Source organism: Oncorhynchus tshawytscha, linkage group LG23 (assembly GCF_018296145.1).
Source record: "Oncorhynchus tshawytscha isolate Ot180627B linkage group LG23, Otsh_v2.0, whole genome shotgun sequence".
NCBI classification, from domain to species: Eukaryota; Metazoa; Chordata; class Actinopteri; order Salmoniformes; family Salmonidae; genus Oncorhynchus; species Oncorhynchus tshawytscha.
In genome coordinates, this window is record NC_056451.1 from 25,044,211 (window position 1) to 25,105,158 (window position 60,948).

At 43.1% G+C, this 60,948-nt stretch overlaps 5 protein-coding genes and 1 long non-coding RNA gene across 11 annotated transcripts in view; 3 read left to right on the top strand and 3 right to left on the bottom strand.

Moving 5' to 3' along the window:
• The window catches only part of LOC112253769 (rap1 GTPase-activating protein 2), a 7,810-nt gene extending 3,032 nt beyond the window's left edge, over positions 1-4,778 (top strand). For 3 of the 4 annotated variants that reach the window (XM_024425748.2, XM_024425747.2, XM_024425749.2), the window contains exons 7-19: positions 844-941; positions 1,039-1,117; positions 1,233-1,286; positions 1,479-1,562; positions 1,660-1,760; positions 1,936-2,065; positions 2,167-2,346; positions 2,452-2,523; positions 2,609-2,695; positions 3,998-4,153; positions 4,243-4,329; positions 4,439-4,464; positions 4,569-4,778. In XM_024425748.2, the coding sequence (XP_024281516.2) occupies positions 844-941; positions 1,039-1,117; positions 1,233-1,286; positions 1,479-1,562; positions 1,660-1,760; positions 1,936-2,065; positions 2,167-2,346; positions 2,452-2,523; positions 2,609-2,695; positions 3,998-4,153; positions 4,243-4,329; positions 4,439-4,464; positions 4,569-4,668 (1,254 nt within the window). In that variant the 3' untranslated portion in view covers positions 4,669-4,778. The remainder of the gene's footprint in view (positions 1-843; positions 942-1,038; positions 1,118-1,232; positions 1,287-1,478; positions 1,563-1,659; positions 1,761-1,935; positions 2,066-2,166; positions 2,347-2,451; positions 2,524-2,608; positions 2,696-3,997; positions 4,154-4,242; positions 4,330-4,438; positions 4,465-4,568) is intronic. The other variant, XM_024425750.2, reaches the window with a different exon arrangement.
• A 10,653-nt stretch (positions 4,779-15,431) lies between these two features.
• Positions 15,432-20,837, top strand: LOC112253768 (glutathione S-transferase kappa 1). 3 transcript variants are annotated; one of them, XM_024425745.2, is made up of 10 exons: positions 15,432-15,805; positions 15,924-15,974; positions 16,299-16,370; positions 16,640-16,721; positions 16,881-17,009; positions 19,097-19,242; positions 19,493-19,609; positions 19,766-19,859; positions 20,117-20,267; positions 20,727-20,837. In XM_024425745.2, exons 3-9 carry the CDS (start codon positions 16,299-16,301, stop codon positions 20,218-20,220), a joined length of 744 nt encoding a protein of 247 aa, XP_024281513.2. In that variant the 5' UTR covers positions 15,432-15,805; positions 15,924-15,974; the 3' UTR covers positions 20,221-20,267; positions 20,727-20,837. The 3 variants fall into 3 exon arrangements, with proteins under 3 accessions (XP_024281513.2, XP_042160941.1, XP_024281514.2); XM_042305007.1 differs by having other exon boundaries at positions 15,433-15,805; positions 15,924-15,948; XM_024425746.2 differs by lacking the exon at positions 20,117-20,267 and having other exon boundaries at positions 15,434-15,805; positions 15,924-15,948.
• A 196-nt stretch (positions 20,838-21,033) lies between these two features.
• Positions 21,034-31,629, top strand: LOC112255413 (tyrosine-protein kinase STYK1). Its single transcript, XM_042305008.1, is given in 11 exon segments — positions 21,034-21,498; positions 26,237-26,292; positions 26,533-26,718; positions 26,994-27,135; positions 27,138-27,364; positions 27,925-28,106; positions 28,230-28,310; positions 29,279-29,487; positions 29,579-29,619; positions 29,793-29,889; positions 31,013-31,629. Coding segments are annotated over 10 exon segments (1,413 nt in total). The 5' UTR covers positions 21,034-21,498; position 26,237; the 3' UTR covers positions 31,206-31,629.
• A 3,478-nt stretch (positions 31,630-35,107) lies between these two features.
• On the bottom strand, positions 35,108-35,658 carry LOC121840628. The gene is made up of 3 exons (XR_006079743.1): positions 35,544-35,658; positions 35,183-35,234; positions 35,108-35,152 (listed from the first exon to the last, which is right to left on the bottom strand). It is a non-coding gene; the product is annotated as an uncharacterized LOC121840628 (long non-coding RNA).
• A 1,068-nt stretch (positions 35,659-36,726) lies between these two features.
• LOC112253767 (polyhomeotic-like protein 1) lies at positions 36,727-45,389 on the bottom strand. The gene is made up of 15 exons (XM_024425742.2): positions 45,210-45,389; positions 44,468-44,589; positions 44,003-44,116; positions 42,551-42,616; positions 42,283-42,426; positions 42,033-42,197; positions 41,819-41,900; positions 40,980-41,683; positions 40,756-40,897; positions 40,384-40,562; positions 40,176-40,242; positions 39,749-39,836; positions 39,423-39,594; positions 38,094-38,334; positions 36,727-37,675 (listed from the first exon to the last, which is right to left on the bottom strand). The coding sequence occupies exons 2-15, from the start codon at positions 44,582-44,584 to the stop codon at positions 37,524-37,526; spliced, it is 2,433 nt and encodes an 810-aa protein (XP_024281510.1). The 5' UTR covers positions 44,585-44,589; positions 45,210-45,389; the 3' UTR covers positions 36,727-37,523.
• A 7,717-nt stretch (positions 45,390-53,106) lies between these two features.
• LOC112253766 (cation-dependent mannose-6-phosphate receptor) lies at positions 53,107-60,241 on the bottom strand. Its single transcript, XM_024425740.2, has 7 exons — positions 59,892-60,241; positions 58,349-58,527; positions 57,813-57,979; positions 57,514-57,623; positions 57,197-57,327; positions 56,679-56,805; positions 53,107-55,503 (listed from the first exon to the last, which is right to left on the bottom strand). Exons 1-7 carry the CDS (start codon positions 59,895-59,897, stop codon positions 55,393-55,395), a joined length of 831 nt encoding a protein of 276 aa, XP_024281508.2. The 5' UTR covers positions 59,898-60,241; the 3' UTR covers positions 53,107-55,392.
• Positions 60,242-60,948: the final 707 nt, after the last annotated feature.

A 60,948-nucleotide genomic window follows, 5' to 3' on the forward strand; every position in this document is an offset into this window, starting at 1 on the left:
CCCAGGTGGCTTGTGGCAAACTTTAAATGACACTTTTTATGGATATCTTTAAGAAATGGCTTTCTTCTTGCCACTCTTCCATAAAGGCCAGATTTGTGCAATATACGACTGATTGTTGTCCTATGGACAGAGTCTCCCACCTCAGCTGTAGATCTCTGCAGTTCATCCAGAGTGATCATGGGCCTCTTGGCTGCATCTCTGATCAGTCTTCTCCTTGTATGAGCTGAAAGTGTAGAGGGACGGCCAGGTCTTGGTAGATTTGCAGTGGTCTGATACTCCTTCCATTTCAATATTATCGCTTGCACAGTGCTCCTTGGGATGTTTAAAGCTTGGGAAATCTTTTTGTATCCAAATCCGGCTTTAAACTTCTTCACAACAGTATCTCGGACCTGCCTGGTGTGTTCCTTGTTCTTCATGATGCTCTCTGTGCTTTTAACGGACCTCTGAGACTATCACAGTGCAGGTGCATTTATACGGAGACTTGATTACACACAGGTGGATTGTATTTATCATCATTAGTCATTTAGGTCAACATTGGATCATTCAGAGATCCTCACTGAACTTCTGGAGAGAGTTTGCTGCACTGAAAGTAAAGGGGCTGAATAATTTTGCACGCCCAATTTTTCAGTTTTTGATTTGTTAAAAAAGTTTGAAATATCCAATAAATGTCGTTCCACCTCATGATTGTGTCCCACTTGTTGTTGATTCTTCACAAAAAAATACAGTTTTATATCTTTATGTTTGAAGCCTGAAATGTGGCAAAAGGTCGCAAAGTTCAAGGGGGCCGAATACTTTCGCAAGGCACTGTACATAGTAGCTGTGTGACTTTCTCTCCTATGTCAGTATCATCACTCGTTCACAGCAGTGGACCCCTCCCTGGGACCCCTCCTTCTCTCTGTCTGTTTGGAGGAAGAAGAGAAGAGGCTGAGAGTAATACTGAGGTTATATCTGAAAGAATGGAAATTATTCAATTCATGTAATGAAACACCCTGGTGAATTCCATGAGCAACAGTTATTACGTCTGTCTTTCCTTTCCAGAATGAGGGAATGCTCTATGCATGGGGTTTTCTCTGTGTCTCTGTTCCCAAACATCCCGTCTGCTGTGGAGCTGGCCAAGGTACCATTACTAGTCTCTCCAACAGACGTGTGTATTTTAGAGGAACCTTTACTGTGCTTTTACTAAAAACATTTACCATCATTGAAAAAACCCAAACTGACCATGTCCTTTTCAGATGCTATGCGACAGTGTGACTGTGTCCAGATTTGATGTGGTCAGTTACCTCAAGGTACTTTTTTTCACTGTACACATTCCCAAATGCTTTAGGCCTTCATGTTACACAGAATGTACTCTTCAAATGACCTCTAAACCCTGAGACCATTTTGACAAAAATGTGTGCTCTTTCCTTCCCCTTTATCTCTCTATCTCTCGCTCCCTCTCTTTGCTTCTTTCTTTCTCTCTTCCCCTCTCTGTCTTTCAGGCACCAGATCTTATAACAGCATTTGATGAACACAGAGTGTCTCTGAATTTCAAGTTTGGTGTCTTGTATCAGAGAGAGGGACAGGTAAATAACTGGAATGCAGGAAGAAGCTTGGAAGCATTAAAAAGTAGCACTAGTCTACTGTACATTACCTCTCATATTTTCTCTCTATCTTTTACAGTTGACAGAGGAGGACATTCTCTGTAACAATGAGGAAAGTGAAGAGTTTCAAGAATTCCTCTCTATTTTGGGAGATACAGTCACACTTCAAGGGTTCACTGGGTAATGTACAGTAACCGACATTTTGACATGGCCTTATGGAGAAATTACAGAAATATGACATTGTAACAGGAAGAGATGAATAAGAAGATACCAGCAGCTTACTGTCACTCCCTCTCCCCGACTGCCTCTTCCCTCTTTCTCTCCCACATTCTCTCTCTCCCTCCCTCTCTTCCAGGTTCCGAGGAGGTTTGGACGTGTGTCACGGTCAGACAGGAAGTGATGCGGTCTTCACTTCCTTCCACAGCAGAGAGATCATGTTCCATGTGTCCACCAAACTGCCCTTCACAGAGGGCGATACACAACAGGTTAGCTCGAATAACGACACCTAATCATCCTCACCCACAGTCAATCACTTCAACCCAGCTCCAGTGGCTCCCGCTTACCCTCTGCTCATTACTCCTTACAGCTACAGAGGAAGAGACACATAGGCAACGACATCGTTGCTGTTGTTTACCAGGAGGGCCACACCCCTTTTCTGTCTGATGTCATCGGCTCACACTTCCTGCACTGTTTCTTAGTGGTCAGGAGGGTGAGGAAGAGAGTGGGGGGTGAGGGGGAGGAGGCAGGAGGAGGAGGGGTGTTCCAGGTAAGAAGATAAAACAATAGGAGAGACACATTGATCTCTTATCACTGTAGGTATTTTTATTGGAATGGAAAGCCATTTTCAAACCTGGAAGTGGCCTGTTTACAGGTGTCAGTCACAGCGAGAGAGGATGTACCTCCCTTTGGTCCCTCCCTCCCTGATCCTCCTATATTCACAGAGGTGAGCAGAATTCACATCTGAACTTGGTGACAAGGTAAAAGACCATGATGCATTCTTAGTGTGTCTCTGTTGGCCTATCTTCCAGAGCTCCCTGTTGAGAGAGTTCCTTCTGACCAAGCTTATCAATGCAGAGATCTCCTGTTATAAGGCTGAGAGGTTCAGTAGACTGGAGGTAACCACAGAAGAACAACTCTAGCACCATTATAAATGTATACAATAATTCTTGAGGCATTACACGCACATATCCAAAGACTTTCTAGATGCAAATCTGGTATCTTTTTATGTGGAACAGAAACCAAAGAAACAAGTCTTTCCTCTTCTCTAATAGCCTCTAGTGACTCCCCATCCCGGGTGCGGGAGCGTAATCATCGACTGACACTAATTAGCATAACGCAACGGACATAAATATTCCTAGAAAGTATTCCTATTCATGAAAATCACAAGTGAAATATATTGAGACACAGCTTAGCCTTTTGTTAATCACCCTGTCATCTCAGATTTTCAAAGTATGCTTTACAGCCAAAGCTAGACAAGCATTTGTGTAAGTTTATCGATAGCCTAGCATAGCATTTTGTCCAGCTAGCAGCAGGTAACTTGGTCACGGAAATCAGAAAAGCAATCAAATTAAATCGTTTACCTTTGATGAGCTTCGGATGTTTTCACTCACGAGACTCCCAGTTAGATGTAGCCAATGTTCCTTTTTTCTAAAAATATAATTTTTGTAGGCGAAATAGCTCCGTTTGTTCTTCACGTTTGGCTGAGAAATCGTCCGGAAATTGCAGTCACGAAACCCCAAACAATATTCCAAATTAGCTCCATAATATCGACAGAAACATGGCAAACGTTGTTTATAATCAATCCTCAAGGTGTTTTTCAAATATTTATTCGATAATATATCCACCGGGACAATTGGTTTTTCAGTAGGACCGATTGGAATAATGGCTACCTCTGTATTTTACACGAGAATCACTCTGGGAGCCATCAGGTGACCAGTTGCGCAATGTAGCGTGTATTCTTCAACATAAATGCGTAAAACTACTTCACAATGCTGTAGACACCTTGGGGAATACGGAGAAAAGTAATCTGGTTGATAGCCCATTCACTGCTCAATAGGGACGCATTGGAACACAGAGCTTTCAAAAGATGAGTCACTTCCGGGTTGGATTTTTCTCAGGCTTTCGCCTGCAATATCAGTTCTGTTATACTCACAGACAATATTTTTACAGTTTTGGAAACTTTAGAGTATTTTCTATCCTAAGCTGTCAATTATATGCATATTCTAGCATCTTGTCCTGACAAAATATCCCGTTAACTACGGGAACGTTGTTTTTCCAAAAATGAAAATACTGCCCCCTAGTCACAAAAGGTTCTAATTCCTCTCTTCTGCTCCCCATCTCTTACTTAAGTCCTATATGATGCCTCCTTCTCTCCTCTGTCTCTGCCTCCCTCTCTCCTCTCATCCTATCTTTTCAAGCTGCGCACTCGTTCATCCCTCCTGGAGGGTCTGCAGGCGGAACTGTCCACCCGCTCCCAGTGCATGATGGGAGATTCGCCTGTGTCCACCCTCTCAACTTCTGAGGGGATGAGGGGTGTAACTGAGGGGAGTGGAGGGTTTATCGAAAACTTTAAGGTGAGGTCAGAAATCCTTGACTTTTCACTACAGTGTGGGGAAAGGGTGGGTTTTGGACTTGGCATCCATATTTCCTGTCTTTGTTGCAGAGAGCCATTAGGGTGCGCAGTAATTCTTTTGACACTCTTGGGGGACCTAGAAAGATGGGCGGGGTGCCGCTCCCACAGAAGCCCAAGGTAACCCATACTGAAGATGGAAGCACTTTCTCTTTTTTCACTGAATATCTTATTGATATATTTGTGGGAAATACTGACCACCCCTGTTGGTTTTTGTCTCCCTCTCCAGGCTGCTACAGAGAGAGATGGAGAGAGGTAAGACACTACAGAGAACGGACAAATCAGACAGATGGACGGACAGATGGATGGATGGATGGACTGACAGACAGACAGACAGATGTTGTTTTTTTGTCTTTCAGTGAGTTGGCCTACAAGCCCCCTGAACCCAGCTTTCCGCCCACAGACAACCTGGGCTCCACAGAGGTCAAAGACCACTCCAGTCCCCAGGATAATATGTAGACAGACAAAATTATGTGTATATTTGAGTAATAACCGAGTGGATACTTTGTATGTACAGTGCATTCAGAAAGTATTCAGACCCCTTGACTTTTTCCACGTTTTGTTACTTTACAGCCTTATTCTAAAATTGATTATTCTAAAATGGATGAATTTTTTTCCCTCATCAATCTACACACAATACCCCATAGTGACAAAGCAAAAACAGGTTTTTAGACATTTTTGCAATTTTATAACAAATAAAACACTGAAATATCAGACCCTTCAATCAAATCAAATCAGATCGTATTAGTCACATGCGCCGAACAGGTGTAGACCTTACAGTGAAATACTTACTTAGGAGCCACTAACCAACAAATGCAGTTAAAGAAAATATGGATAAAAATAATAAATAAAAGAGCAGCAGTAAAATAACAATAGCGAGACTATATACAGGGGTACAGGGTCAATGGGCGGAGCACCGGCTAGTTGAGGTAATGTACATGAACATGAAGGTGGAGTTATTAAAGTGACTATGCATAGATGATAACAACAGAGAGTATCAGTGGTGTAAAAGAGGGGGGGCTATGCAAATAGTCTGGGTAGCCATTTCATTAGGTGTTCAGGAGTCTTATGGCTTGGGGGTAGAAGCTGTTTAGAATCCTCTTGGACCTAGACTTGGTGCGCCGGTACCGCTTGCCATGCTGTAGCAGAGAGAACAGTCTATGACTAGGGTGGATGGAGTCTTTAACCATTTTTAGGGTCTTCCTCTGACACTGCCTGGTATAGAGGTCCTGAATGGTAGGAAGCTTGGCCCCAGTGATATACTGGGCCGTTAGCACTACCCTCTGTAGTGCCTTGAGGTCGGAGCCCGAGCACTTGCCACACCAGGCTGTGATGCAACCAGTCAGGATGCTCTCGATTGATCAGCTGTAGAACCTTTTGAGGATCTGAGGACACATGCCAAACCTTTTCAGTCTCCTGAGGGGGAATAGTTTTTGTCGTGCCCTCTTCACGACTGTCTTGGTGTGCTTGGACCATGTTAGTTTGTTGTTGATGTGGACACCAAGGAACTTGAAGCTCTCAACCTGTTCCACTGCAGCCCTGTCGATGAGAATGGGGGCGTGCTCGGTCCTCTTTTTCCTGTAGTCGACAATCATCTCCTTTGTCTTGATCACGTTGAGGGAGAGGTTGTTGTCCTGGCACCACACGACCAAGGCTCTGACCTCCTCCCTATATGATGTCTGTTGTGTCATCGACAAACTTAATGATGGTGTTGGAGTCGTGATTGGCCGTGCAGTCATGAGTGAACAGGGAGTACAGGAGTGGACTGACCACACACCCCCGAAGGGCCCCTGTGTTGAGGATCAGCGTGGCGGATGTGTTGTTTTGTTACCTACACTTACCATCAGGAAGTCCAGGATCCAGTTGCAGAGGGAGGTGTTTAGTTCCAGGGTCCTTAGCTTATTGATGAGCTTTCAGGGCACCATGGTGTTGAACGCTGAGCTGTAGTCAATGAATAGCATTCTCACATAGGTGTTCCTTTTGTCCAGGTGGGAAAGGGCAGTGTGGAGTGCAATAGAGATTGCAACATCTGTGGATCTGTTGGTGCGGTATGCGGGTCTAGGGTTTCTGGGATAATGGTGTTAATGTGAGCCATGACCAGTCAAAGCACTTCATTGCTACAGACGTGAGTGCTATGGGTCAGTAGTCATTTAGGCAGGTTATCGTAGTGTTCTTGGGCACAGGCACTATGGTGGTCTGCTTAAAATATGTTGGTATTACAGACTCGGCCAGGGAGAGGTTGAAAATGTCAGTGGAGACACTTTTATTTTATTCATTTTATTTTTTCTAAGGGGTGGATCAGCTTAATATTGCGGATTAATATACATATACACATACAGTGGGGAGAACAAGTATTTATTCTGCCGATTTTGCAGGTTTTCCTACTTACAAAGCATGTAGAGGTCTGTCATTTTTATCATAGGTACACTTCAACTGTGAGAGACGGAATCTAAAACAAAAATCCAGAAAATCACATTGTATGATTTTTAAGTAATTAATTAGCCTTTTATTGCATGATATAAGTATTTGATACATCAGAAAAGCAGAACGTAATATTTGGTACAGAAACCTTTGTTTGCAATTACAGAGATCATACGTTTCCTATAGTTCTTGACCAGTCACTGCACAGCTATTTTCGGGTCCCTCCAGAGATGTTCGATCGGGTTCAAGTCCGGGCTTTGGCTGGGCAACGCAAGGACATTCAGAGACTTGTCCCGAAGCCACTCCCACATTGTCTTGGCTGTGTGCTTAGGGTCTTTGTCCTGTTGGAAGGTGTACTTTCACCCCAGTCCTGAGCGCTCTGGAGCAGGTTTTCATCAAGTATTTCTCTGTACTTTCCTCCGTTCATCTTTGCCTCAATCCTGACTAGTCTCCCAGTCCCTGTCGCTGAAAAACATCCCCACAGCATGATGCTGGCACCACCATGCTTCACCGTAGGGAGTGTGCCAGGTTTCCTCCAGATGTGACGCTTGGCATTCAGGCCAAATGGTTCAATATTGTTTTCATCAGACCAGAGAATCTTGTTTTGTCATGGTCTGAGAATCCTTTATGTGCCTTTTGGCAAACTCCAAGCGGGCTGTCATGTGGTTTTTATTGAGGAGTTGCTTCCGTCTGGTCACTCTACCACAGAGGTCTGATTAGTGGAGTGCTGCAGAGATGGTTGTCCTTCTGGAAGGTTCTCCCATCTCCACAGAGGCTCTGGAGGTCTGTCAGTGACCATCGGTTTCTTGGTCATCTCCATGGCCAAAGCCCTTCTCCACTGATTGCTCAGTTTGGCCAGGCAGCCAGCTCTTGGAAGAGTCTTAGTGGTTCCAAACTTCTTCCATTTAAGAATTATAGAGGTCACTGTGTTCTTGGAGGACCTTCAATGCTGCAGAAATGTTTTGGTACCCTTCCCCAGATCTGTGCCTCGACACAATCCCGTCTCGGAGCTATGCGGACAATTCCTTTGACCTCACGGCTTGGTTTTTGCTCTGACATGCACTTTCAACTGTGGGACCTTATATTTGTCTTGCCTTTCCAAATCATGTCCAATCAATTGAATTTACCACAGGTGGACTCCAATCAAGTTGTAAAAAACATTAAGGATGATCAATGGAAACAGGATACATTTGAGCTCAATTCTCATAGCGAAGGGTCTGAATATGTAAATATGGTATTTCTAAAAACCTGTTTTCACTTTATCATCATGGGGTATTGTGCTTAGATTGATGAGGGATAAAAATATTTCATAAATTTTAGAATAGGGCTGTAATGTAATAAAATGTTGAAAAAGTCAAGGGGTTTGAATACTTTCCGAATGCACTGTACAAACTATAAAATAAGATGTCAAAATGTATACTTTCATAACAGGTAATACAAATATATTATTTTAGAATATTTTCACTGTTAATATATGTACATCATTGTAGTAAATGTATGATAATGAAGTCATGCAATAATTATTACTATTTTACTATTTCAGAGCATTGTAATAATTCAGGGCTACCAACTTTTGAAGAAAGTTTGGAGTGAGATTTGCTATGTGAATGTCATTGCCCCCTGGCCAATCCATAGACGGAGGACTAGGAGTTTACTGTTTTAAAGCGAATTTCCTGAAATTCTATGTATTTTGACATGGCTTACGCCTATTACCAAGGTGTACAATTAGGTCTATTCAGGATGCTTTGAACATTAAATTAACACTCCACATTTGACTACTTTGTTACTTTTGGGTATGATATGTAAAGCATGCTAATATGTTTTTAAATGTTTTTTTATGTGGTTTGACACTTTTTTCAGACAGTAATGAAATGAGATAGGAAGACAGGCAAGTGTTATAAACAGTGGGAAGGTTGGAAGCCGGGATTGATCCCTGTTCTCAGGTGGAAAGTTATGAGACATGTGCCCGGAAGTGTTAGCACTACAACAAGGCTCTGCACAGGAAATGTTAATATCAATGGTTGATGGCAGTGGGTCACCAAATCATAGATTGGAGTCTGCTTGTCCATAGACTGCTTTGAAGGTAAGGAGACAAACATTTCATATTTTGTCATTTGGGATCTATCTCTTTAAAATAGGGATGGAAGAAAATCCTCTCCAGGAGGGTTGGCCACCCAGATCTATGTTCACCAAGTGCTGTGTGTTTGAAAATGTTCTTGTTGTAACACCGCATTTTTCAAGATGACCCAACCTTCAAGAAAAATCTAATGAAGATCAATATTTAGGTGGTTTATGACTACTAGTTGAAGATCAATATTCAGGTGGTTTATGACAACTAGTTGAAGATCAATATTCAGGTGGTTTATGACAACTAGTTGAAGATCAATATTCAGGTGGTTTATGACAACTAGTTGAAGATCAATATTCAGGTGGTTTATGACAACTAGTTGAAGATCAGTATCCAGGTGGTTTATGACAACTAGTTGAAGATCAATATTCAGGTGGTTTATGACAACTAGTTGAAGATCAATATTCAGGTGGTTTATGACAACTAGTTGAAGATCAGTATCCAGGTGGTTTATGACAACTAGTTGAAGATCAATATTCAGGTGGTTTATGACAACTAGTTGAAGATCAATATTCAGGTGGTTTATGACAACTAGTTGAAGATCAATATTCAGGTGGTTTATGACAACTAGTTGAAGATCAATATTCAGGTGGTTTATGACAACAAGTTGAAGATCAATATTCAGGTGGTTTATGACAACTAGTTGAAGATCAATATTCAGGTGGTTTATGACAACTAGTTGAAGATCAATATTCAGGTGGTTTATGACAACTAGTTGAAGATCAATATTCAGGTGGTTTATGACAACTAGTTGAAGATCAATATTCAGGTGGTTTATGACTACTAGTTGAAGATCAATATTCAGGTGGTTTATGACAACTAGTTGAAGATCAATATTCAGGTGGTTTATGACAACTAGTTGAAGATCAATATTCAGGTGGTTTATGACTACTAGTTGAAGATCAATATTCAGGTGGTTTATGACTACTAGTTGAAGATCAATATTCAGGTGGTTTATGACTACTAGTTGAAGATCAATATTCAGGTGGTTTATGACAACTAGTTGAAGATCAATATTCAGGTGGTTTATGACAACTAGTTGAAGATCAATATTCAGGTGGTTTATGACAACTAGTTGAAGATCAATATTCAGGTGGTTTATGACAACTAGTTGAAGATCAATATTCAGGTGGTTTATGACTACTAGTTGAAGATCAATATTCAGGTGGTTTATGACAACTAGTTGAAGATCAATATTCAGGTGGTTTATGACAACTAGTTGAAGATCAATATTCAGGTGGTTTATGACTACTAGTTGAAGATCAATATTCAGGTGGTTTATGACTACTAGTTGAAGATCAATATTCAGGTGGTTTATGACTACTAGTTGAAGATCAATATTCAGGTGGTTTATGACAACTAGTTGAAGATCAATATTCAGGTGGTTTATGACTACTAGTTGAAGATCAATATTCAGGTGGTTTATGACAACTAGTTGAAGATCAATATTCAGGTGGTTTATGACTACTAGTTGAAGATCAATATTCAGGTGGTTTATGACTACTAGTTGAAGATCAATATTCAGGTGGTTTATGACAACTAGTTGAAGATCAATATTCAGGTGGTTTATGACAACTAGTTGAAGATCAATATTCAGGTGGTTTATGACAACTAGTTGAAGATCAATATTCAGGTGGTTTATGACAACTAGTTGAAGATCAATATTCAGGTGGTTTATGACAACTAGTTGAAGATCAATATTCAGGTGGTTTATGACTACTAGTTGAAGATCAATATTCAGGTGGTTTATGACAACTAGTTGAAGATCAATATTCAGGTGGTTTATGACAACTAGTTGAAGATCAATATTCAGGTGGTTTATGACTACTAGTTGAAGATCAATATTCAGGTGGTTTATGACTACTAGTTGAAGATCAATATTCAGGTGGTTTATGACAACTAGTTGAAGATCAATATTCAGGTGGTTTATGACAACTAGTTGAAGATCAATATTCAGGTGGTTTATGACAACTAGTTGAAGATCAATATTCAGGTGGTTTATGACAACTAGTTGAAGATCAATATTCAGGTGGTTTATGACAACTAGTTGAAGATCAATATTCAGGTGGTTTATGACAACAAGTTGAAGATCAATATTCAGGTGGTTTATGACAACTAGTTGAAGATCAATATTCAGGTGGTTTATGACAACTAGTTGAAGATCAATATTCAGGTGGTTTATGACAACTAGTTGAAGATCAATATTCAGGTGGTTTATGACAACTAGTTGAAGATCAATATTCAGGTGGTTTATGACAACTAGTTGAAGATCCTTGCCATCATTTTACTCTACATAGACATTATGTGATATGAGTTGTGAGTCCACCTACCATCTCTGCCTTGTCACGCCCTGGTCTTAGTATTTTGTGTTTATATATTTATTTGGTCAGGCCAGGGTGTGACATGGGTTTATTTTGTGTTGTGTTTTCGTATTGGGGTTTTAGTAGGCATTGGGATTGTGGCTGAGTAGGGGTGTCTAGCATAGTCTATGGCTGCCTGAGGCAGTTCTCAATCAGAGTCAGGTGATTTCGTTGTCTCTGATTGGGAACCATATTTAGGTAGCCTGGGTTTCACTGTGTGTTTTGTGGGTGATTGTTCCTGTCTTAGTGTTTGTATTTCACCAGATAGGCTGTTTCGGTTTTCATTATTTCATTTCGTTAGTTTGTAGTTTCTGTATGTATAGGTTTTCCTTCATTAAAATATATCATGAATCATCATCACGCTGCATTTTGGTCCGATCCTTGTTCTACCTCTTCGTCAGAGGAGGAGATAGAAGAGAGCCGTTACAGAATCACCCACCACACCGGACCAAGTGGCGTGGTAACAGGCAACAGCAGCAGCAGGCGCAGCAGCAGCTGCAGTGGGAGAGGTTGCACCACCTGGAGAAATGGACATGGGTGGAGGAACTGGACCGTAAAGGACCCTGGGCTCAGCCTGGAGAATATCGCCGCCCCAAGGAAGAACTGGAGGCGGCGAAAGCGGAGAGGCGCTGGTATGAGGAGGCAGCACGGCGACGCGGATGGAAGCCTGAGAGTCGGCCCCAAAATTTCTTGGGGGGCTCACAGGGAGTATGGCTATGCCAGGTAGGAGACTTGCGCAAACTCCCTGTGCTTACCGGGGGCTAGAGAGACCGGGCAGGCACCGTGTTATGCTATGGAGCGCACGGTGTTTCCAGTGCAGGTGCATAGCCCGGTGTGGTTCATACCAGCTCTTCGTATTGGCCGGGCTAGAGTGGGCATCGAGCCAGGTAAGGTTGGGCAGGCTTGGTGGTCAAGAGCTCCAGTGCGCCTGCACGGTCCGGTCTATCCAGAGCCACCTCTACACACCAGTCCTCCGGTGGCAGCTCCCCGCACCAGGCTTCCTGTGCGTGTTCTCTATCCAGTTCCACCAGTGCCAGCACCACGCATCAGGCCTACAGTGCGCCTCGCCTCTCCAGCGCTGCCGGAGTCTCCCGCCTGTTCAGCGCTGTCGGAGCCTTTCTCCTCTCCTGCGCTGCCGGAGTCTCCCGCCTGTTTAGCGCAGCCAGAGCCTTCCTTCTCTCCAGCGCTGCCGGAGTCTCCTGCCTGTTCAGCGCAGCCTGAGCTGCCAGTCTGCATGGAGCAGCCTGAGCTGTCAGTCTGCATGGAGCAGCCTGAGCAGTCAGTCTGCATGGAGCAGCCTGAGCAGTCAGTCTGCATGGAGCAGCCTGAGGAGTCAGTCTGCATGGAGCAGCCTGAGAAGTCAGTCTGCATGGAGCAGCCTGAGCAGTTAGTCTGCATGGAGCAGCCTGAGCAGTTAGTCTGCATGGAGCAGCCTGAGCAGCCAGTCTGCATGGAGCAGCCTGAGCAGCCAGTCTGCATGGAGCAGCCTGAGCAGCCAGTCTGCATGGAGCAGCCGGAGCAGCCAGTCTGCATGGAGCAGCCGGAGCAGCCAGTCTGCATGGAGCAGCCGGAGCAGCCAGTCTGCATGGAGCAGCCGGAGATGCCAGTCTGCATGGAGCAGCCGGACCTGCCAGTCTGCATGGAGCAGCCGGACCTGCCAGTCTGCATGGAGCAGCCGGAGCTGCCAGTCTGCATGGAGCAGCCAGTCTGCATGGAGCTGCCAGTCTGCATGGAGCTGCCAGTCTGCTTGGAGCAGCCGGAGCTGCCAGTCTGCATGGAGCAGCTGGATCCGCCAGTCAGCCATGATCTTCCAGATCCGCCAGTCAGCCAGGATCTGCCAGAGCCTACTACCTGCCTGAGTTTCCCCTCAGTGCCGGGCTTCCCCTCAGTGCCGGGCTTCCCCTCAGTGCCGGGCTTCCCCTCAGTCCCGAGCTTCCCCTCAGTCCAGTGGGGTCCTTGGTGAGGGTTATTAGGCCTAGGTCGGCGGCGAGGGTCGCCAATCAAGGACGCGTTACAGGGGGACTAAGACTTGGTTGGAGTGGGGTCCACGTCCCGAGCCGGAGCCGCCACCGTGGACAGACGCCCACCCGGACTCTCCCCTATGGGTTTTAGTGTGCGGCCGGGAGTCCGCACCTTGGGGGGTTTCTGTCACGCCCTGGTCTTAGTATTTTGTGTTTATATATTTATTTGGTCAGGCCAGGGTGTGACATGGGTTTATTTTGTGTTGTGTTTTCGTATTGGGGTTTTAGTAGGCATTGGGATTGTGGCTGAGTAGGGGTGTCTAGCATAGTCTATGGCTGCCTGAGGTTCTCAATCAGAGTCAGGTGATTCTCGTTGTCTCTGATTGGGAACCATATTTAGGTAGCCTGGGTTTCACTGTGTTTTGTGGGTGATTGTTCCTGTCTTAGTGTTTGTATTTCACCAGATAGGCTGTTTCGGTTTTCATTATTTCATTTCGTTAGTTTGTAGTTTCTGTATGTATAGGTTTTCCTTCATTAAAATATATCATGAATCATCATCACGCTGCATTTTGGTCCGATCCTTGTTCTACCTCTTCGTCAGAGGAGGAGATAGAAGAGAGCCGTTACGTGCCTAGCATGTGCACAATATTAAAATGATATTTGATTCCTGGAGCATTTAATATCCAATGCAATGTATGACTTATTCAAAACTGTCCATGACTGGCAAAAATACATAGCCTCATATAATTCATTTTCAAAGCCACAAGTAGGCATATCAGATTTCAGATATGAGATTGCGCTGGCAAAACTGGAAAGAAGTGGAATACTAAAATACGTGTGGCGGGTGACAGTAGTGTTCTTGCTGACAAGCACAGTAATTACCCGATATTTTTGCCCATTGTTAAGAATGAGAATTGTTCCACTAATCAGACTAAATAAAGTAAATAGCTAATAAGATCTCCTGAAGAAAATATTACATAAATCTGCCCCTACACTCTACCCAAACAATTGTATATTTTTTTGTATCCCCTCTAGAATGAAATGTAGTCTTTTGGGTTCGCAATCTGTTTGACAAAAGGATTTTCATAGTTACAAATCAGGTCATCCTACCCAACGTCCCTGCTAAAACCTACTGTAGGTCTGTCTTCTGCCTTTTCATTGTCACAGCATAAATGGCAATCACCACGTGAGGGGACTAACGCAAGTGTGGATGAAATCGACTTTAGTACATAAAATCAAATCAAAATGGTTTTGTCACATGCGTTGAATGCACCTTATCGTGAAATGCTTACTTACAAGCCCTTAACCAACAATGTAGTTTTAAGAAAAATAAGGAAATTAGTGAATTGAAATAAACGAATTAGGCCTTAATCTGTGGATTTCATTACTGGGTAGGGGCGCAGCCATGGGTGGGCTTGGGAGGGCATAGGCCCACCCACTTGGGAGCCAGGCCCAACAACTGGAGGGCCAGGCCCAGTCAATCAGAATGAGTGTTTCAGACAGAAATACTGTCTTCTCCCCAATTTTGTGGTATCCAATTGATAGCTGCAGTCTTGTCGCATCATTGCAACTCCTGTGAGAGGCGAAGGTCGAGAGCCATGCGTCCTCCGAAACACGACCCAACCAAGTCGCAGTGCTTCTTGACACAATGCCCACTTAACCCGGAGCCAGCCACACCAATGTGTTGGAGGAAACACCGTACACCTGGTGACCGTGTCAGCGTGCATGGGCCCGGCCTGCCACACCAATGTGTTGGAGGAAACACCGTGTACCTGGCAACCGTGTCAGCGTGCATGCGCCCGGCCTGCCACACCAATGTGTTGGAGGAAACACCGTACACCTGGCAACCGTGTCAGCGTGCATGCGCCCGGCCTGCCACAGGAGTCGCTAGACTGAATGATGCTGGGCCAATTGTGCGCCGCCCCATGGGTCTCCCAGTCGCGGACGGCTGCGACAGAGCTTGGACTCGAACCAGGATCTCTAGTGGCACAGCTAGCAACTGAGATAAGTGGATGGATTATCTTGACAAAGGATCAAATGCTCACTAACACAGATGTAAACAAATTTGTGCAGAACAGTTTAGAGAAATACGCTTTTTTTTGTATGAAACATTTCTGAGATCTTTTATTTCAGCTCATGAAACATAGGACCAGCACTTTACATGTTGCGCTTTATATTTTTAGTGGATGGCTGCAAACTAGGGCAGTGTTTTTGTATCAAAACGAGCAAAGCGGTAGAAGAATGTCTAGTGGTACAGGTACGGTAGGTCGTGACCGGTATCACACTCCAGGGCAGTAAGTGGCAGTGTATGCACATATCAGTTGGTTGCGATTCGCCAATAAAATTTGAAGAAGAATGTATAAAGTAAACAAACACGGTTTTGACTAGACGGAGTACAGTTTATGTCACAATTGACTATAATTTACTTTTCGCAGCAGGTTATGATAATTAACGTAGCAGGTTATGATAATTAGGTTATGGTTATGAAAAGTATTAGGATTAGCTAGTAAAACTACTTTAGAAAGTAAAACTACTTTATTAAACGTAATTTAACACAATGTATCCCATCTACCAATGACCCAGAAGCACTGCGCGCTAGACTGCAGCTAATTCTATTCGCGTTATCTAAAGCGGCTCCAAATTAGTGTCTTTATTGTTAGTTTACATGTATCCTTGAAATACACAACCAAAGAACAAAGTTAACAGCTTGTTTGACTTTTGCACGGGTAATTTGAATGATCGTTTGGTGCATATGTACACATTTCTAAACTTGAAAACATTCAGAGTTCAAAGTGCATTTGATTGTTTTCAATGGTTGAACTTTGACATTTTTTTCTTTGACAGACGGACATCTATCTGGTGGTCAAAGGTAACGTGCACATAATTAACAATGACGTAAGATAGAACGTTTTAATTTACCCCACAAAATAACGTTATAACTAAGTGTTTGTGGCTACAGAAATGTTTTTACTTGCAATAACAGTGTTACACGGATGTTACAACTAGCTAAATCTTTTGGCTACAGGAACGTTTTTACTAGCAGTGCGATAACAATGTTACACGGATGTTACTGTATCCACACATTAATGATGTCCTGAATTATATTTTTTTCGGGGGGGTTTGCCTGGTGTTCTATTATTTCATTGTTTTCATTGTATTCACAAGAATGTCCCTGTATTGATGTGTAATATTGTTATTATTGTTGAAAAAATCCTTCAGATGGCAAGTTCTAGGAAAGTGATTGAACTGTTTTATGACGTGGTCTCTCCCTACTCATGGCTTGGCTTTGAGGTTAGTGTCTTTAGATCAGGGCCCAACCCTCTTCCTGGAGATCTACTATCCTGGTGGTTTTCAGTCCAACCCTAATTTAACACACCTGATTCTACTAATTAGCTGCTGAATCAGGTATGCTAAATTAGGGTTGGACTGAAAACCTACAGGACAGTAGATCTCTAGGAAGAGGGATGGGCAGCTCGGCTTTAGATTGAACATTGTTAAATTTCAGACATAGAGTTATATGCATTGACTGATCATTGTGCATGCATGTATCCGATCTTTAGGTCATGTGCCGTTACAGAAATGTGTGGAACATTGACCTTAAACTACGTCCTGCGTTCTTGGGTGGCATCATGCAAGGATCAGGTAAGTAGCTAAGATCAACATTACACAAACCAGCCTTCACAATAGGCTATGGATGGATTGGTATGTTTACATTGCACATGTTGTCAGTCAGCCATTAAGTCATTATGATGAGTCATCTGCATTGTGACGTAAAGTCTGTACTTTTATCCTGTATTCCAGGTAATAAGCCCCCAGGTCTGGTCCCAAACAAGTTCCTGTATATGACCACAGACCTGCACCGTCTAGCCCAGTACTTCCAGGTCCCCATCAGTCCCCCTGCTGACCCCTTTGAGGCCATGTTTGAAAAAGGTGCACACCCCTGCATCTCCTTTATGTAAATTTGCCAGTAGCCTATTTTGCCAAGCTTATGACAATGCTATTGGATATATATTCAGGATACACATGGGTGGGAACAGCATTAATATGCCAGTACTGTTTCTTATATAGAACGTATCTTAAAGATCAATGACGGTTTCCTAATATAGATGGAACAGCAACTTTAACAGGTCTAGGCCTCAATGCAGTAGGCCATGATTTGGTAGCTGGTGCTGTCAGGTCCCTCCCTGCAACATTCCACTGAGTACTGCTGTCTGTTGGGGACACTCAAGGGGAAAAACATCTGTGCTGTCAACATGCCTGTTCTATATTATCAATGAGCTTTATCCTTCTGAACCTAATACACTGCTCTGTATGGTCTCTCTTAGCCTTTTTGTGCCTCGCTGTCAAGTAAAATAAACTCCTTGCTGACTTCAGTCACCACATTTTTCTCTTGCAACCATGTACAGTGGGGCAAAAAAGTATTTAGTCAGCCACCAATTGTGCAAGTTCTCCCACTTAAAAAGATGAGAGGCCTGTAATTCTCATCACAGGTACACTTCAACTATGACAGACAAAATGAGAAGGGAAAAAAAACCAGAAAATCACATTGTAGGATTTTTTTATTAATTTATTTGCAAATTATGGTGGAAAATAAGTATTTGGTCAATAACAAAAGTTTATCTCAATACTTTGTTATATACCCTTTGTTGGCAATGACAGAGGTCAAACGTTTTCTGTAAGTCTTCAAGGTTTTCACACACTGTTGCTGGTATTTTGGCCCATTTCTCCATGCAGATCTCCTCTAGAGCAGTGATGTTTTGGGGCTGTTGCTGGGCAACATGGACTTTCAACTCCCTCCAAAGATTTTCTATGGGGTTGAGATCTGGAGACTGGCTAGGCCACTCCAGGACCTTAATGCTTCTTACGAAGCCACTCCTTCGTTGCCCGGGCGGTGTGTTTGGGATCATTGTCATGCTGAAAGACCCAGCCACATTTCATCTTCAATGCCCTTGCTGATGGAAGGAGGTTTTCACTCAAAATCTCATAATACATGGCCCCATTCATTCTTTCCTTTACACGGATCAGTCGTCCTGGTCCAGTTGCAGAAAAACAGCCCCAAAGCATGATGTTTCCACACCCATGCTTCACAGTAGGTATGATGTTCTTTGGATGCAACTCCGCATTCTTTGTCCTCCAAACACGGCGAGTTGAGTTTTTACCAAAAAGTTATATTTTGGTTTCATCTGACAATTTGACATTCTCCCAATCTTCTGGATCATCCAAATGCTCTCTAGCAAACTTCAGACGGGCCTGGACATGTACTGGCTTAAGCATGGGGACACGTCTGGCACTGCAGGATTTGAGTCCCTGGCAGCGTACTGTGTTTCTGATGGTAGGCTTTGTTACTTTGGTCCCAGCTCTCTGCAGGTCATTCACTATGTCCCCCCGTGTGGTTCTGGGATTTTTGCTCACCGTTCTTGTGATCTTTTTGACCCCACGGGGTGAGATCTTGCGTGGAGTCCCAGATTGAGATTATCAGTGGGAGATTATTAGTGTTCTTGTATGTCTTCCATTTCCTAATAATTGCTCCCACAGTTGATTTCTTCAAACCAAGCTACTTACCTATTGCAGATTCAGTCTTCCCAGCCTGGTGCAGGTCTACAATTTTGTTTCTGGTGTCCTTTGACAGCTCTTTGGTCTTGGCCATAGTGGAGTTTGGAGTGTGACTGTTTGAGGTTGTGGACCGGTGTCTTTTATACTGATAACAAGTTCAAACAGGTGCCATTAACGAGTGGAGGACAGAGGAGCCTCTTAAAGAAGAAGTTACAGGTCTGTGAGAGCCAGAAATCTTGCTTGTTTGTAGGTGACCAAATACTTATTTTCCACCATAATTTGCAAATAAATTCATTAAAAATCTTACAATGTGATTTTCTGGATATTTTTTCTCATTTTGTCTGTCATAGTTGAAGTGTACCTATGATGAAAATTACAGGCCTCTCATCTTTTTAAGTGGGAGAACTTGCACAATTGGTGGCTGACTAAATACTTTTTTGCCCCACTGTATTTGTCTGTCCCAGGCTCGCTGTCTGCCATGCGCTTTGTGGCGGCGGTACAGGAGAGGGAGGTGGGAGGAGATAAGCAGGTAGAGCAGGTGTCACGGGAGCTGTGGATGAGGATATGGAGCCAAGACAAAGACATTACCCAGCCTGCATCACTCTCTGAGGTACCAGGAAGTACTCAGTCGCTGTAGCTTGAGTTCAAGGCTTCTCTCCATTCATCTGTCTAGTGTTAGTCACATGTGCCTTTCATATAATATCTGTTAAATAAGTGCTATCTCTCAACACTAATGTAATTGCACTAGTGGAGGGCATAATCCTCCTAGAGCATTTTGAGATTGGGTCTGGTTAGATGGTGGTGTGACAGAGTTGAACATTGCAGGTTGTTTGTTTAATGTGATTCATGTTTTTTTTCAGGCAGCCATGAAGGCGGGGCTCTCAGCCTGTGAGGTGGAAGAGCTGCTGAAACTGTCCACCTCTAAGGAAATCAAAGACAAGCTGAAGAGATCCACCCAGGAAGCACTGGACCATAGGGTCAGTGTCTCCCCCTCCTCTCCCTGTTCCCTCCCAACCAACCCCACCCCATACATGTAGATGGTTTAGATGGCTGTTAATGATAATAGCAGCCATCAGCATCAGTACATTCACTTCTTTTGCTATCTCACCTTGTCTCTGTACTCTCTACCTCAGGCCTTTGGTTTTCCTCTGGCTGTGTGTCATGTGAATGGAAAGGCGGAGGTGTTCTTTGGCTCTGACCGATTTGAGCTCATTGCCCACTGCATAGGTGAGCCCACACTTCCTCTGGCATCATAAGATGTCATGTTCCTGCATAAACTCCCACTTTGGCTGCATCAGAATATTCACAAATAGCATATTATAGAATTGACTTTAACCAATATGACTTATCAAGGAACCATTATACCAGGGCATGTAATGCTTAAAAACAAATACAATTTGGATTAATACAATATTTAGCTACAGAAGTGCCATTTCTTACTGATCTCTATAGTGTCTGTCCAAAAACAAATCCTGTGATATTAGGTCAACACATACTGGAGGAGTTACTGGCTAGTTTAGCTAACGAACTAGCTACGTCGGTCGCGGGGTGCGCATTGACGAACCACCAAAGTCACACCCCAAATTGAGAAAGGGGCGGAGTTCGACCGTTTTGTGTCCAGAGTCAACCTTTAAGGTGATAACAATTACCGTAGGCTATATACTTACAGCAATTTGGCATTTTAGGTCATTTAGCAGATGCTCTTATCCAGAGCAACTTACAGTAGTGAGTGCATACATTTTAATACTTTTTTTTGTGCTGGTCCCCGTGGGAATGGAACCCGCAACCCTGTCGCCATGCTCTACCAACTGATCTACACAGGACTGCAATCAATACTGTACATCTTATTGTAATACGTCACATGTCATTGTACACGTTTTATGTCATGCACCTCACAACCTTTTGATTGATTTAGCTATCAACAGGTATGTAAACACACAAGACAGTCAATATCATAATTGCGTCCTGGTTGCTAAATATGGTAGATTCTATTGTTTTGAATTTTGGTTCCTATATCATTACTATCATCTCTTTGAGCCCATCAAGATTTACCTCAGCGCAGACCTTATCCAATCGTATCCTTCTGTCTTCTAGGAGAGAAGTGGATGGGACCCCAGCCTGCTGCTGCCAAACTGTGACTTGAAACATGAAACTGGGGCTGTCATGTATGGAATTCATTAAGATTAATAAATACTATAGATATGATTTGAAATGGTCTTTTTTCTAAATCTGCCTGAAATGTATTCTTTGAAATAGATGACTGTCTTTTCACTAATCACTTTTACTGCCACAAAGAAACCTGACATTTACATGTAAGGACAAGCAAGGTTTTAGGAAGATTAGATGCCAGATATGTGACACAAAAGGAAGAGGACAGAAAGAAGTGGAAGGACCTGTTTCCCCAGACAAAAGATAGTTGACAAAGGGCTAGCAAACACAACGAGAGTTTGACAGGTCAAGACAGAATAAGGAGGGAAATAACTTCTACAGACAGAAGTCCACTAAACTGGTTTAATATTACGATAGACTCCCTGGATGAGGGAGGAAATGGAGTGAGAAACGGTGGGAGAGAAAGATGGCTGTAGTGCAGGTGATGAGGGCGGGGTTGAGACGACACTGAACGTGTGATTTACACAAACACAGAGCCGCACAACCGTAATCCCTGGAGCCTGACAAACCCCCTGAGAGGTGAGAGAATGGGAGAGAAACCACGACACTAACCCTGGACTACACACACTGACGGAACAGGGAAAATGTATGAAATGTGTTGCTTTCTGTGACGGAAAGGGCCAAGGATTATATCACTGGATTGTTAAGGTTTCTTTCTTAAGGTCTGAGGCACACACACACACACAGAGGGAGAGAGGTAAGATGACTACACTGTGTGTTTACTTTGTCTATGTGATTGTTTTATTTTTCTGAACTAGATCTTTGTTCCATTACTGTATATACGCGATAGAGAGCGATTGTGTGTGTTCCTCTGAGTGTGTGTCATTGTGCTTTACTTGGTTGAAAAAATGCAGCCGGACAAGTTAAGAAATCACTGCCCTGACACACAGGTGATTAGGGAGATTTAGTTTCCTTGTGTAGCTGGGAGACACATTTTCATAGTTGGCCTGCAGTAAAACGGTAGTAATGTGTTAATGCCAAACCAGGCAGAAGCCCCAGATGCTGTGCCACATAGGTGTACAGATGTGCATTGGTCCTGCAACGTGATGCTTTATACCAGGTTGTGCCCTTTTGTGAAGCTTGGGCATATAATTTTGCATTCACAGCTACAATGAGCTGTGTATGTGAGAGTGAAACGGGGAGGGGAGGTTGAGAGAGCAGAATAGAGAGACTTGACAGGACAAAGAGACAATTTGATTCCTTTAAGTTAGTACAATTGGTTTCCTTTAAGTGAGTACAATTGGTTTCCTTTAAGTTAGTACAATTTCTGAATAAATTGGAGGTGACTGTGTGTGTATCTATGATAATCACAAATTGTATTAGTGTCTAGGCACACCTCAGATTGATTGTGAGAATCTCTGAGGGTACTTGCTAGGTTCCTGCAAGGGGAAACATCTGTCTCGTGTGTCTTTCGGGGGAGTGGTTGGGATAAAACAGAAGTCCAATTTCAGTTGGACTTTGTGTACACCTGACGAATAAAGTGATCATAATCTCAATCTTAATTCACATCACAGGATCTGATCTAGTTAGTCCACTATAAACAGGATCTGAAACTCACTATTACTGGCCATCATGTGAGGATGATGTTGTTCATCATTCATGTGATTCATCTGTTCTTGTGTTTTAATGTTTAAGCGGGTTATGTGTGTAAGTGTGACCTTTCCTCATGGGAAAAAAAGAAACAGAGGATGTGTTACGTGAATATTCCTCTCCCAGGCACTGAGCTGTCTGCCACTGAAACCTTGTTTTAAACCTGATTGAATGTCATCTCTTGACATACAGTACCAGTCAAACGTTTGGACACACCTACTCATTCAAGGTTTTGAATTTATTTGTACTATTTTCTACATTATAGAATAAAAGTGAAGACACCAAACTATGAAATAACACATATGGAATCATGTAGTAACCAAAAAACTGTTAAACAAATCAAAATATATTTTATATTTGAGATTCTTCTAAGTAGCCTCCCTTTGCCTTGATGATAGCTTTGCACACTCTCACGCTAGGCATTCTCTCAACCAGCTTCATGAGGAATGCTTTTCCAACAGTCTTGAAGGGGTTCCCACATGCTGAGCACTTGTTGGCTGCTTTTCCTTCACTCTGCGGTCCAACTCATCCCAAACCATCTCAATTGGGTTGAGGTCGGGTGATTGTGGAGGCTAGGATTTCTGATGCAGCACTCCATCACTCTCTTTCTTGGTTAAATAGCCCTTACACAGCCTGGAGGTGTGTTGGGTCATTGTCCTGTTGAAAAACAAATGATAGTCCCTCTAAGTGCAAACCAGATGGGATGATGTATTGCTGCAGAATGCTGTGGTAGCCATGCTGGTTAAGTGTGCCTTGTATTCTAAATAAATCACTGACAGTGTCATCAGCAAAGCACCATCACATCTCCTCCTCCATGCTTCATGGTGGGAACCACACATGCAGAGATCATCCGTTCACCTACTCTGCATCTCACAGAAACACAGAGTTTAGAACCAAATATCTCAAAGGACCGATTTTCCACTGGTCTAACGTCCATTGTTCGCGTTTCTTGGCCCAAGCAAGTCTCTTCTTCTTTTTGGTGTCCTTTAGTAGTGGTTTCTTTGCAGAAATTCAACCATGAAGGACTGTTTCAAGCAGTCTCCTCTGAATAGTTAATGTTGAGATGTGTCTGTTACTTGAACTTTGTGAAGCATTTATTTGGGCTGCAATCTGAGGTGCAGTTAACTCTAATGAACTTGTCCTCTGCAGCAGAGGTAACTCTGGGTCTTCCTTTCCTGTGGCGGTCCTCATGAGAGCCAGTTTTCTCATAGCGCAAGATGGTTTTTGCGACTGCACTTAAAATAAAAAAAATAAAAACTTTATTTAACCAGATAGGCTAGTTGAGAACATGTTCTCATTTGCAACTGCGACCTGGCCAAGATAAAGCAAAGCAGTTTGACACATATAACAACACAGAGTTACACATGAAATAAACAAACATACAATCAATAATACGGTTGAAAAATCTATATACAGTGCCTTGCGAAAGTATTCGGCCCCCTTGAACTTTGCAACCTTTTGCCACATTTCAGGCTTCAAACATAAAGATATAAAACTGTATTTTTTTGTGAAGAATCAACAACAAGTGGGACACAATCATGAAGTGGAACGACATTTATTGGATATTTCAAACTTTTTTAACAAATCAAGAACTGAAAAATTGGGCGTGCAAAATTATTCAGCCCCCTTAAGTTAATACTTTGTAGCGCTACCTTTTGCTGCGATTACAGCTGTAAGTCGCTTGGGGTATGTCTCTATCAGTTTTCACATCGAGAGACTGACATTTTTTCCCATTCCTCCTTGCAAAACAGCTCGAGCTCAGTGAGGTTGGATGGAGAGCATTTGTGAACAGCAGTTTTCAGTTCTTTCCACAGATTCTCGATTGGATTCAGGTCTGGACTTTGACTTGGCCATTCTAACACCTGGATGTTTATTTTTGAACCATTCCATTGTAGATTTTGCTTTATGTTTTGGATCATTGTCTTGTTGGAAGACAAATCTCTGTCCCAGTCTCAGGTCTTTTGCAGACTCCATCAGGTTTTCTTCCAGAATGGTCCTGTATTTGGCTCCATCCATCTTCCCATCAATTTTAACCATCTTCCCTGTCCCTGCTGAAGAAAAGCAGGCCCAAACCATGATGCTGCCACCACCATGTTTGACAGTGGGGATGGTGTGTTCAGGGTGATGAGCTGTGCTGCTTTTACGCCAAACATAACGTTTTGCATTGTTGCCAAAAAGTTCAATTTTGGTTTCATCTGACCAGAGCACCTTCTTCCACATGTTTGGTGTGTCTCCCAGGTGGCTTGTGGCAAACTTTAAACAACACTTTTTATGGATATCTTTAAGAAATGGCTTTCTTCTTGCCACTCTTCCATAAAGGCCAGATTTGTGCAATATACGACTGATTGTTGTCCTATGGACAGAGTCTCCCACCTCAGCTGTAGATCTCTGCAGTTCATCCAGAGTGATCATGGGCCTCTTGGCTGCATCTCTGATCAGTCTTCTCCTTGTATGAGCTGAAAGTGTATAGGGACGGCCAGGTCTTGGTAGATTTGCAGTGGTCTCATACTCCTTCCATTTCAATATTATCGCTTGCACAGTGCTCCTTGGGATGTTTAAAGCTTGGGAAATCTTTTTGTATCCAAATCGGGCTTTAAACTTCTTCACAACAGTATCTCGGACCTGCCTGGTGTGTTCCTTGTTCTTCATGATGCTCTCTGCGCTTTTAACGGACCTCTGAAACTATCACAGTGCAGGTGCATTTATACGGAGACTTGATTACACACAGGTGGATTGTATTTATCATCATTAGTCATTTAGGTCAACATTGGATCATTCAGAGATCCTCACTGAACTTCTGGAGAGAGTTTGCTGCACTGTAAGTAAAGGGGCTGAATAATTTTGCGCGCCCAATTTTTCAGTTTTTGATTTGTTAAAAAAGTTTGAAATATCCAATAAATGTCGTTCCACTTCATGATTGTGTCCCAGTTGTTGTTGATTCTTCACAAAAAAATACAGTTTTATATCTTTATGTTTGAAGCCTGAAATGTGGCAAAAGGTCGCAAAGTTCAAGGGGGCCGAATACTTTCGCAAGGCACTGTATAGCATGTGCAAATGAGGTAGGATAAGAGAGGTAAGGCAATAAATAGGCCCTGGTGGCAAAGTAATTACAATATAGCAAATTAAACACTGGAATGTTAGGACGTGCAGAAGATGAATGTGCAAGTTGGAATACTGGGGTACAAAGGAGCAAGATAAATAAATAAATACAGTATGGGGATGAGGTAGATTGGATGGGCTATTTACAGATGAGCTATGTACAGGTACAGTGATCTGTGAGCTGCTCTGACAGCTGGTGCTTAAAGCTAGTGAGGGAGGTAAGAGTCTCCAGCTTCAGAGATTTTTGCAGTTCGTTCCAGTCATTGGCAGCAGAGAACTGGAAGGAGAAGCGGCCAAAGGAAGAATTGGCTTTGGGGGTGACCAGTGAGATATACCTGCTGGAGCGCGTGCTACGGGTGGGTGCTGCTATGGTGACCAGTGAGCTTGAAGAAACTTTCAAAGTTCTTGATCTTTTCTGGATTGACTGACCTTCATGTCTTAAAGTGATGATGGACTGTTGTTCTTGAAGCTGGTTGAGAGAATGCCAAGGGTGTGCAAAGCTGTCATCAAGGCAAAGGGTGGCTACATTGAAGAATCTCAAATATAAAATATATTTGGATTTGTTTAACACTTTTTTGTGTTATTTCATAGTTTTGATGTCTTCACTATTATTCTACAATGTAGAAAATAGTCAAATAAAGAAAAACCCTTGAATGAGTAGGTGACCAAACCTTTGACATGTACTGTACAATGTTGTAACCTACAAGGCCTCATGTTTTACCCACTTTGCCTTGCTTTGTTGTTAGAATGTCTTCAATATCAGAAGCAGACTCCCGCTGTCAACCAGGAGACACCATCTGTAGTAAGTGTTACACACACCACGCACACACACACACACACACACACACACACACACACACACACACACACACACACACACACACACACACACACACACACACACACACACACACACACACACACACACACACACACACACACACACACACACACACACACACACACACACACACATACACACACACACACACACACACAGTTATCTCTCTTCGTTGTCTTAATGCTAATGTCTGTTCCTCAGATATCAGTGTGTATGAGCAAGAAGTGATCATCGTGCCCATCCTCCTATTGGCTAGCTTCCTGGTCGTGCTGGTCTTCATCATCCTGCTACGGTACTGTCCTGACAAGGTGGACCGCATCCGACCACAGAACACTGTGGCCACGTCCAGATCACAGCGCTCCAGGAGACAACTGCACGGCATTGATGGTGAGTGTATGTGTATGTGTATTTGTGCTCAAGGATGTGACTTTGAAAGACTGTTTTCATAGTGAAACACTGTAGGTAATTTGAGGTAATGAGTGTGTATGTTTCTGTCTATGTCAACAACATAGGGGCTTATTCTATTTGCACAGGCTAGTAATGAACAGAATCAAACCTGTTATTATAATGTAGCTATCTACTTCTAAACGTCAGGTAATAACCTCTTCCTCTCTCTGTCCTCCCCCTCCTCTCTCTATTCATCCTTCCCTCCCACTCCGCAGCTCCCCTGGGTATCAACCCCCTGGAACATGAGACTATTGCTCTTGATGCCCCCTCCTACTCTACCTTCTCCCCAACTCACTCCCACCCCTCCTCAAACTGTCTCTCCTTCTCTGTGAGGACTCCCTCTCTCCCTCCTATCCCCCACCCAAGACCTTTACCCCATCCTCCCCGTCCAGCCCCCCACCCCAGTCCTTCACACCTTCCTTCACCCCTATGGTCCAGCCCAGGGAGCTGCCTCGCCAGAGGCTGCCAGAGTCCTTCAACCTAGTGGCCTCGCTGCCCGCAGCCTTCTCCCTGTGCTCTGACAAGGCTGTCTCTCTCTACAGGGCCCGCATGGACAACAGGAACGCTGTGCTCCGAGTGCTCAACGGTGAGAGGAGTGGGAGGAGATGAAAAACAGCTACTACTGAAACAAGCTATTTAAATAATGGCTTATAAGCAGTGTATTATCATACCAAAGTGGTGATATAGTCAGAACTACTTAGGGTTAGGATAAGGGTTAAAGTTAGGGTTGACATTAGTGTAAAGTAGAAATTGTGGTCAAAGCATGTTACTTCAATCTTTTCCAGCATGGTCAAGAAGTGAGGAAACAGCCACTGTAAAGAGCCATTGAATGGGGGCACAGCGTCATTAGGCACTTTCTTCCCTAGTTTCAATAGGTGTGGCTGGTGCTTGTGGATTGTTAGACAATCACCACCATAATTGCAGCAACTGTTTACTTTGTAAAACTGGTCTCTCTACAACCTGTTTCTCTGACCTCACTTTCAGAAATGTAATTACCAACTGGTACAGCAAATCTGCTTCAAGGCTTTGAGATAAAGACAAAATATGTTCAGCCATAGCAGTTGTTTATCAAAGGCTTTGGAAGGCCGTTTTCGCACAGCATGTTGGCAGGCAATTTCATTTTCTTCTCCTCCTACTCTCACTCAGACTCTGCGAGCGCCACAGAGAGGCACAACTTCCTGTGCTTTGCTTCCTTCTTGTCCCAGCTGGGGCCACACCCCTTCCTGCCGGAGCTCCTGGGCGTGGTCTCTCTGCGTGTGCCCCTAGTTACCGTTGTTGAGGAGCTAGAGAACAGAGATCTGCTCAGCTTCCTGTGGCGGTGCAGACAGGTAGGAACCACATTACCGATGAGACATTGTCTCTACTTGCCCATTATTTATAGTAAAATTAGGAGCTGTTTGTGATAAGGATGTTTTGGGGTATAAATTGATTCTCTTTGTGTGTTATGTAAGGATGGTGTGGGCGGGGACCCTCCATGTGAGATCACAGAGAGACGTATATTTACCATGGCCAAACAGGTAGCCTCTGCTCTGGTGAGTAGACTATGGTAATATGTTGGCTTAATGTGTTTCTGCCACATGTTTCTGTCACAGAAATCAACATGTTTAAACCATGAACATGCCCCATTTTCAAACCATGAACATCCCCCATCATCAAACCATAAACATGCCCCATGTTCAAACCATCAAACCATGAACATGCCCCATGTTCAAACCATCAAACTATGAACATGCCTCATGTTCAAACCATCAAACCATGAACATGCCCCATGTTCAAACCATCAAACCATGAACATGCCTCATGTTCAACCATGAACATGCCTCATGTTCAAACCAAACCATGAACATGCCCCATGTTCAACCATGAACATGCCCCATGTTCAACCATATGCCCCATGTTCAAACCAAACCATGAACATGCCCCATGTTCAAACCAAACCATGAACATGCCCCATGTTCAAACCAAACCATGAACATGCCCCATGTATTTTCCACAGTGGCTTCCTGTGCTTATGTATTTTCCACAGTGGCTTCCTGTGCTTATGTATTTTCCACAGTGGCTTCCTGTGCTTATGTATTTTCCACAGTGGCTTCCTGTGCTTATGTATTTTCCACAGTGGCTTCCTGTGCTTATGTATTTTCCACAGTGGCTTCCTGTGCTTATGTATTTTCCACAGTGGCTTCCTGTGCTTATGTATTTTCCACAGTGGCTTCCTGTGCTTATGTATTTTCCACAGTGGCTTCCTGTGCTTCTGTATTTTCCTTCTCTGCATTGATTTGGTCAGTTGAATTCCATGGCAGGTTTCCTGTATGTCAGTGTACTGCACCTGTCCTGTGTATTATGTACAGAAGAGGGAAAGGAAACAAGAGGACGAAGTCACTGTGGACTTTAGTGACTAATTGAATGAAAGGGAATCATTTACAAATGTTGAGATATGACACTGTCCCACAGCTTTAACCTCTGACCTTTGACCTCATGTTATCCCCTGTCATCCAATCAGGAGTTCCTCCACAGCCGAGACCTTCTTCATGGCAACGTCCGTGCTCACAGCGTACTGGTCAGCCGGGAGCTGACGGCCAAGCTGTGGGGACTGGGCGGGGTCTACACCAGGAATACCCAGGGAGCTACTCAGACTGAAGTTCCTGGCATGAAGAAATGGCAGGCCCCCGAGCTATTGGCTAGGAGGCCTGCCAATCATAGCAGTGACGTGTGAGTTACTCTACTTAGTCTATGCTGACATTTCAATCAATTTTCAAGATATGTAAAATACACTGATACATGTTTGTCTTTCTCTCACTAGCTGGTCGTTTGGCATCTTGTTGTTTGAAATGGCGACCTTGGGTGAGTTACATGAAATCTATTCTTCTGACTTTGAGTGCCCCTTTTGGCCAATGATACCCATAACAACCACTCTCATTTATTCTGATATAATCTCTTTCTCTGAGCTACAATCTCTAATTTGTGTCATTGACATTTCCTTCTCTCCCCTCTTTCTCTCTTTCTCCCTCTCTCAGGTGATGCTCCGTTTTCAGATATTTCTGTCAACGAGCTTCTACAGTTTCACCAGAGAGGGAAAACACTGAGAAAGCCAGCCAACTGCTCCAACTCACTGTAACTATCCATTATACAGCACTATTATTACTGCGTTATTGCCAGGAGAGGGGGCTTCTTTAGACTGATACCAAAGAGATAGATAGAGGACTCTAGTTCCTAAAAGCCTGTTTTAGTATGGGCAGCACCATTGAGGAATTTCACAATTTTGAAGTAGTCAACTGGGTGGGACTTCCTATGGGTTAAGGAAGGGTCACATAATTCCATCCAGGTGATCAGGAGGGATCGGCCAATGAAATATACTTATGAGCAGGGGAAAGGCGGTACGGCGTCCTGGCAAAATAAATAGTTGGGGTACAACGTACCGGTAAAACACCAATGAGTATATTGCAATATTTAAAACAAAATGTAATAAAAATGTAGGCTCTCCCACCTCTTTTTATCATTAACGAATGTCAGAGGCATGACAAATGAGCGAAACTGACTTGGAAACGGGTGGTAAAATGTGATGTGGTTCGACGAGATCACAAACATTTGGCAAGGCAGAGATGAGTATCCGACACCGAGATGAGAACAGACAGCAGTGGAAGCATAAGTTCTTGCCTTATGTCATTACACTTTGTGGTGTTTTGTGTAACAGATTCACGTGCCTGGATAGCCTAGTAAAGGAGCCCTTTGATGGGATAGTTTGGCAATCAGATGAAAACATCATGACAGGTTGTGTTCATGCCACAATAAAAGGTAATACATTGTAAAAGTTAATTGACACATTTTGACAACTAGATCCACAGAGATCCTATTAAATGAATAGGGATTCTATATGTAAGTAATGATTAAGCACATAAAAGGATTTATGCACGCACTAATAGGAGGTCCCGTACCAGGAAGAAATTAATTCTACTTTCATCTGTGCTTGTGAGCAAACATTCCATAACTGCAGGTGGCAGTAAATCCCAAACCTTGGCTTTATACTTGTTCAAACAACACGCTCTAGGTGGCAGTATGCACCCTTTCAGTTTGTTTACCAACTCATAGAAGTAGTAGAAGAAGAAAATTGACTAGTTCATGCCCATGCTCTCACAGACGCCATAATGGGACAGACAGATACAATGTTCTTTATCCTCTGTCTTTATAACTGAGATATACCTCTATTCCCTCTTAACCACGCCCACCCTTCTCACAGGTACTCCATCATCAAGGCCTGCTGCCAATGGAAGGAGCAGGATCGCGCCACATTGGCTGAGGTTGACCGCAAGCTCCAGTCAGGAGAGAAGAGTGCCAACGACAAAGTCCTCAAGGTGCCTGAGCCAATCAACATCGAGCAGTACCTGCAAGAGGCTGGATATGGGGAGTCCAACAGCTACACAGTTTTTTGAGTGGCGGCTGTGCCGTCCAACGAAATGCACTATGCCGAGGGACGATGGTGGATGTTTATATATGTATGCCTCCATTCATTCCAGAAAGATATTAATTTCCTTCTGCCCTTTTTGTCTTTGTACCATAGACTTAAGGTAGTTGAACAGACACAATTGTTGAGTCAACTTTGTAGTTGATTGTTTGTAGTTGATCGTGTATACCAGTAGAGGCTGCTGAGGGGAGGACGGCTCATAATAATGACCAGAATGGAGGGAATGGAATGGTATCAATTTCATTTGTTTGATACCATTCCATTCACTCAATTCCAGCTGTTCCACTCCATTCTAGCCATTATTATGAGCCGTCCTCTCCTCAGCAGGCTCCACTGATGTACACTACTGTTCAAAAGTTTGGGGTCACGAAGAAACGTCCTTGTTTTCCATGAAAACATACATAAAATTAGTTGCAAAATGAATAGGAATTATAGTCAAGACTTTGACAAGGTTATAAATAATAATTCATTTTTTATAATTTTTAAAATTTATTTATGAAGCCCTTCTTACATCAGTTTATGTCACAAAGTGCTGTACAGAAATCCAGCCTAAAACCCCAAACAGCAAGCAATGCAGGTGTAGAAGCATGGTGGCTAGGAAAAACTCCCCAGAAAGGCCAGAACCTAGGAAGTAACCTAGAGAGGAACCAGGCTATGAGGGGTGGCCAGTCCTCTTCTGGCTGTGCCGGGTGGAGATTATAACAGAATATGGCCAAGATGTTCAAATGTTTGTAGATGACCAGCAGGGTCAGATAATAATAATCACAGTGGTTGTAGAGGGTGCAACAGGTCAGCACCTCAGGAGTAAATGTCAGTTGGCTTTTCATAGCCGATCATTCAGAGTATCTCCACTGCACCTGCTGTCTCTAGAGAGTTTATAACAGCAGGTCTGGGACAAGGTAGCAGGTCCGGTGAACAGGTCAGGGTTCCATAGCCGCAGGCAGAACAGTTGAAACTGGAGCAGCAGCACGGCCAGATGGACTGGGGACAGCAAGGAGTCATCAGGCCAGGTAGTTGTGTCCTTCAAACTTTGCTTTCGTCAAAGAATCCTTCATTTGCAGCCTTGCAGACCTTTGGCATTCTAGTTGTCAATTTGTTGAGGCAATCTGAAAAAATTTTACACTATGCTCCCTGAAGCACCTCCCACAACTTGGATTGGCTTCATGGGCACTTCTTATGTACCATACGGTCAAGCTGCTCCCACAACAGCTCAATAGGGTTGAGATCCGGTGACTATGCAGACTATGCAAAGACCCTCCAAACTATGCCATTATAGACAGAATACCAGCTGACTGCTTCTTCCCCAAATAGTTATTGCATAGTTTGGAGGGTCTTTGGGTCATTGTCCTGTTGTAGGAGGAAATTGGCTCCAATTAAGTGCCGTTCACAGGGTATAGCATGGCGTTGCAAAATGGAGTGATAGTCTTCCTTCTTCAAGATCCCTTTTACCCTGTACAAATTTCCCACTTTACCACCACCAAAGCACCCCCAGACCATCACATTGCCTCCACCATTCTTGACAGATGGCATCAAGCACTCCTCCAGCATCTTTTAATTTTTCTGCATCTCACAAATGTTCTTCTTTGTGATCCGAACACCTCAAACTTAGATTCGTCTGTCACTTTTTTCCAATCTTCCTCTGTCCAGTGTTCTTTTGCCCATCTTAATCTTTTATTGGCCAGTCTGAGATATGACTTTTTCTTTGCAACTCTGTTTAGAAGGCCAGCATCCCGGAGTCGCCTCTTCACTGTTGACGTTGAGACTGGTGTTTTGCGGGTACTAATGAAGCTGCCAGTTGAGGACTTGTGAGGCATCTGTTTCTCAAACTAGACACTCTAATGTACTTGTCCTCTTGCTCAGTTGTGCACCGGGGCCTCCCACTTCTCTTTATATTCTGGTTAGAACCAGTATGTGCTGTTCTGTGAAGGGAGCAGTTCACAGCGTTGTATGAGATCTTCAGTTTCTTGGCAATTTCTCGCATGGAATAGCCTTCATTTCTCAGAACAAGAATAGACTGATGAGTTTCAGAAGACAGTTTTTTTTATCTGGCCATTTAAAGCCTGTAAACAAACCCACAAATGCTGATGCTCCAGATACTCAACTAGTCTAAAGAAGGCCAGTTGTATTGCTTCTTTAATCAGAACAACAGTTTTCAGCTGTGCTAACATAATTGCAAAAGGGTTTTCTAATGATCAATTAGCCTTTTAAAAGGATAAACTTGGATCAGCTAACACAACGTGCCATTGGAACACAGGAGTGATGGTTGCTGATAATAGGCCTGTACGCCTATGTAGATATTCCACTAGAAATCAGCCGTTTCCATCTACAATAGTCATTTACAACATTAACAATGTCTACACTGTATTTCTGATCAATTTGATGTTTTTTTTAATGGACAAAAAAATGTTTTTCTTTAAAAAACAAGGACATTTCTAAATGACCCCAAACGTTTGAACAGTAGTGTATATACTGTATATCAGGGATGGGCAACTCCAGTCCTCAGGGGCCTGATTGGTGCCACAATTGTGTCCTAGCCCCAGCTAACGTATCTGACTCCAATAATCAACTAATCAGGATCTTCAGTTTAGAATACATTTAGTTTAATCACCTGCGTTTGCTAGGGATGGAGAAAAGTGTGACACCACTCCGGCTCCGAGGACTTGAGTTGCCCATCACTGCTGTTTATGAAGGTTTACAAATCTCGTCTTCAAAATGATTGTGTAATAGGAGTAATAATATATGACTAGAAATCATTCTTTTTGTTGTGATTTGAGGGACTGAAAGAACACATGGGTGGAGACACCAGGCTTCATTAGAGGTTTATAAGGTGTTTATAAGTTGTTTTGTGACACTTCATTTATCATTTTAAGTCCAAAAATGTATGTAGCAACTAATGATTCTAACTTTAAATACACCTGTCTCATAAGTAGGACCAGAGTTGAATTCTCCTGACCACGTAAGGTGAACAGGAAAAACTCAGGACCCTGGTTGCGCCTCCAGTTTGTTCTGGTCAGGTCATGTGATCATGAAACCTCCCGGAAGAGGAAGCAAAATCTCACTCACTCCTTTTTTCTGGTTCATAAACAATCAATGAAATTAAGTAGACCAGACTCAGCCGCTAATGCCATGGTGCCACCCCTTAAGCAGACCGGAACTGTGACAATTTTTTGTTCTATGGTAAATGAGTGGGATAAATGAGTGGGATATTTGGTACAAGCTATATGGAAGGTCAGAGTTCAGTGGTTGATGTTCTACTGTAAATGAGCACATCTGAAGTCACGTCATTTGCACACTCTCCACAATGTGAATCAAGATAGAAGTTTATCAATGTCAATTAAAACCGTTCACAGTGATGCTTTTTCTCATCTGAATTGGTCAGCAGTACTCTGTTTCAGTGGCTCCCAAACCTTTTTCTCATCTGATTGGTGCTCTTTTCAGTGGCTCCCAAACCTTTTTCTCATCTGAATTGGTCAGCAGTACTCTGTTTCAGTGGCTCATCCAAACCAGTGGCTTTTCTCATCTGAATTGGTCAGCAGTACTCTGTTTCAGTGGCTCCCAAACCTTTTTCTCATCTGAATTGGTCAGCAGTACTCTGTTTCAGTGGCTCCCAAACCTTTTTCTCATCTGAATTGGTCAGCAGTACTCTGTTTCAGTGGCTCCCAAACCTTTTTCTCATCTGAATTGGTCAGCAGTACTCTGTTTCAGTGGCTCCCAAACTTTTCTCATTTTTCAGCAGTACTCTGTTTCAGTGGCTCCCAAACCTTTTTCTCTCATCTGAATTGGTCAGCAGTACTCTGTTTCAGTGGCTCCCAAACCTTTTTCTCATCTGAATTGGTCACAGTACTCTGTTTTGGCTCCCAAACCTTTTTCTCATCTGAATTGGTCAGCAGTACTCTGTTTCAGTGGCTCCCAAACCTTTTTCTCATCAGTGGCTGGCTCCCAAACCTTTTTCTCATCTGAATTGGTCAGCAGTACTCTGTTTCAGTGGCTCCCAAACCTTTTTCTCATCTCAGAGTACTCTGTTTCAGTGGCTCCCAAACCTTTTCTCATCTGAATTGGTCAGCAGTACTCTGTTTCACCTTTTCTCATCTGAATTGGTCAGCAGTACTCTGTTTCAGTGGCTCCCAAAAACAGTGGCTCCCAAACCTTTTTCTCATCTGAATTGTACTCTGTTTCAGTGGCTCCCAAACCTTTTTCTCATCAGTACTCTGTTTCAGTGGCTCCCAAACCTTTTTCTCATCTGAATTGGTCAGCAGTACTCTGTTTCAGTGGCTCATCTGAATTGGTCAAACAGTGGCTCCCAAACCTTTTTCTCATCTGAATTGGTCAGCAGTACTCTGTTTCAGTGGCTCCCAAACCTTTTTCTCATCTGAATTGGTCAGCAGTACTCTGTTTCAGTGGCTCCCAAACCTTTTTGTCTTTTGAATTCTTTTACTCTGTGCCAGTGGCTGTTTTTTCTTCTTCTACTTAATGCTTTTCTACAAGCCAGGCGTTACAGGGGTTTGGCCTTCAGTGATTGTATCATTGCGCAGTGAGAACCCTACAAGTCATTGAAATGCCACTATAGAGTCAGGGCTAATTATACTGAACAAAAACAGTTCATATTAGTCAATTAGGAAATTAGTCAATATAAATAAATTCATTAGGCCCTAATTTATGGATGTTAATTGACAAGGAATAAATATATGCATTTGTTGGTTACAGATACCTTTAAAAAAAATGGGCCTCAGGATCTCATTGCTGTATATTTGTGCATTCAAATTGCCAATCGATAAAATGCAATTGTGTTTGTTGTTCATAGTTTATGCTTGCTCATACCATAACCCCACCGCCACCATGGAACAGTCTGTTCACAATGTTGACATGAGCAAACTGCTCGCCTACAGCGACATTGGAGGCTGTTTATGGCAGAGCAATTTACATTATTTGCTAACAGCTCTGGTGGACATTCCTGCAGTCAGCATGCCAATTACACACTCCCTCAAAACTTGAGATGTCTGTGGCATTCTGTTGTGTGACAAAACTGCACCTTTTGGAGTTGCTAGCACAAGGCAAACCTGGGTAACGACCATGCTGTTTAATCAGCTTCTTGATATGCCACACCTGTCAGGATGGATTATCTTGGCAAAGGAGAAATGCTCATTAACAGGGATATAAACAAATTTGTGTACAAAATTTGAGAAAACTAAGCTTTTTGTGCATACTTAACATTTCTGGGATCTTTTATTTCAGCTCATGAAACATGGGACCAAAATTTTACATGTTGTGTTTGTATTTTTGTTCAGAGTAGTATCAGTCCCAGAGGGCTGAAACATTTCTAGTTTTCATCCTATCCTAATAAGGGACTGGTTCAGACCTGGGACAACAGGTGAGTGCAATTAAACTACCAAGTAGAAACAAAAAACAGAAGTGTTTCAGCCCTCCAGGACCAGAGTTAAATAGCCCTGACAGTCTGTAGCGGCCATATACAAACAACACTCAGAGCCTAGTTCCAGTAACAGGTGTTTATTGGTAGTACTGCATACACAGAGTATCTCCCCTCTCAGGACAAATACCCATATTCAGGTAGTTCAGTCAGTTACTAATATTCACTACATCCCCCTCCATGAAAAACTTCCACACCAAAATAATAACTTTGATTGTAGTACAAAAGATCAAAGCTATAAAAGAGTCATATCTGGTGAAATAAAAAAACGATTTGTTAAAGCTCTTCAATGTCCTTTCATACACTTAATTAGAGCCTGGCATCTACATTAACATTACAAATCCACTTTGTAAAAAGAAAAGTGAAATGGACCATTTTCAATAATAACACTATGGTTATAGCACCGTTGAAATGTAGAAAAAGGCAACTTGAACTGTCCTAGCTAGCTAGCCACGGTTACTGTAGGTGACCACGTTTGCAGTGTCACATGAGTATGTATATGTTTCTACTGACAGACACACACATACATGAACTCACCCATGCTTTGTCAGTTTACCTCACAAACATGAACTCTAAAGACAGACTATCTGATGCTCATGCTCACCTCTCACTCATAACAGATTTTTTGCACAATCAATGTCCAGTAAAGTCAAAGCATATTCTAATTATTTCCCCTCTTACCTATATTTAACCCCCTTCTCTTCATCTAGTCTCTAAAATGATTGATGTTTATGATCAAAATCAACCCATTTTCCCCTCTCATTCAGTCTTGGTCTCAGGCTTGAATGTCACTAATACAAGTCTTTAGTGTGGGTCCCAGTTTCAAGTTCATTGAAACGCCTTTTCATCCTCCCTCCCCTGTCAGTCTCGTAGGCTGTTGATGAAGGCACAGATCTTGAGGGCGGGTCCTAGTTTGATGTTCATGGTGGAGATTAGGTGTTCTTCTCTGAGTAGCAGCAGGGCCTGTCCGTCTATCTCCTGTGACAGGAACTGGGCAGCCAGGTCCTCACAACCTGGGAGGGGAGGAGAGAGAGTGAATGCGCTATGAAAAGGGACTGCTCACTAGCAATGAACATCGACCTAAAATACACTTTGGCGTGGGTTATGGGCAAACCAGAACTCCTGGTTTCTTTGATCTAATTCAAGGTTACCTAAACTGGGTCCTGGGGCCCCCCTGGATGCACATTTAGGTTTTTGCCCAAGCACTACGAAGCTGATTCAAATAAGCAACTCATCATCTCAGGCTTGAACGTTTGAATCAGATGTGTAGTGCTAGGGAAAAACCCAAAACGTGGCCCCAGGACCCAGTTTGGGAAACCCTGATCTAATTGACCAGTTGGCCATGGGTTCCATTTTTACAGATTCCCCTACTATGAAGACTCTTAATAATTCATTGTTTACTTCATTGACTGTTAATGAATGAGTACTGACCTTGTAGTGAAGAGATGAACCTGCAGACCTCCTCCACACCCCAATGGGCGGGGCTCCCAGACAGGAAGTTGGCCTCGTCCAATGGGAGGCTGCCTTGAGCTGAGTCGTCCAAATGGGGATCACAGTGGGCAGGCCTAGGGCAGGAGAGGGAGGAGCTAGGGGAGAGTGATGGGGAATCTTCCTCCTCCTCCTCTCCGTCACAGCTGGACACATCCTCTGAGCGACTGGACTCAGAACGACACTACAGCCAATCATAGAGAGAAGAGCGTCATACATGTAGGCCTGCAGTTTAATGGTACTGGAGCTGATCCTGTATGTATGTATGTATGTATATTATACATACACACTGAAGAAAACTATAAACACATCATGCAACAATTTCATTGATTTTACTGAGTTACAGTTCATATGAGGAAATCAGTCAACTGAAATAACTTCATTAGGTCCTCATCTATGGATTTCCCTACTGGGAGTACAGATAAGCATCTTTTGGCCAAAGATAGCAACAACAACAAAAAAATGTCCTCAGGATCTCATCACTGTATTTTTGTGAATTCAAATTGCCATCAATAAAATGCAATTGTGTTTATTGTCCGTAGCTTATGCCTGCCCATACCATAACCCCACCATGGGGCACTCTGTTCACAATGTTGACATCAGCTGACCACTCAACATACTGCCAAATTCTCTAAAACAAAGTTGGAGGCGGTTTATGGTACAGAAATTAATATTAAATTATCTGGAAACAGTTCTGGTGGACATTTCTGCAATCAGCATGCCAATTGCACGCTCCCTCAAAACTTGTGACGTCTATTTTGTTGTGTGACAAAACAAAACATTTTAGAGTGGCCTTTTATTGTCCCCAGCACAAAGTGCACCTGTGTAATGATAATGCTGTTTAATCAGCTTCTTGACATGGCACACCTGTCAGGTGGATGGTTTATCTTGACAAGGGAGAAATGCTCACTAACAGGAATATAAACAAATGTGTGCAAATAAATTGAGAGAAATAAGCTTTTTGAGGGTATGGAAAGTTTCTGGGATCTTTTATTTCAGCTCATGAAACATGGGACCAACACTTTACATGTTGTGTTTATATTTGTGTTCAGTATAGTATGCTTACTTACTTTATCATGTTCTTCTCTCTGGTGTGTTTCAGTTCTACCTTTTTAGTTTTAGTATTACATTGTTATTGATTACTGTAGTGTTGGGGTTAGAGCTGGTTAGAAACTATTTTCACTGTACTTGTGTATGTGACATTCAAACTTGAAACAGGAGGAGAGTAAACAACAACATTTCTATTTCATGGATCAGAAACATCCCCTTTACCTCCTTGACAGGCAAATGTCTGCCGGCTATTTTAGCGCAGGCGATCTCCGAGCTACTCCTGCGAGGACCCCTGCGTCTGACGATGTTGTCTGGGGGAACGGGAGGACCAGGCGGCCGTGCAGAAGCTCGCCCCCTACTGACCTGGAAGTGATGACTGCAGCTCACATTGTATCTGGAGGAGAGTGGACAAAGCACAAGGAGTCAATAGTGTTGGCTGCACCCAGGGCAAAAATGTGATGTCAACAGTGCTGACTTTAAAGTGTAGACCTGTTCTGGTCAGAGAGGTGTGTGATATTGTGAGAAGACAGGTGAGGTAGCTAGGGTACCTCTTAGCGCAGGTCTTGGAGCAGAACCTCTTGGAGCCCCTGAACTGGCTGGCTGGAGCCAAGCTCTCACAGTACTCACACTTCAACACTGGTGAGGAGAGAGTCAGACTGTTAGTACAGAGATGACTAGGGGTCAGAGGAGGCTGGTGGGAGGAGCTATAGGAGGACGGGCTCATTGTAATGGCTGGAATGTAATAAATGGAACGTTGTCAAACACATTACAATGATTCCATCCTTGTATAGCTCATCCCACCAGCCTCCTATGCTAGGGATGACAACTACTGTACAGAATCAAGCTATAGTACTGCAACCTCTCACAGACAACTGGATCAGAGGCAGAATCAAATCAAAATAAAAGGCTGGTGCATTAGTCAGCTGGTATGGAGTGTATTCTTTAAGGAAGGTAGAAAATATACCACCCACTAACCTGCAGGGCCTCCATTGTCAGCCTGTTGAACACCCATGGCTAGAGGCTCCTTCACTGGCCCAGTCACCTGTCAATCAATGTCAAGTTTAGGTGTTAGAGAAGAATATGTTCTGGCCCTAAAGCAAAGTTCTGTGCAAACAAAACCACATCTCCTCTCCTGATCCATGGTAAGCAGGTAGCTAGGTGCTAGCCAGGTATGTGAACTCACAGGGAAAGGCTCAGCTCCCTCCTGGATAACAAAACCCTCTATGAGGTGGGTGAGGACCTGAGGTTTGACCACTGCCTGGGGCAGAGGGGCTCTGTCTCCCTGACCCCCCACTCCCCGAGACAGGGGCAGAGGCAGAGACAGGGTGGGGGGAGAGGAGAAGGCTGGCACCACTTTAGGAGCTGGAGAAAAGGAGAGAGAGGAAGTGAGGGAACCAGGGTAGAAAAGAGTGTGAGTTTTTACACTATTAATTCAAAAAACAAAATATGAATCTAAGTTTTACAACTTAACCTTAGATCCTTGTATCAAGCGATCGCCAACCTTAGATAGGATTCAACTAAACAAGAACATACATTATGTCTTCAGACATCTTACCTGAGTCCAACGTGGGGGCGGGAGATAGAGGAGGGGCAGAATCTCTCATTGGTGGACAGCAAAGTTGGGAAAGTTCGACTGCCATCTCATTGGTTGCATCAGTTTCCGACTTCCTCTTCAATGAGCCAATTGCAGGCTTTGCCTGATGCAACAGGAAGAGACAAGTTTTGATTAACACACACACACACACACATCCCAACTCTTTTAGTATCTAAGAGGGTTACCGTGGTGTTCCCTCCAGTAGAGGCTATAGCGGTGCCGTTGTCCTGGGGGCAGCAGCTTCGGGCCTGTGCCAAAGCCTGGGAGTTTCCTACTGAGCCCTGCCTAGCTCCCACCAGCTGGACTGGGACATGGGGCGGGTGATGACACCCCGTGTTGGGCGGAGCCGGGAGGATAGGTGGAGGGTGGCGTGGGGGAAGCTGGACAGGTAAGCGGTGACCCTGTGAGGTTTTGGGCTGTATGTGCACAGGGCCAGAGCTGTGGCTCACCTTGTCCATGTTAGTGTTGGACTGCTGCAGTGGCTGCACCACCAAGGTCTGGGTGTTGACGTTAGTTTTGGGAGCGACTGAACCTATGGGGTAGCCCTGGGAGGAAGTAGGAACGTTGGAGGTGGGCACTAGGATGTGCGTCACCGTGGCAGCAGGGGTAACCGTGGTTACCGCCCGGGCCTGACAAAGGCCTGAGGGGGAGATGAGGAGCTGGGAGAGAGGGAGCGTGGGAGAGGGGGAGGAGGAGGCAGGAACTGAGGTGGCAGCGGTTGGGGCCATATTCAGCTGGTTTCCAGTCTTGACATTTATACTGGGGAGAGCAGTGGGATGAGTGTAGCTAGTCAGTTTGTTGGCCATTTGTTGCTGTTGCTGCTGGGTGTTCTGAGAGAACTGCTGCTGTTGCTGCTGAGAATGTTGTTGTTGACTAAAAGAATAGTTGGCTGATAGAGGGAGAGAGAGAGAGTTTAAAGCATGTTTAAAGTTGGAATGAGAGAGACAGTTCTTTGCATCTTAGTGGCACACAAATTGATATAGAATTGTGTCTGCATATTGGAGTCAAAGATTAGTCCTTTCACCTGCATCTCTCCTGTCTGGAAACTCCGTCTTCACTGCGGCCACTCTGGGAGTGGAGATACAGTGGAGAGCCAGGTTCTGCACCTGAGAGAGTTAGTAGAGGGAGAGAGAAAATAAGGCAAACAATTAGAAACAATATTATCTGTGCAAAATCTTAATTACAGACAAATGTTGACTGAAAAAAAATTGCTTCTCACAACAGGAAGTGGTTACTACCTGGTCATTGTCGGATTGGGCATTGGAGGTGGGATGGACTTCCTGTTGCTGCTGTTGTTGCTGAGGCTGTTGCTGTGCAACTGTCGCCACAGCAGCCGTTGCTGTGCCACCAGGCATGAAGATGAGCTGGGAGGCTGCGAGGGGTGCCCTGAGGGAGCGGTTGACCTGTGGGCTCATAGGTCAGAGGTTATTGAATATAAAGAGGCTCCTTCTCAATTGACAAAAAAAGTATTCTCCTCGTTCAACTCACTCTCAGGTACATCTGGCCCTGTCCGGCTGAGTTCCCACCCAGCAACACTGATTGGTTGAGAGCTGATGATGTCACTGACGTGGCAGGGCCGAGGGGGCGGGTATTGGTCATGGTTCCTCCCCCAGAGGCGGTGCTCAGATTGACCTGTGACAAGAGGGAAAATGTTGACGCTGCCATATGTGAGGAATCTCAAAGAAAGCTAAGAAACTGCAATTAAGGATAACAGCGCTTGCCATGTTTTATTTGAAATATTGACTGTGAAACTTACAGTGGTGGTTGCTTGGGAGACACTGTGGTTGGGAGAGTTGGACTGGCGACTAGCAGCGAGGGTGGCCTGAGAGAGAAACACAAAATGAAAGAGGTCAAGAGAAAGTAAAAACTTTGAACGTTGTGGCAGTGCATTCCTCTGCTTATTGTTATTGTGGGATAACTAACCTGTTATGTAAGGGATAACTAAGGGATAACTAACCTGTTATGTAAGGGATAACTAAGGGATAACTAACCTGTTATGTAAGGGATAACTAACCTGTTATGTAAGGGATAACTAACCTGTTATGTAAGGGATAACTAAGGGATAACTAACCTGTTATGAAAGGGATAACTAACCTGTTATGTAAGGGATAACTAAGGGATAACTAACCTGTTATGTAAGGGATAACTAAGGGATAACTAACCTGTTATGTAAGGGATAACTAGGGGATAACTAACCTGTTATGTAAGGGATAACTAAGGGATAACTAACCTGTTATGTAAGGGATAACTAAGGGATAACTAACCTGTTATGAAAGGGATAACTAACCTGTTATGTAAGGGATAACTAAGGGATAACTAACCTGTTATGTAAGGGATAACTAAGGGATAACTAACCTGTTATGTAAGGGATAACTAAGGGATAACTAACCTGTTATGTAAGGGATAACTAACGACGGGTGATGCGTTCTATGGAAAATAATGAATGACGTGGAAGGTGTGTTCCACGATGCGCTAGCGAAGTGGAACTGACCTTCCACGGGGTTGCATTATTTTCCAGAGAACGCAAAGTCCTGAGTTGATTATCCCTTTTATACCATGACTATAATTTAACACATTTACTGCTAGACGTGTTAATTTGCCGGTAGAAATGTGTTCAACATCCACTGAAGTAGCTAGCAAGTTTACTAGATAGCTACAGTTGTCTTAGTAAACAAACAAACTTGCTAGTTTAGCTAACCAAAACATCATACCTAGCTTGCTACTATGAACATCGAATTCAACAATACCAATGCTTTCAATTCAACTTTTGCTTTCAAAAGCAGCTCAACAGAACATGCAAGAATGAACTACAGCCATTGATTTCTACAGTGTGTTATAGGGAAATAATGCATGCTCTAGAATGCCATTCAAGCCAATCAGAAACAATGCCATGGTATAATAGTGTTATTACCTGTTGTTACCTGCTACTGTGTTATTAGCTGTTACCCATTAGTCTTATTACCTGTTGTGCTACCTGTTATTGTGTTATTAGCTGTTGTGTTACCTGTTATTGTGTTATTACCTGTTCTGTTACCTTTCATTGTGTTATTAGCTGTTGTGTTACCTGTTATTGTGTTATTACCTGTTCTGTTACCTTTCATTGTGTTATTAGCTGTTGTGCTACCTGTTATTGTGTTATTGCCTGTTCTGTTACCTTTCATTGTGTTATTAGCTGTTGTGCTACCCGTTATTATTGTGTTATTATTACCTGTTGCACGGCAGCCAGGTTGTGAAGCTGCTGGGCACTGTTGATTTGCTGCTGCAGCATGAGCTGCTGGAAGTACTGGGCTGCGTTCGGCTGTCTCTGCAGCGCCTGAAGGGCCTAGAGAGTATATCATCCTCAACATCATATTCATTAAGATTAACATCACTTCATTGTTCAAATACACACAAGGTCCAAGGGAAATTTGACTTCCGCTTTTAACCCAACCACTACGAAAGACACACATACAGGTATTTTCTGGAGAGGTGCGGGGGGCTGCAACACTGGGCGCCCGGGGAGCTGTTGTTGTGGGGGGGGTTAAGTGCCTTGCTCTAGGGCACAACTGCAGGCAATGACATCTAGGATTGTATACCAGCAACCCTCCAGTATGAACATGCTCTTCTTGACTGACCATTCCTAGACAAGGCTAGTCGTTCAACATTCAGTGCAGGCTTTTTAAAATAAAATCACCTGCACAGCTTGCCTCTCATACAGAGACATGTGGGCTATCTGGGGAGGGCGGGTGTTCCCAGCAGACGGAGCATTCCCATTGGTAGAGGCCGTGTTCTGGTCATCACCTGCATCCATGCTCTCTGCACAAAACACAAATGTCAATCAAATCATGCACTAATTTCTTACAGTACTGTCAAATCATTATTATTTTTCTTTCTTATATGAAAATATATACCATAACAATTGCAAAGTTAATTGTATAACCTAGAAATCTATATTCTCAGTATCACACATTTGACCTCAATAGACCCCTACCTAGTTATCACGTTCTAATCTAGTCTATAAATTAACTGGCCATAACTGCTAAAGCTATATCTTGCTGTATGTTTTTGCAGTTGCTATTTTTAGCTAGCGAATGCAATGGGTGAAATTGTCATTAGCGGTAGGAGGCTGGCTGGCTGTCAACAACATGATCGATGACCGAGGGATGCAGCCAGAAGGGAACAAGGACCGACAAGAAGTTGCTCTTCCAAACGTTTAAAACGTTAAAATAGACATTCAAAATTAAGGACAGCCAATTGCGTTTTGATATTAGCTAGCTATATAATTTACTTTCAATGACTGGCAATGTTGAATTAGAACAAAAACTAGGCGAGATCATTGCAGCAATAGTGCATATGGCTAACATTAGCATAGCTAGATATTAAGCTAGAGCTAGATAATAAGTTAACCGCAAGACTTTGTGAAATCTTTCTCTTACCTCAATCTCCTGGACCTTTATTTGTACTTTTTAATATAAAATCCAGCTTTTATCCGTAAACGTTTTACGCAATTTGCTTTTGGAAGGAATCTTTGATGTTTTTCAGATTATTGTTTGAAGCAAACAACGGTGAGGCAGATGAGAAAAATCCCGCCCCCTCTCTTTCTTTACCGTTCCTTTCCGGCGCCAAAAATTACGTCATTGAGATGCATCAGAGACAGAACAGTAGCCCAATCCAATTATTGCAAGAACTCCGAGCTCTTTAAATTTTAGGTGTCCAAATACCTTAGAAAATGTGGTAGTAATCTTGCTAAGACCAGAAGAGCTGATGAGGAAAAGGTGATCATTAAGATAACGTCCCTTTCTCAGAGGTCCCCAGCAGGCCTCTCAGGGAGGAGAAGGTGGAACTGATTGAGTTACAAAATTAACTGGATAATATATATAGATTCAAAGCAGAAGGAGCCTTTATTAGATCTAGGAAAAAATGGATTGAGGAGGGAGAACAGAATTCATCCCATTTCTTTAGACTTTAGATATTTCACTCTACAAATAACACTATCCATAAGTTAAACATTGATGGTGTTATTACAGATGACCCAAAATTAATCGCTAAATACTGTAGCAATTTTTACAGAAATTTGTATAGCTCTACGTATTGTCAGGAATCCACATATATGTTTTTGACTCAGTGATATAGAATCTAAACAGTGTGATGAACCCATCAAAGTTGAAGAGATTATAGAGTCTACCAAACATCTAAAGAACAATAAATCACCAGGTGTTGATGGAATTGTATCAGAATTTTACAAATTATTTTCTGAACAAGTAGCTCCCTTCCTATTTGAAGTCTTTTTTTTTAGAGAGTATTAAAAACAATGTTCTCAGGGGTTAATAACTCTGATACCTAAGCCTAAAAAATAAGTGCTGCTCATCAATAACTGGCATCCAATTTGTCTTCTTAATAATGACTATAAGATATTCGGCTTACCACTTGCAAAAAGAATAAAAGAAGTCCTGGATGCAATCATTGATGAAACACAGTCTGGCTTTATGAGGAACAGACATATTTCTAACAATATCAGTGCCACGTTCTGACCTTAGTTCTTTTCTGGACGGAAAGGGACACTGGCTACAGGCTGGAGAATATCGCCGCCCCAAGGCTGAGCTGGAGGCAGCGAAAGCCGAGAGGCGGTGGTATGAGGAGGCAGCGCGGCTGAAAGCCCGAGAGGCAATCCCAAAAAATGTATTGGGGGGAGGCACACGGGGAGGGTGGCGAAGTCAGGTAGGAGACCTGCGCCAACTCCCCGTGCTTACCGTGGAGAGAGAGGGACCAGGCAGGCACCGTGTTATGCCGTGAGGATCACGGTGTCCCCGGTGCGCAGGCATAACCCGGTGCGGTACGTAGCAGTGCCTCGTATCGGCCGGGCTAGAGTGGGCATCGAGCCAGGTGCCATGAAGCCGGCTCAGCGCATCTGGTCTCCAGTGTGTCTCCTCGGGCCGGGGTACATGGCACCAGCCCTACCCATGGTGTCCCCGGTTCGCCAGCACAGCCCAGGGCGGGCTATTCCACCTCACCGCACTGGCCTGGCTACGGGGAGCATTCAGCCAGGTAGGGTTGGGCAGGCTCGGTGCTCGAGAGCTCCAGTGCGCCTTCACGGTCCGGTCTATCCGGTGCCACCTCCATGCACCAGCCCTCCGGTGGCAGCCCCCTGCACCAGGCTGTCTCTCCATCTCCTTCCTACAGGTGCTCCCGCCTGCTCAGCGCTGTCAGAGTCTTCCTCCTGCCCAGCGCTGCCAGACTCTCCCGTCTATCCTGAGCTGCCGGAGTCTCCCGTCTGTCCTGAGCTGCCGGAGTCTCCCGTCAGCCAGGAGCTGCCGGGTTCGCCGGCGCTGCCGGAATCGCCCTTCACGCCAGAGCTTCCGGAATCTCCCATCCATTCTGGACCTGTGGCTTGGGTCCCCAGTCCGAGGTCGGCGGCAAGGGTCGCCGCGTTAAAGAGGCCACGGAGGCGGGTAAAGAGGCGGAGAAGGACTATGGTGGAGTGGGGCCCACGTCCCGCGCCAGAGCCGCCACCGCGGACAGACACCCGCACAGACCCTCCCCTATAGGTTTAGGTTTTGCGGAGTCTGCACCTTTGGACGGGGGGGGTACTGTCATGTTCTGACCTTAGTTCTTTTATTATGTCTTTGTTTTAGTATGGTCAGGGCGTGAGCTGGGTGGGTTGTCTATGTTAGTTTTTCTATGATTTGCTATTTCTGTGTTTGGCCTGGTATGGTTCTCAATCAGAGGCAGCTGTCAGTCGTTGTCCCTGATTGAGAGCCATATTTAGGTAGCCTGGTTTCACTTTTGAGTTGTGGGTGATTATTTTCCGTGTTTGTTACCACACGGGACCGTTTCGTTTGTTTCACTTTGTTATTTTGTATTTTTGTGGTGTTCAATTTGTCTTATTGAAATGGACACTTACCACTTAAGACGATGAACGTTACAATCAGACTAGTATTAGACATACATGACTACTCAGACCTAATAACTGAGGACAGCTTCATATTATTTTTTAGATTTTTATAAAGGATTTGACATAGTAGAGCGTCAGTTCCTCTTCCACTCCCTTGAGAGACTTGGCTTTGGGGATTTTTTCGTAAGGTTATTAAGACTCTATACAAATGGTAACAGCTCTATCAAATTGAAATATGGCACCTCACCTAGATTTGAGTTAAAGAGAGGAATTAGGCAAGGTTGTCCTATCTCTCTGTACCTGTTTTTATTGATCACCCAACTTCTTTCTTTAAATAATAGTCCTGTCCAAGGTATTTCCATAGCTGGTAAAGAAATTATTATAAGCCAGCTGGCTGACGATACTACACTTTTTCTGAAAGACGCTAACCAAATTCCCATATCGATCAATGTGATACAATTCCAAAGCATCTGGTCTATATCTTAACATTAATAAATGTGAACTCATAGCTGTCAAAGATTGTGTGACACCTTCATATTATGGTATTCCAGTAAAATAACTTACATATTTAGGCATAACCATTACAAAGGATCAGATGTCTAGAGGCTAACTAAATTTTAACCCTCTTATTAATAAACCCCAGAAGAAGCTAAATCAATGGCTACAGAGGGACTTATCTTTAAAAGGTAGAGTCCTAATAACCCAGGCTGAAGGTATCTCTAGACTAACATATGGTGCTCTATCTTTATATCTTGACGTTAAAATAAGCAAAGAGATAGACCAGATGCTTTTCAACTTTCTATGGAGAAACCGTACCCATTTCATCAGGAAAACTGTTGTAATGAACACTTATGAGAATGGCGGACTGAATTTTCTGGACTTTACTACTTTAAATAATACTTCTTAAGATTAATTGGATAAAACAATTCCTAAGAAGACCCACTTCTATGTGGAATTTCATTCCTCATCATGTCTTCTCTACTTTTGGTGGCCTTAACTTCATGTTGTTTTGCAATTATAATATTGGCAAAGTTCCAGTGAAACTTTCTGCTTTTCATCTTGTCATGGTCCTTAATTTATAAGCATAATTCTTCTCCACACAGATATTATATATGGAATAATCGGAATATATTGTATAAAAATAGTTATTTGTTTTTAATATTGGTTCTGAATTAATATCCTATTGGTGAGCCAACTGGTAAATGCAGAGGGTCTTTTACTCGGTTATAAAGGATTCTTATCACTTTACAAGGTCCCTGTAACACCTAAAGATTTTCCAATTGTTTTAGATGCCATTCCCTCAGGTGTTGATTTATTATTCAGGAACATGTCAAGACCTGACCCTCAGAGCCTACCTTCTATTGACCCTGTTGACTCATCAGTAGGAAAGATTTGTTTCTCTTTTGGTCCATTCAACAACAGAGCGATACGATCCTTGTTTCAGCAGGATGTTGTATCTATACCTTATGTCATGCCTTATTGGAATGGATTTATTGATAATATCTGTTGGGAAAAAGTTTGGATGTTGCCACACACATACCTACTTGTTAACAAAATGAAGGAAGTTTCCTTTAAAATTATTCATACATATTATCCTGCCAACCACTACATGAAGAAGTCTAAGGAAAACATCAACTCAAATGGTTCCTTTTGTAATGACCACCCAGAAACAGTGTTGCATCTTTTTTTTGGCATTGTATTCATGTAAGAAAACTGAGGCAAGACATCAGTAGATTTATAATTGAACACATTTATGAAGATCTTACACTAATGTGGAGATGTACTGCTTGGATTCTTTACCTATGATAGAAATAAGCTGAAACATTTTTATGTCATTAATTTCATTATTCTTTTGGCCAAATTTCATATTCACAAATGTACATTTACAAACAAACACCACATTTTCTTACCTTACCATTGAACTGTATTTTAAGACAATGAAATACTCTACTAACAAGAAAGCTGTTAGAATAATAAGTGTCTGTATGTCCCTTAAGGTCCTTGTGTAATGTGATATTGTAGCCCCGCCCCTAGCCCAATTGTCCTTTGTATATTGTGTATATATACTTGTGTACCCACATGTACTTCCTGTATTGATTTATTGTTAATAAAAAAATAAAACAGTAAGCCAATCCAAAATGGACTCCTAGACCCTACAACCCATGCACTTGTGGAGCTCTAAGACAATTTGACAGGTGTTAGTAATATGGCAATAGCTCCACATTGTCCTCTGATAGTCTCTGAATACGTTTCACCATATTGCTTACACCTGTCAAATCCTCTCTTATACAGTAATGTAGATGCTACCATGATTACGGATAGTCTTGAATGAATCGTGAATAATGAGTAAAAAAGTTAGACGCACAAATAGCATAACCCCAAGACATGCTAACATCTCACACCATGACAATAAGAGGGGGGTTGATACTATATTTGTGCGTCTAACTCTTTTACTCATTATTCACGATTCATTCAGGATTATCTGTAATCATGGTAGTATCCACATTAATGTAGAAGTGTTTAGAGACATATTCTATTCTTATTTACAATAAAAGTGACTCCAAAATGACACAATACGTTATTTAGCATAAATTTCTATTGGGCATAAAATGATCAGAAACATAACCAAAACAAACAGCAAATGCATCCAACAAGTTTGAAGAGTCACAAGCTTGATGTAATCATTGCGTGCTAGGAATATGGGACCAAATACTACACTTTTGACTACTTTAATACACATAAGTGAATTTGTCGCGATACTTTAGGTCTCCTACAAGGGGGGACTATGTACAAAAAGTGTGGTAATTTCTAAACGTTTCATCAATATGGATGAAAATACCCTCAAATTAAACTTGACAGTCGGCACTTTATTGTATCATTTCAAATCCAAAGTGCTGGAATGAAGAGCCAAAACAAAAAATTATCACTGTCCCAATACCTTTGAAAATCACTATTTTTTTTATACTTGTGTGTCAGTAAAGTTTATTGTTTTGCCTACCTATTTCAGTGATTAAGAAGGTCTACTTTGCTATTTTATACAACATAAAAGGGAAACGTGTAATCTTTATCATTTCAGCCAGTAGTTTTGAAAGTAGAGCTCACGATCCAAAACAGGTCCCCGAGAATAAAGTCATCCATTTCGTATGATATTTTACGTAACGCAACATTATTTTTTCCTGCAATTCATGTGATGTTACAAATTCCAATTTCTATGATATGTTACGAATTTGTAACTGCTTTGGGGCCCGTTCAATATCTTTAACTGCTCTGGAAAAATATTGATGTATGTTTTGTGTTTCTTTCATTTGTAGTCATTGTTGTTGATAGAGGCATTTTTATCAGAAAGGATGAAATTTGATGTCATTTATTTTTTGTATCAATAGGTCCACACCACTTTACATTGGGAGTTGCCTCTTTTAGGCATATGACAATGATTACAACACTGTCATGGAGAAAATAAACTGACAAGAGTAAGAGAGGATATTGTGAAATAGTGGCCTGGCAGATCCCAGTCTTCTCTACTTTGAGGTTTGTCTGATTGTGAGTCACTTCATCAAACCAAACAGGTCTTTTTATTTTCCATTTCCATCCACTACAGAGGCTAGAGTTTCTGACCGTAACTCTGGCCAACATGACAGGCTTCCACATGAGATCGTAGCTTTGGCAGAGGAGGAAGAACGGGGAACAGAGGAGTGAAGGAGCGACAGACAAGGGGGAAAGGAGGTAGTGGGGGATGAGGTGAGGAATTAAGATCTCCAGTTAAGGGGAAGAGGAGGGGGAGTAGGGCAGAAATATGTGCTCTAGGTCAGGAAAATATTGGAGGAAAGGGTGCAAAGACCAGTGTTGGAAAGGGGGAGGCAGAGTAGGAGCAGCATGGAGTAAATACAGAGGGGGGGGGAACAGAGCTAGTAATCAAATCGATTATTAGTGTCACAAATGGAAAAGAAAATGTTAGAGAGAATGGAAAGGTCGAAGGGATAGGAAATGGAGAAGAACTCAAAGTAAGGGACAGAGGTCCAGGGAGACGAGGGAGAGGAGGAAGGAGAGGAAGGGGGTGACTGCAAATGCAGACGGTCTAGGCCAGGGAGATGTAGAACCAGTAGAACTGAAGATAGAGAAGAGAGAAAGAGTGAACAGAGGGGTGGGTGGGAGAGGTAATGGAGGTTTGGGTGTAAGAGGTGGAGGGAGAGATAGATTGGGAGGAGGGGGTGAGAATGAGGTAGGACAGAGAGGAGATAGCACCGTGGTTGGTGGAAGAAAAGGAGAAGACACATCTAACCCAGCAGCACTACCTCCAGCTAATGAAATCACTGAGCGTCAGGCTCCCTGAAGGTGTCCTAACCCCACAGATGATTGAGCTGGCTAACATGGAGAGCAGAATCCAGGATGTCCAGGCCATCATCCCAGACCTGGAACACTTCAACATCCGGTTCAAAGCCGTTCCTCGACTGGGCTGCCGGGAGGTTAAAAGGGACAGCCAGGTCCTTCAAATCACAAAACTCCTCTTCTTTGACCAAGAGGATGATGAAGAACAGCGTAAGTTGGGCTAGGTTGGAGGGGGGGTCTTCGATAGTGACTAAAGGAACCAGTGAATGTGAAAGACATTGAGAGCAAAGAGTATTGTGACGAGTCAGTGTTTTGGAGGAACGGAGTGTCACCCGGGCCTTGGAGGTTTGGTATGTTCTTCCAGAATAAAGCAGAGGAGTTGGAAATGCTCAAGTTCTTTCATGAGCTGGGAGAGGATGGGTCAGGTGGAACCAAGACCGCATCATATACCAAAGGCAACAAAAGTTTACTATGGATTCCTCAGCGGAAGGTTGGACTTCCTGGCCCAAATCCAGACGGGCAATTCTGGAAAAAACGGAAAAGCCGCTGAAAAGAAGAAACGTGAACAGCTCGTGATCGAATGCAAAAGCACTACCGGCAACATGGTTGGGAAACTGGTCACTACAATTCCCAACAGTAACCAGTACAGCTACCAGGTCCAGACCTACATGTACATTCTGAATAGGGAGGGGGAGGTGGAAAAGTGTTCTCAGATGAAGAGAGCGGTGATGATTGTGAGACACTACCACCAGAGAGGGGACCCTCCCAGGGACTCCCACTGGAGTTACCTGCAGATAGAGCCCTCTGTCCAGGCTGAGATAGACAAGCTGAGGGCCCTACACCAGGTGGTGTTGGCTTGCTACTTAGCCCTCCTCAACCTCATATTCCAGAGAAACTAAACCTCAATAACTGTGATTTTTATTATTAATTAGGTAGTATGTTTATGTTTAGTATATGACTTATTAAACTGGAAAGAAAAAGGGCTGTATTCAGGCACTCTGCGTTGTGCCGTGCATTAGAACAGCCCTTAGCAGTGGTATATTGGACATATCACACCCCCTCAGGCCTTATTGCTTAAATATAAATCATATTTTATCAGTACATACAAAGAGCAATCGTTTTAAAAATATATTTATTATGTTTTACATTGCGTTGCTTTGGGAGTTAATTGTCCCTGCAAACATGCCAGCACACTAAAACTTGTCATACATGACAGATTCAGAACTGTAATAAAACACAATTCATATTTAATTTGATGCAAAGGCACAAAACAAACTAAGCAAATTCTCTTTTACTCTGCCCCTCTTCTGCAAGTACAAACAGCATCACAAACTAAAGCCGAAGTCAGAACTGACCAAATCCTTTGAACCCAGACCTGGTTTAGTTCTGATCCATTTCGCCACATCTCATTGGGGCCTGTTGTCCTGGGTTGGGTCTAACTAATGCCATCTTTCAGGTCTTGATTGAACTAAGCGAGTGCCATGGGCTACGTTTTGTTTTTAAAACACCACAAAGAAACAAAAACAAAATTTAAAACAACATTCACCCACATGTCACAGATAGTACATGTGTATTTTTCTTGATTATATAAATGACTTAAGTTCCTCCATTTTACTGTTGAACACAAAGTGCCTTCTGTTGCCTTATGAAGGACCTGTTCAATCACAGCATTATATTACAAAATCCTAAACATAATCAATATCCTCAGTATCATTAATACTGCGTTCATAACCAAGTGAGAAGGTGGCATTTACCACATATGACTGGGAAAAACCCACTTGAACACCATTCCAACTGGTAATTACTAATGGGAAACTTGTCTATCATCCCTGAGCTCCGACTTCTCCCTCATGGTGACCTCTGACGTCACCTATAAGAAAATTACCTCGATAATAGAATTTTTGGCTGTTAAATGCAACAAAGCATTATTTATAAAAAACAATATATTAATATGGTTTTTGAACACTAATTTGTTTACAAGCGTGAAAGCTGTACTTTTAATTTACAGTTGACGCCACCTGTTGGCCATTAGCCAATCAGCGTTTCCCAACAAATTCAAAGAACGTGAAACGTATCCAACTGGTATTTACGACTTCACAACTGGTAATTACCACCTTCCCACTTGGTTATGAACACAGCTACTACTCAGTACCATAGTTTGGGGTCAATGCCATTTCAATTTAGTCAACATAGGAAGTGAACTGATGGGAACAGAATTAAAATGGAATTGGTTCCAACCCTACTCTTCAAATAGCTAAGGAAAAGGTAGAACGGGTCAGAAGTACATTTTGGTCAAGGCCCAGTCAGCATCCTACTCTAAAATAGCAACACAGAGTAAATGTGTATGTCTAGCAGTGCATTGGATGAAATGGCTCTGTACTGTAGTCCAACTGAATTTGAAGGTCATTATTCAATATTTTTACCCATTCATAAATTTTAGGCTAAGTGATAGTGTGTTTATTTATTTCTTAACATTAGTAAACATATCTAACTGTTTTAAATGTAAACAATTTATTACAATGACCTGTAAGCATATAAATCGTGAACAAAAGCCTGCTTTTTCACTTACTGTGATATTACTATGTAAAAATTATTCTAAGCAATGTATAAGCAGACCTTCAAATAAAGTGTGACCTACGAGTCAGTACACAGCCATCAGCTACTGAAACAAACTGGATGGGAGTGTTAGAAACTGTTCCTATGGTTGCATTGTGTCAGCAGTAACACGTCAGTCACGTAGAAAGGCCTTACGGTTTCCACTAGATAACACAGTCACAAAGTCAAAATTGGCTCTATTGTGAAAATTCATGAAAACAAAATTGTGCTTTTGGTCTCAATTTAAAGGTCAGGGTTAGGCATCAGGTTATCCGTTTGGTTAAAGTTAGTTAGTTTAAAAGAAACATTGTAGAAATAGGTGGGGTTTCATGACTTTGTGGCTGTGTTAACTAGTAACGACACCTTGTATTGTGCCAGATGAACCAGATGTAACAGAGTCTGGATGGAGAGTGACGTCTCAAACAGAGGTGGCCACTCCAGTTCATGAAAGGAAAAAAAAGTGTATCCAGGTTTTTGTTGCCACTTCCAAATAATGACACCTGGGCCATGCAAACCAGGGCAGGTGACTTACCATATAATATAATGAACTAAGTGTTTAGGAATCCTGGATGTCACAAATCCTCCAGCCTTCCATAAACTGGTGTGCTCACTTCTAAACTCATCCCTGAAACTGTCAAAATGAACTAGGACGACGTTGCGCCTAGACACTGAACTGAGGTCAGTTTTATGTTTCTCCGGACTTGGAGAGAGTAAGTGATGATCCTAGATCTGTGCCTAAGGGTATTATCTATCCGAAGTGTCAAAAGCTTCACACGGGATAGATCCCTCCCACTACTGACATCAGATCACATGGGAAGCAAGTAGTCATCCCTCTCTTCTGGCTCTGTGGACACACCCCTGTATGTGGGAGGTTCCTCTTCCGGGCCCTGTGTTCTACACACAACGTTACATCCATCCTGAGGGAGAGAGAGTGAGAGTTATGACTGACTAGCCAATCCCAGCCCTCAAAAGAACAGCTAAGTGCCCTCAAGTAATGCATAATTGTGGCCTTCAACATAGACCCTGAATCCCAAATCAGCCCATATACCCTGAATCCCAAATCAGCCCATATACCCTCCTTCAACAGACCCTGAATCCCAAATCAACCCATATAACCTCTTCCAACCTAAAACACTTGTAGGGGATAGGGTTTGGTTTAGGATTGTACCAGAGAGATATGTGACGTCCATAGTCTCCCGTCAGATAGTTCAGTGCAGATCGCCGTTGCGCTATCTGATAACTCGCAAACACTCATGGCATAGCTAGAAAGAAGCTTGAAGATGTTACCAAGTTGACATAGTCCACTAAAACCCCTTTCATCCTCAAAAAAAGAGTCAGAGTTAATCATACCAAAAACAATAAACCTGTAGCTAATATTGATGTTTTTTCAAGAGCAAGTTTTCACTACCTAATTCTCTAGCTAGGTATTTTGTGGTGGTAGAATCAGTATTTATGAAATTCGAAATGTGCACAGACATTTGCTAGCTGTCTGCTTACTGAACCAGTCTCAAATCAATCCATATGAAATGAAAGGCAGGAATGTTAACAACACCAGTTCACACACTCCATGCTGAATATTCCCTCTAGTTAGCTAGTGCAGTGAAGTTCCAGCTAATGGACAAATTAGTTTTCATGATATCTGTTCTGCCGTCATTAGCGCGCCGAGTTCTCCTGCTCTCTGCAACATTATCGAGTTGGCCAAATGTTCCAAAGTAGCGAGGCACAGTGCCGTCTGTCCGAATCAGATACATGCTGATTTCTGAGAACAGTCCCAGAACTTTGCTGCCGTACTTCATCAACAAGCTGGCAAACTAGCTACTGTATGGCCATTCAAACACCTTGCACTGGGCAGCTAGCTGGAGCAAGTTTGCTCAGCTGACCGAGCAGGATATGCCGTAGTAGCCAGCACATCATAGCTACCAAGAGAGGAGTGATTTTCAGAATTAGCCATTAGTGTTAGGCGGATGAGCAAAATCTAGATTGTTTTCGATTAGGTCCTCGTCCTACAAGACAGAACGGTTGAGGGACGAGCTTCACGTAGTAGTGACACCGCCTGACGTGAGACAGTGATGTGACTTCTACAAACACTCACCGCTGCCAGGTTGCCAACCTGCGTCCAGAAGACATAGTTGGGGAACTGCTGCACCCCTTTGGCCCCGACAATCAACCGCTGGTAGAGGAATCCACAAATGAGGTACACTGACAAGAGGACGAACCCACTGGGACAGAGGAATGAATAAACATTTTAAAAAGGTGTCAAATCCCCAGTTGGAAACTCATCCCATTAATTGACATATAAACAAACATCACAATGATTCACAGTGATAATTATTCTGGTGTTCTGCTGTGTTAAGCGTTGAGTAAATAAGAGACCATTATTATAATGAATACCAATAAATGTAAATATGATCCGTTTTGCTTGGTCTTGTAGCTTTGTTGTGAGCGAATGACAAGTCCATTTCATAGGGTATTGAGTATTTGTTGGAGAGAGAAATGGAGAGCTTTGGTTGCTACCCTGTGTGCCAGCCAGCGGGTTGGGGATAAGTCTGAGTATTTCTGTAGTCGCCGGAATGTGTGTAATCAGGAAGGATGCATAATCTTAGTACTAACATGATGAGTATTATGGAGCCTGCACTGAGCTGGGATGGCAGAGCGGGACAGACCGCACTGGAGTCCAGTTCAAACAGATAGAAACAGTCCCTGTCCCTCTCCCTCTCCTCCAACACCACTTCCAGCTTCCCCTAAGAGATACATGGGGAGAGTGACAGAAAGACAGAGGTTTGAGCAAGAGGGGGGACAATAGGAGGGGATGTAGAGGTGTGCATCAGTGTGTGACAGGGAGAGAGGGAGATAGGCAAGTCAAATCACACCACAGTGATCTACAGACATTGAAGAATACAGACCAAACCCTCCCTTCCCTCTCTCACCATTTCCACTCCTCTGTTGCAGGAGATCATGACAATGGCTTTCCTCATCTCCTTGGAACAGTGGCCGTCATACTTGGTGCCGTTGCTGTAGATCAACATCACCCAGTCACCTGTAGGGGGTGATGGGTAGCAGAGAGCGAGAGAGAAAGAGCGAGAGAGAGATGGAAGGGGAGAGAGAAAGGGCATCACTATATCTGGTCATGCTAGAGCTGACTTACAGAGATACTATAATATAACACACTGATACGACCGCCACATGACTTAAAAAAGAAGAAGATATAGAACCTGGACATTCTTACTTCCTCCGATGGCCTGTGTTACAGTGTACAGGCCAAGCACGGTCTCAAGTTTTTTCTCGGTATGGTCGATCTGAACGAGTCCCGCTCCTACCGTTTTCCCCACATCCCCACACACCTGGAACTGGTACGTGTAGCTCTCCTTGTCGCTTGTCGTCTCCACAGAGAAACTGTAACCAAGGGAACCGTGAAAAAAAAAACGAGGTAACTTTACCTTGTATAAGTGTTACGTGTGATGTTACATGAGTGAGGTAGACTAAAATTAACACTCTGGAACATGAAAACTAAGGGAGTTTCCAAGCTTAATGTGGCCTCCTGACTGCGGAACAATAACCCTTTTATACCATCATGCAAGGCTCATTTCTGTGACAGCTGACAAAGTATCATTTCATCTCCACAAGCAATGGACGTCAGTGTGCGTGGAGTCTTACTTTTTGGCTGATAAACAATTGCTTTGATACCACTCACCTGGTAAAGCAATAGGATATACCACAGATATTTCTATGTTTTCTTCCATTTCTAAAACGGTCATTCCTTACGTCTTGTTAGTGAGCGGTTCTAGAAGACTGAGGACCTTCCGTTCTGCCGGGGACTCAGAGAACAGCTTACACCTCTTGGTGTCGTCACGGGCCTGGCTTCCACACACCAACAGGACCAGCTGAACAGCCAGAACTAACAGCCGCACAGACGTCGCTGTGTGTGGGGGGGACATGGACACCTGGGGGAAATATATAAATGGTACACGATTAAAATAATATACTTAGTAAGGCTTATTTGGTCTGTTTCACTGCATGACTGATTCATTGCCTAACCAATTCATTTGGACACAGTGACACCGATAAAAGCAGTAAACGAGTGCTGCACTTTTAACGCTGTAGTAGGACTACTGAGAAAAAAACACCTGCCTTGTGATATTTACAATGATTGTACAAAACATTAGGAACACGTGCTCTTTCCATTACATACTGACCAGGTGAAAGCTATGATCCCTTATTGATGTCACCTGTTAAATCCACTTCAATTAAGATAGATGGAGGGGATGAGACAGGTTAATGAAGGATTTTTAAGGACATGGATTGTGCCAATCAGAGAGTGAATGGGCAAGACAAAAGATTTAAGTGCCTTTGAATGGGGTATGGCAGTAGGTGCCCAGGCACACAGGTTTGAGTGAGTCAACAACTGCAACGCTGCTGCTGGGTTTTTCCACGCTCAACAGTTCTGTGTATATCATGAATGGTCCTTCACCCAAAAGGGCATCCAGCCAACTTGACACAACTGCGGGAAGCACTGGAGTCAACATGGGCCAGCATCCCTGTGGAACGCTTTCGACATCTTGTAGAGTCCATGCCCCCAATGAATTGAGGCTGTTCTGAGAATGGGGGTGCAACTCAATATTTGGAAGGTGTCCTATTGTTTTGTACACTGTCACTATTTCTGTGATTCCTAAGACAGAGACACATCTCATGAGCAAGTAGGCCTACCAAGACAAAACTCTACTACAACAGCGAGTCAGACCAAATGAACTCTGACAAGTAAAATGACGCAGCAAAGCTGCTTTCAAAAATGGTGCGTTCAAGAGAACTGGGAACTCGGAAAAATACCAAGTAAAATCATGACGTCAGTGATCTACAACTCGGAGCTATTGAAAAAGGATCTAGTTAGTTAGAATTAGGCGGAGAGTTTAAAAAAAATAACGATCGGAGCTCGTTTCTTCCCCTGAGTTCCCAGTTGTCTCGAACGCTCAGAAGTTTGAGATTTCCGAGTTTACAGTTGTTTTAAATGCGGCATAACATCTCTGTTTGCAGGAGGAAATGAAACTATCCCGCCATCTTGACTTGCACACCCATGACCTAAGGTACATTCAGGATGGTTTCTGCAACGTTCCGTGAGCGCTCAAGGCAAAACTGTCGAAGATAAACTGAACACCGTGGTAGATGCCGTAAATCATTGTGAAATAGATGATAAAGCTGTAATTAACAAAGCAGCTGTCATGCAACTTTTGAAACGTTTTAGAACGTTACGCATCCGGAATCCACCCCTAGCCGCGGCTGATACTGTAACACAAACAACTTTTAGACATACCTTCATTCCGAAAAGATGTAGCCAGTTATTCCGAAGTGTTGGTTGGGTTAGGTTGAAATGGCTACAACCTAGCTGATCAAGTAGCTAGCAAAAGAAAGCTAAGCTAGCTAAACTGGACACTGTCCCCTGTTTTGTCTTGCAAATGCAACAGACTAACACCTGGTAATCAATTTCGATCACTCACAATTACGAAATCATGTTCGTTAACAGTCCGCTATAAAATTTACTTTAAAGTAAACGATTTATGCTATAAAATCATTATACAGCGTCTAGCGTTACTTTATGTGAGATGCGGAAGTGGAACTAAACAAGGAAACGCATGTGACTGTAGCAAAGATGTAACTAAACCAAGATAGACCACAGCTTGTCGTTTCAAATGGTATCAAATGAGTCGTAGGGGGCAGAGCAAGCACGCGCTAGCGATATCCTATTGTCGCGTTCTAGTATACATCTGCATATTTATGTTAGGGAACACCTACTCTGTGAAGTGTGTGTGTGCAATAACTCAATTGCTTTTGCACTCCTAAACAGTGAGATGTATTTTTTAAAATCGAGCAAGGTATCACGTTCATCTGTACAAACAATAGTACCCAAGTATAAACATCAGGGGACCACAAAGTTGTCATACCGTTCAGGAAGGAGATGCACTCTGTCTTCTAGAGATGAACGTACTTTGGTGCAAAAAGTGAAAATCAATCCCAGAACAACAGCAAAGGACCTTGTGAAGATGCTGGAGCAAAACAGGTACAAAAGTATCTATATCCACAGTAAAACGAGTCCTATATCAACATAACCTGTAAGGCCGCTCAGCAAGGAAGAAGCCACTGCTCCAAAACCGCCATAAAAAAGCCAGACTACAGTTTGCAAATGCACATAGGGACAAAGATCGTACTTTTTGGAGAAATGTCCTCTGGTCTGATGAAACAAAAATATAACTGTTTGGCCATAATGACCATCGTTATGTTTGGAGGAAAAAGGGGGAGGTTTGCAAGCCGAAGAACACCATCCCAACCGTGAAGCACGGGGGTGGCAGCATCATGTTGTGGGGGTGCTTTGC

What these genes read in the sequence shown, in the direction of transcription:
- LOC112253768 (XM_024425745.2), top strand. Translation starts at nt 16,299, where the DNA reads ATGGCAAGTTCTAGGAAAGTGATTGAACTGTTTTATGACGTGGTCTCT. An exon ending in AGCCTGCATCACTCTCTGAG is followed by an intron (nt 19,243 to 19,492) that starts GTACCAGGAAGT and finishes GTTTTTTTTCAG; the next exon opens with GCAGCCATGAAGGCGGGGCT. An exon ending in GCTCATTGCCCACTGCATAG is followed by an intron (nt 19,860 to 20,116) that starts GTGAGCCCACAC and finishes CTGTGATATTAG; the next exon opens with GTCAACACATACTGGAGGAG.
- LOC112253767 (XM_024425742.2), bottom strand. Translation starts at nt 44,584, where the DNA reads ATGGATGCAGGTGATGACCAGAACACGGCCTCTACCAATGGGAATGCT. An exon ending in AGGGCCAGATGTACCTGAGA is followed by an intron (nt 42,198 to 42,282) that starts GTGAGTTGAACG and finishes ATGAGCCCACAG; the next exon opens with GTCAACCGCTCCCTCAGGGC. An exon ending in GACATTTGCCTGTCAAGGAG is followed by an intron (nt 38,335 to 39,422) that starts GTAAAGGGGATG and finishes GATTGGCTGTAG; the next exon opens with TGTCGTTCTGAGTCCAGTCG.
- LOC112253766 (XM_024425740.2), bottom strand. An exon ending in AACACAGGCCATCGGAGGAA is followed by an intron (nt 57,624 to 57,812) that starts GTAAGAATGTCC and finishes CACCCCCTACAG; the next exon opens with GTGACTGGGTGATGTTGATC. An exon ending in AGGTTGGCAACCTGGCAGCG is followed by an intron (nt 55,504 to 56,678) that starts GTGAGTGTTTGT and finishes TCTCTCCCTCAG; the next exon opens with GATGGATGTAACGTTGTGTG.